At 44.3% G+C, this 67,750-nt stretch overlaps 3 protein-coding genes and 2 pseudogenes across 3 annotated transcripts; 3 read left to right on the forward strand and 2 right to left on the reverse strand.

The window, feature by feature from the left end:
* The first annotated feature begins 13,389 nt into the window (after positions 1-13,389).
* LOC112903545 lies at positions 13,390-16,443 on the forward strand. The gene has a single exon (XM_025972807.1). It carries the CDS (start codon positions 13,390-13,392, stop codon positions 16,441-16,443), a length of 3,054 nt encoding a protein of 1,017 aa, XP_025828592.1.
* An 841-nt stretch (positions 16,444-17,284) lies between these two features.
* On the forward strand, positions 17,285-20,900 carry LOC112903546. The gene is made up of 7 exons (XM_025972808.1): positions 17,285-17,713; positions 17,882-19,460; positions 19,770-19,980; positions 20,064-20,270; positions 20,411-20,501; positions 20,582-20,680; positions 20,781-20,900. The coding sequence occupies exons 1-7, from the start codon at positions 17,711-17,713 to the stop codon at positions 20,898-20,900; spliced, it is 2,310 nt and encodes a 769-aa protein (XP_025828593.1). The 5' UTR covers positions 17,285-17,710.
* Positions 20,901-35,452: 14,552 nt separating this feature from the next.
* Positions 35,453-36,707, forward strand: LOC112903145 (horcolin-like). Its single transcript, XM_025972360.1, has 3 exons — positions 35,453-35,600; positions 35,865-36,074; positions 36,171-36,707. The coding sequence occupies exons 1-3, from the start codon at positions 35,598-35,600 to the stop codon at positions 36,405-36,407; spliced, it is 450 nt and encodes a 149-aa protein (XP_025828145.1). The 5' UTR covers positions 35,453-35,597; the 3' UTR covers positions 36,408-36,707.
* Positions 36,708-38,320: 1,613 nt separating this feature from the next.
* On the reverse strand, positions 38,321-41,768 carry LOC112903547 (annotated as a pseudogene).
* An 8,641-nt stretch (positions 41,769-50,409) lies between these two features.
* LOC112903548 lies at positions 50,410-54,202 on the reverse strand (annotated as a pseudogene).
* Positions 54,203-67,750: the final 13,548 nt, after the last annotated feature.

Genomic DNA, 67,750 nt, shown 5'->3' on the forward strand with positions numbered 1-67,750 from the left:
TCCTTCGTTGGCCATCGCTACTTCCTCTTCAGGACAGGTATGGCTTTTTCTTCGTAATTACTTTGATCTTCTCCCGCGATGCCTTGCTTATCCTCTTTTCCTCCAGAACCTGGATCTTTCAGAGCTTCTTGCATTTGATCCTGCCACGATTGGGTCGACCATATTGGAAGCCGATGACTCTCCCTCGGGCCCGACCAGTACTGCCGATCAGCTCCTCCACGTGAAGGATCTTCTATCGGGTCCGATCTCCGCCCTGATTAAGGATTCCAGTGCAGTTAAACGGATCCTTGATGAGGTTAGTTCCCAGCTCCCTGTGAGCCTCCAGGCCAAGCTCTTGCCGGCCGGGTACCTTTCTTCCTTCCAAGCGAAAGTGGCAGAAGCTCGCCGCAGGATCGAGACTCGGCGTTCCCAATCGCTCCTAAGGACCATCATCACTGAGATGTGTCAGTCGATCAACAAGAAGAAGGCCGCACTCGACGCAAAGGTCGACACATCTGCTTCTGCCCATCGGCTTCGCCTCTTGGAGGAAGAACTGGAAGATCTTGAAGCCAAAGTCCGGGCCACCAAGCAGCGCATCCAGGAGGAGAAGGATCTCATTGCGGGTTCCAAGCAGGAGGCAGAAGCTTTGACTGCCGAGCTGAAGACGGACTTGGCCGAGCTGAGCAGCTTGAGCAAACAAGTGGTGCCGGGGCGGACGAAGAGGATGAAGCGGTACTTGCTGAGGTTGACCGTATCCGCCTTGATGCTATCGCTGCTATTGACGCTTTCCTTCAGTAGTCCTGTCTAAGATAAACTTTGTATCTTTATGTAGTGAACCTATTGTGTTTTCATGTAGTGAACCTAGAGTCGATGGTGACACATCGGCTGTTTGATAATTTGTGATGCTTGATTGCCATAAGCAGAACTTCTAAAGTTGATGGCACCGCATCGGCTGTTCTAATCCTTTCTATTAACGCACGGGCCGATCAATGCTCATCGGCCCTTTTCCCGTTTCCTGTCTTGCCAACGCCAACGTCGTTGATTCAGCCCTTGCCCCCCTTCTTAGCTCGCTGGTTGCATCGGCTTCTTGCCTGATGGGTGCCATCGGCTTCACTGTTCGTTAGCCCACATACTTGGGAAATATTTCTTAAGGTGTTGGCCGTTGACTGCTATTGGAAATTTGACGCCGTCCAATTCTTCAAGCATGTATGCGTTCCCGGGTAGGACCTGGTCAACCCTGTATGGCCCGTGCCAGTTTGGGGACCACTTGCCATATGCTGCGTCTTTGGTTCCCAACGGTAATACTGCTTCCCAAACCAAGTCTCCTACTTGAAATTCCTTTGGCTTAACCTTTTTATTATATGCGCGGGCTACTTTAGCCTTATTCTCCTTAATCTTCTCTAGTGACCATAGCCTGAGTTCCGAGAGATCCTCCACATTATCACTCATCAGAGTAGCATATTCTTCAGCGGATAGGTCATTCTGGAATTCTATGCGCCTGGACCCGGCTGTAACTTCCCACGGTAACACGGCTTCCTGCCCGTAGACCAAATGATAAGGGGAAGTTTTTGTCGCCCCATGACAAGATACACGGCATGCCCATAATGCTTCTGACAAGACTTCGTGCCAGCGTCTGGGGTATTCATCGATCTTCCTCTTAATCAACTTGATAAGGCTCTGATTGGATGCTTCAGCTTGCCCATTCGCCTGGGCGTAATAAGGAGACGATCTAATCAGCTTGATTCCCATATCAGCAGCAAACTTCTTGAATTCTTCTGAAATAAAAACCGAGCCACCATCTGTTGTAATAGTCTGTGGAATCCCGAATCTGTGAATGACGTGTTCCTTGACGAACTGAATAACATCCTTGGATGCCACCGACTTCATCGGGACCGCTTCCACCCATTTGGTAAAATAATCTGTGATAGCTAGAATGAACTGATGACCCTTGCTAGATGGAGGATTAATTTTGCCGATCATATCCATACCCCAGCCTCTGAACGGCCATGATTTAATGATGGGGTTCATTACTGACGCTGGCACCATCTGGATTTTTCCGAACCTCTGGCATGCTTGACATCCTTTATAATACATAAAACAATCTTCAAGCATAGTGGGCCAGTAGTATCCTGACCGCCTGATTAGCCACTTCATCTTGTGAGCTGACTGATGGGTCCCGCACGTTCCTTCGTGCACTTCATGCAGGAGCCGATTGGACTCGGTCGGCCCTAGACATTTGAGCAACAACCCCTCCAAGGTCCTGTAAAACATATCATCTCCTATCAGGACGTACCTCATGGCTTTATATCGTATCTTCCTGGGTGCCCGCCGAGCCGAATCCTTCAAATAGTTGAAGATATCGGCTCTCCAATCTCCCTGGTCCAGGAAGTACACCTGATGTCTTGACCCATCAGCTTTGTATCCTGAAGCCAGCTGCGCGAGATCATTGGCCTCTGCATTCCGAGCTCTAGGTATCCAATAAAAATTTATATACCTGAACTGGGCTATCAGTTCCTGGCATTGTACCCACAACGGAAATAATAGCTCACTTTCGCACCTGTAATCCTCTGTGAGTTGGGAGATTACCAATTTTGAGTCTCCGAAGACCTCCACAGCTTCAGCTCCGGCCTCCAGAAGCAATTCCATGCCTTTACGCACCACCTCATACTCTGCAAGGTTATTAGTACAAGTAGCGGGTAACCTGATCGAGAAAGAGTACGTTGCCCCCCAAGGCGATACCAGCAAGATGCCGATTCCACATCCATCTCCACAGACGGATCCGTCGAAGTACATAGCCCAGGCTCGTATAGAAAGCGCTGCTATATTGGTATTAACCCTCTCAGCAATGAGATCTGCCAATGCTTGCCCTTTAACTGCCTTTGCGGGTTGATATCGGATGTCGAACTCGGATAATGCAAACATCCATTTTCCCAATCGGCCTTTCAACACAGGAGCCGATAGCATATACCTTATAACATCCGATTTGCAGATGATGATTACCTCAGCTGATAGCAGGATATGGCGAAGCTTGGTGCACGTGAAAAATAAACAGAGGCAAAGTTTTTCCATGTCAGAGTACCTTGTTTCGGCATCTAACATCCTTCTGCTGAGATAAAACACCACCCTCTCCTTGCCATCGTATAATTGCACTACCACCGAAGCAATGGAGGTATCACCGACCGATAGATATATGTAAAATGGCCTGTCTTGCTGTGGCGGCATCAACACAGGCGGTCTCGACAAATATTCTTTAATTTCCTCAAATGCCCGCTGCTGTTCTGCCCCCCAGCGGAACTCATCATTGGTTCCGGTCTTGACTAACTCCATAAAAGGTTCAATTCGCCCAGATAAATTAGAAATAAACCTCCTGACGAAGTTAATCTTACCGATAAGCTACTGGAGCTCCTTCTTGGTGGTAGGTGGCACCATAGTGCGTACAGCTTCCTGACTTTTTAGGCCGATCTCTATTCCTCGTTCATGAACCAGAAATCCCAAGAACTGCCCGGCCGACACACCAAAAGCGCACTTCTTTGGGTTCATCCTGAGCCCAAATTTTCTAGTTCGTTCCAGAACCTGCCGCAGATCATCCAGATGTCCCTCGACCGATGCTGACTTTACCACGACGTCGTCGATATAAATCTCCACTAGGTTGCCGATCAGATCATGGAAAATGTGGTTCATAGCACGCTGATACGTAGCACCAGCATTCTTCGAGCCAAAAGTCATAACCACGTACTCGAACAGTCCCACCGCTCCGGGTACTCTGAACGCCGTTTTGTGTATATCTTCGGGGGCCATAAAAATCTGATTGTACCCGGCATTACCATCCATGAAACTCAAAATCTTGTGGCCTGCAGCCGCATTGATTAATATTTCTGCAACAGGCATTGGATATTCATCCTTCGGAGTGGCCCTATTAAGGTCTCTGAAATCCACGCAGACCCACCACCGGCCATCTTTCTTTTGTACGGGTACGACACTTGAAATCCATTCGGCATATCTGCAAGCCCTGATAAACCCGGCTTCTATCATTTTCTCTATTTCCTTTTTTACTTCGATCAATACATCAGCTTTCATCTGACGTATCCGCTGTTGGAACGGTCGGAATCCACTTTTGAGAGGGAGCCGATGCTCCACTATGCTTCTATCGAGCCCAGGCATCTCTGTATAATTCCAGGCGAAGCAATTGGCATATTCCTTTAATAGAGTTATCATCGGCTCTCGCAAAGACGGATGCAATTTTTTACTAATGAACGTTGGCCGCGGCTTATCCCCAGGACCAATATCTATTTCCTCAAGTTCATCAGCCGATGTGAAACCGTACCCTAGCTTCCCTTCCTCTGTTAGATCGATGCTGCAGGTGGAAAAGGAATACAATACACAAAAACTCGGCCGATCGTTAAGGTCGGCCGTTCCACGCATCCCATTATTTTCCAAGTTTTTATAAAAAGAACAAGGCCGGCTGCCAACGCTGGCCATTTCATAACAACTATGTAAAACACTTGTCTTTACAAATTCGATTTTTTGGGGCCGATTGCAGGAATCGGCCTCTGTGGTTTTGCTACAACGTGTCACTCCTTGCAGCTCCTTTACTCTGTGAGGCCGGTGGATAAGACCAGCCTTACTCCATTTTTTGTAGCCTCTGAAAGGTCACACCCCTCTAGGCTCATCCCTGAAATCGGCTCTTGATCCTCTGCATCCCAAATGCTCATGGCAGCATGCGAAATTTCGATCGAATCGTCTGCCTGGACCACTTCCACCTCATCTCCATCCCACTGGATTAAACATTGATGCGTCGTGGAGGGAATGCAACAATTGGTGTGAATCCAGTCTCTACCAAGTAAAACATTGTAGGTGCTTTTACTGTTGACGACGAAGAACGACGTCGGGACGGTCTTGTTTCCAATAGTGAGATCCACATTGAGGACGCCCTGGGATTCCGAAGTCTGCCCATTAAAATCACTTAGCGTGACGTTGGTCTTGATTAGGTCTCCGGTAGACCGCCCCAAACGGCGCAAAACTGAGTACGGCATGATGTTGACTGCCGCTCCCGTGTCCACCAACATTTTATTAACGGGCTGACCATTAATAAACCCTTTAAGATACAAGGCCTTCAGGTGCTTGTAGTTCTTGGCTTGCGGCTTCTCGAATACCACCGGCCGTGGTCCCAAATCAAGCTGGGCTACCGATGGCTCTTCATAGGTCCGAGCATGGAATTCTGCAGGAAGCACGAAAACCATGTGTGTATCAGCCGATACCTTCTTATCGGCTTTTGTTGACTTGGGCCGCCATTCTTTCCTTGAAGCGCACGGCTTCTTTTCCTGCTCGTAATGAACTTGTTCTGCCAGATCCGGTCACGCTTTCTTCAATGTCTCGATGTATCTGGCCTCAGCTTCCTCCAAACTCCGTAGCCTCTAAACCCTATGCTTTTGTGAATGGTTTAGTCCATCCGGGCACCAACGTGGGCGATGATACCTATCCTCCTCTTCATCTTCCCTTCGTGGTGATCGAACCCGCTCTTGCTGAGTTGGCGCAGGTCCTAACCGCCCGAAAACCGATTCCCTTGCCTCTGTCTTCATAGATCCACATTCTAGGCAGTCCCTGACAGTAGGCAGTCGGTTCATACCGGAATCCCAACAGTACCTGAAGAATGGGCAGTGCCAATGATCACGAGTATCTTCATGCTTCCTCAAATGCTTCCCGGTGCGATGCTCTTATTCCTCATCTTCAGATTCCCGTCGGAGGCGCTGCTGGTACTGATACTCATATTTCCTGAGAAGGTCAGAAGAAGTTGGACGTTGATTTCTTACATACCTTACCCGCTCTTCTGTGATATATTCTTTTTTCTCCTTTTGGAGCCGATTGCTGGAATCAGCCTCTTTATTGTTGGCCTGGTGTCGCGATGCCATTCCTGCCATGTTAATGCCGAGCGCGAAGTCCAACTGTCGCCTTGCAGACCGGTCATGATGTTCCACCATGTTTACACCAGGAAAAGGTTGAGTGTCTATCTTCATGGCGATCTGGCCCAGGATCAATCGGCCCTGTTCAATAGCCGATTGGATTTGCCGACGGAGCTCCTTGCAATCACTCGTGCCGTGAGTAAAGGAGTCATGCCATTTACAATACGATCTTCCTTTTAACTCCTGTGCCGTGGGAAGTTTATGTCCCTCTGGAAACTTCAACTGCTTTTCTTTCAGTAATAAGTCGAAAATTTGTTCGACCTTACTCAGATCAAAGTCGAACCCTTTTGCAGGACCAGTTTGCTTCAGCCATTTACAAGGCATAGGATTTGCGCCACGAGCCCACTCAGCAACTGATACCTCTAATTCCTCTTCCGAGTTATCGGCTTCTTCCGTGTCGGCTACCGCTACTTGACGCTTAAACTTATCTTGGTATAACTCGGGATGACGCTGCTCATATGTTGACAGTTTCTGGACCAGATGCGCCAAAGAGGTGAATTCCAGTTGAAAAGCCAGATCTCTGATCGGCTTTAATAATCCTACTGATGCTAATTCGACAGCTTCTTTTTCTGAGATCCGTGTTGAATAGCACCTGTTCTTCATTTCTCTGAAGCGTCGAATAAACTCTGCTACGGTCTCTCCATGCTTCTGTCGGAGCTGCGCTAGATTGGCAATTCCTGCTTCCGCAGCCTCTGAATGATACTGAATATGGAATTGCTCTTCCAGCTGCTTCCAAGTACGGATGGAGTCAGGACCTAATGACGTATACCATCCAAAGGCCGGTCCTGTAAGCGACTGCGAGAAGAACCTTACTCGCAATGGATCTGATACAGAAATTATACCCAACTGTGCTAAATATCGGCTCACATGCTCGATAGAGCTAGAACCTTCTGCCCCACTGAATTTGGTAAACTCGGGGAGCCGATACTTAGGTGGTAATGGGATTAAATCATAATCACCTGGATACGGCTTAGTATAGCCGATCGCTCTCCTCTTTGGTAATATGCCGAACTGATCCCTTAGGATAGTGCTGATTTGCTCCGCTGTTTGTGCCCCGGGGGCCGAGTGCATACTGTCGTGACTCGGCCCTGTAGCATAAGTTGCTAGCCATGCTTGTTTGTCTGCATCAGCTCCAGAAACCCCTCCAATTGCTTTCTGCACAGAATGTACCGGGTTGTTGCTGTCCGGTATGTATGCACACACATAACCGTGTGGGATCTCCTTGGGTGGCTCGCTGAAAAACTGGTGATCCATGAGATTCTGCAACTGCAAGTGTATAAGGTAACGGTGGTCTGGTTTGGAACGGCAATTCTCCTCTATGGCTCCCCAAGGTAGGTCCAGTTGGGGAATGTTGATGCTTCATAATCTCCTGGACCACACGCAGAGCCACTCGCTCGAAAGCATTAACCAAACTTTCCGAATGTCGGTGCAATGAATGAGCCACCGCATACTTCACTTCCTGACGCAGCGCTCTAGTACGATCTTCAGATGGAATAGATAAGTCTACCCCATCAAGAGCACCTTCAAGTGAAAATCCCTTCCACCTGACACCATGGCTGCGAGTCCTTTCGAAAGAGCCGATGAGATCGGCTTCAAACTGAGTCTTGATTTCATCGTACCTCTGCTTATGTTTAGTAGAGAGTTCCTCGTAAGTGATCGGATCGTCCCTTGACATCCTGCTGACCACTACTGACAGAGTCGACGAAGATGACGAAGTCGATGAAGATGATGTAAACGCCGATGACGGAGTCGATGAAGAATGTCCCACTAGGCGTGCCAGAATGTGTTGTCGATCAAAACCCACCGGCGAGCAACGACAGGCAACACGAGGAGCCGGGAGGCTTCCGGGACGGCTGGTGGGCCCCGGTCCCTCGGTCAACAGCCCAGCGATCTGGCGCGCACCCTGGCTCGGAGTTGCTAGGCGTGCCACCTGATCCTGCACCCGATCAGGAAGGTGTGATTCGTGAAATTCCTGTAAGCACAGACACTTGCAAAGATTAGTCCGAGCCGTGATCGGCTCATCGCTCCTCCCCGGTATCGGCTATAAAGAGCCGATTGCATCAATACCGGATCGGATCTTCGGGACAGATAACATACGTATATAATAATGAGATAAAACTTGCTCTATAGATATCAATCTAATCCAATCTACGATAACTAAGCCCTCACTACACGATCGGAACATCCTACACGTGATTGAGCCTAACGAATACGCAAAGCATCGGAATAAACAACCTAGACAGAGATCCTAAAAGCAGCTAAAGAGCCGATTCCTAAGGAAACCTCTACTCAGGCTAAGATCCGATACTAGCATACTGCCGGAACTTTCAACTCGTTTGCAAGGTCTAATCGTGCACATATTGAACTAAATCCCTAATAAATAGAAACTAGCCATAACAGATCGGATCTATCAATATAAACAAAGCAAGGCCCGGCCATTGCATCCATGAACAAACACAATGATCGCGGAGCGCGCAAGAATAATGAACAGAGCATGATCACGATACAACAATAAAATAACATTACTCTATGCGCGCTATGATAACTAATGCTACTCGCCATCTACAAGGCTTTAGAACAAGCAACATATGAAACAAACAAGCAAGGGCAATACGCCCCTGATCACGCAAAGCGTGATCGGGGCCGCATGGCACTTACCTGATGAAAAACCCTATGACAGGGGAGGCGATGCGCCATGAGTTGTTGATGAATGATCCTTCTTCTTTTGTTTATTCGTGGTACATATTTATAGTCCGTAGACTTGTTCTCTTTAACTAACCCTAACCAAACATGACACGAACCCTAACTGCCTAAATCTGGGTTTACACGGCCTTACTGGCCCCAAACAACCGCGCAGGGTCCGATCCGCAAGCTTACCATAACCATCTCCTAGGCCCATCTTGCTCCACAGCCCACTTTTGGCCCGTCTAGACTATGTCGATAACAAGCGCCTAAGTAGTGGCATGAAAAGTTTGATAGAACTTTGACCTCTGCTGGCTTTGTTGTGAACGAAGCTGACAAATATGTGTACTATCGCTATGGTGGGGCTGAAGGAGTGATTTTGTGCTTGTATGTGGATGACATACTAATTTTTGGCACTAGCCTTAATGTGATTAAGGAAGTCAAAGAGTTTTTATCTCAAAATTTTGAGATAAAGGATCTGGGATAAGCTAATGTTATCCTTAATATAAAACTGGTAAAAGAGAGCAATGGTGGGGTGATTCTTACACAGTCTCACTATGTGGAGAAGATGTTAAGTCGCTTTGATTATAGCCACTATAAACCTGTCTCAACACCATATGATGCCAGTTTAGTTCTTAGAAAGAACAAAAGGATAATGCGTGATCAGCTAAGATATTCTCAGATCATTGGTTCATTAATATATTTAGCGAGCGCTACAAAACCTGACATCTCGTTTGTTGTAAGCAAACTGAGCCGGTTTGTTTCAAACCCGGGAGATGATCATTGGAAGGCTCTTGAAAGAGTAATGCGCTATCTAAAGGGGACAATGAATTATGGAATTCACTACACTGGGTACCCAAGGGTACTAGAAGGGTATAGTGATTCAAACTGGATTTCTGATGCTGATGAGATAAAGGCCACAAGTGGATATGTGTTTACACTTGGTGGTGGAGCTGTTTTCTGGAAGTCTTGCAAGCAGACCATCTTAACGAGGTCAACTATGGAAGCAGAACTCACAGCATTAGATACCGCTACTGTTGAGGCTGAGTGGCTTCGTGAGCTCCTTATGGACTTGCCGATGGTTGAAAAACCATTACCGGCAATTCTAATGAACTGTGACAATCAAACGGTAATTGTCAAGGTGAACAGTTCAAAGGATAACATGAAGTCATCTAGACATGTGAAAAGGCGGTTGAAATCTGTTAGAAAATTGAGAAACTCCGGAGTTATAGCCCTAAACTATGTTTAGACGGCTAAAAATCTGGCAGATCAGTTTACAAAGGGTCTTTCACGAAATGTGATAGACAATGCATCTATGGAATTGGGCTTGAGACCCACGTGAGTCATTCTATAGTGGAAACCTGTCCTATGTGATCGGAGATCCTGTGAATTAGGATGGTGAAACAAACTAGAGTCTGACTTGAGAAGAGAACCTTTGTGAAAAGGGCTCATTCCGTGTATAAGGTGCATTTCTCTTCTAATCTGTATGGCAGGTTGGTCTATACCTTAATGTGTTCCAGGTGGTTTCTTTAAAACAAATGAGTTGTTTTCTTGAAACAAAGATGTTGTCCTACAGAACATCTGAAAGGAACACACCTATATAAGTCTGACTACTGGTCATGGTCTATGAGAACTGGGTATTCTCTTGAAACTCATGAAGGACCTGGAGTATGACTTATAAGCTCCAAACCGCGGGGATGCTTTTGCAGCCTAGTACCAATGTAGGGCTCTGGTCAAACTTGTTTGCACAAGACTGTCAATTTAAGGCATAATCCATTGTACAGTTGTGAACAAGTGTAGCTTTTGTCCTAGATGGAAGTTCAACTTAACAGTCTCTGTCAAATACTGGTATATCAATGAAGGAATGAGGGCATTTCTAGTGTGGCTTGAATTTCTTGGTGGGATTGTTGGAGTTATGGGCTTGGCCCATTCATTCTAATCAATACATTAAAAGAATTTAAAGCGACTTAAAGGGTGGACCTCGTGTACGCCACTTGTGAAGCCGGTAAGAGGAGGACCGTGAACCACACGCGCGCGCGCTCGCTCGCCTCGCCGAGCCGGGCCGTGGCCGTGGCCGTGGCCGTGGCCGTGGCCGAGGCGCGGTGCGGCCGGCCGGATGGGCGGTGCGGTGCACGTGCGCGTGTGGAGCGTCTTGACGCGACTGCTCGCTCCCTGAACGACTACTTCATCTACTTCCCGGCGTGACCGTTCGTGGGAACGACTACTTCGTCTACTTCCCGGTTTGACCGTTCGTGGGAACGACTATTTCGTCTACTTCCTGGCGTGACCGTTCGTGGGACTGCACTGCGAACTTCTTCCTGCATCGACATAGTTCAGCTACTTCGAGCAAGGCCAGTCGAATAGCGTGTCTATTCCAGCTGGTAAGGGTGCAACCGGTGCCCCCGGTACTGGTCCCGCCTTGGGGTACTTACTAAACCTTTTTTTTGTTTAAATCTTGGTAAATGCTTATTAGTAAGAATAATATGAACACATGCACGTATCTTATTCACACATTATCACTTATTTATATCATGAAATTGCTAGTAATATTTGGAATTAAAATATACCGAAAATTGCCTAATTGTCTAACAGTGTCCTGGACGGATGGATGTACGTGAGTAAAATTTGTTGGCTTTCGTTTTTCATTTAGCTGTGCTCAGTTGTTGTTCCTACACAACTGTCAGGAACCAATTGTCTCTTTTTGCACACGTGAAGCACATGATTTGTTTTGGGCTTGAATAGGATGCAGCAGCCGCCCATGTTTTCACTGTGAACATGACAGATTTTGGCCTCTCATTATATGGCCATATATACGCAACAAATATACCCCTAGGATATGCTACAAATATTTGCAGGCTTCCATTCATGCCACTATAATGTAAACAATTTTTTAATTCAAATGCATACCAGCGCCAGATAATTGGGACAAGGTCAAATTTCTGAGTTCAAAGAATATAATACTAATAGAAGACACACCGTACCGAAACATCTTCAAGTATCTTTGAGACTGTTAGCCATGACAATTCACAAAAATTTACAAAGACTACCATTTACGTACTAATCTACATGGCTTAATAAGATCAGTATTGAATGATAACATAGTCATTTGAACTAACGGTATATATTCGTCAAGGACAAGCTTTTTCAGTGTTCTTATTAGGTCCTAAGGATGCAATACAAGTGAAGGCATCAAAGCTGGGACAATGATTGAAGTAAATCAAGCAAAGACCGGGAATGCCAAAGTTACGAATCTTATCATTGTGTCCAATCCAAGGAATAATTTTGAGATGCTCCCACAATAGATAAGCCGAGAGAAAATTTATATCAAGCAAAGCTGAGGTCCGCCATTTGAGCCAATCGGCTCTGATTGTGCATCGATACTACCTTTGTGGACTATATATGTATGTTCTACTATTGATCCTTATGGACATGATAACCTTGTAACACTCATTTAAAAAGCTAGAATTTGTCACCTTGCGCTTCATATAGACAGGACGACACTATTATTTGTGTAATCCGTGTACACTACGTGAAAACCTCAAATAGGTCACGCAGCATTTGTAACGGACACTTGTAGCCCGTTACAACCCGCAACATCTGTAACGGTTGTTGTTTGGCACCCGTTACCCATAAGCGCTGCAGGCTTGACCCCGAACTCGCCACCACAACGCCCGTTACCGATGATGTCTTCTGGTATCGGCCGTGATGAAGGACCGTTACACCAAAACTTTGTAACGGTCGTTAAAGTGCGTCCGTTACGAAAAGTGTACTATCGGTAACGGTCCCTTAATGTCCGTTACCGATCACTGTCTTATCGGTAACGGTCGTTTAAGGACCGTTACGACCTGTCGCCTTTCGTAACGCGCGTTACCGATGACCATTTGATGCCCGTTACCGATAGAGCGGTGTTACTTGTGTGATCCGTTGATGCCCATTACCGAAGTGACAGGCGCAGCAGCCGGGGGGCGTCCTCCCGCGCCGTCGCCGCGACCGGCGCTTCCTCGGCCGCGCTCCTCCACCGCCGTCAAGCTGGAGCGCGGCGGCGCTGCTGCTGGACGTGTCCTGCTGCTGCTGCCTCCGCGCCGGCGTCACCGAAGGTGCCGGCGGACGTCGACCGCGGTGTCCTCCGCGCCGTCGCCGTCGTCCAAAGCAGCAGCCCTTCTTCCACTCCATCGCCGCGGCCGCGGCCGCGACGCCGCCTCCTCCTCGGGCGCGCTCGTAGACGGTCCTCCTCAAGGTGGAAATTGCCCCGTTTTATTGAAGTTTGCTGTCCTAATCCTCTTACTCATCGGTTTTGGTGATGAATTATGCTCATTTGATGTATGGAAATTGCCCTTGTTCATTGAACTTGTAGATGGCAGCTGCTGATCGGGTTTGGATGTACAGACAGCCCCGAGATTGGGACAATTTCATAACCGGGGTCAATGGTTTTCTAGGTCAAGCAGAGGCGGATATGAGAAACCGTGGTGTTCAGGCAATGTATTGCCCCTGTATAGATTGTCTCAACCAGAAGAAGTTCGGACAACGGGACAACATTTTTCATCATTTGATCACACGTGGTTTCACAAAAAATTACACGTGTTGGAACAAACATGGTGAGGAAGGCCTTAATGAAGTCGAAGCAGGATGCCTAAATGAAGGTGAAGCGCGACACCATGGTCAAGGCCTTAATGAAGGGGCAGCGCGATGCCATCATGAAGCCCTTGATGAAGGTGGAGTTTTTGAGGAAAATGAACCATTCCCACCCTTTGTTAGGAGGCCTGATGATATGACTGATCAAGAAGTTACGGGCTTCGATGATGGTGAGGTGTTGCAACGTGTGCACAATGTTGATCAAATGGTGCGGGATGTTGAGTTTCAAGGAGTGTACACAACTTCTGAATTAGCGAGGCTGAAGCAGTTCATTGAAGATTCAAAGAAACCCCTCTATCCTGGTTGCCAGAAGTACTCTCGCCTTTCTGGTGATCTAAAACTTCTGCAGCTTAAGGCAGATCATGGTTGGAGCAACAAAAGTTTCAAACAACTATTGGATCTGCTTAGAGACATGCTACCTGAGGGAAACCAAGTAGCCGAGTCTGTCTATGAGGCAAAGAAGATAATCTGTCCTCTGGGAATAGAGGTTGAAAAAATTCATGCATGCAAGAACAGTTGTGTATTGTTCCATGGAGACTATGCAGACCTTGACAAGTGCCCCAAGTGTGGGTGTGATCGGTACAAGAGGAAAAAAGATGGTGGAGACGATAATGCTGATGACGGGAACGTGCCCGTGGAGATCGGAGGCAAGAAGAAGGTTAACAGAGGGGGTCCTGTGAGGGTGGCATGGTATTTTCCCATCATTCCCCGGTTGAAAAGATGGTTCGCCACAAGAAAGGAGGCCCAACTCTTGCGTTGGCATAAGGAAGGCCGAAAGAAGGAAAATGACAAGCTTAGGCACCCCGCAGATGCAGCACAATGGGGTAACATTGATTCCCACTTTAAGTGGTTTGCTGATGATTGCAGAAACCTTCGGTTCGCTATGAGCACAGATGGCGTTAACCCTTTCGGTAACCAGAGTTCAACACATAGCACCTGGCCTGTCGTGCTGTCAATGTGCAACCTTCCACCCTGGCTATGCAAGAAACGGAAATACATGATGCTGACAATATTGGTCTCTGGGCCAAAGCAACCTGGCGACCGTATTGATGTCTACTTGAGGCCACTAGTTGATGACTTGAAGACACTTTGGAAGCCTGGTGTGAAGGAGGTTTGGGATGAGTTCGGGCGTGAGGAGTTCACATTGCACGCCATGTTGTTCACCACCATCAACGACAACCCGGCTCATCGCAACCTCTCCGGCCAGAGTAAAAGGAAAGGTGCAGCTTGCCCGCACTGCTTGGAAGAAACTTGCTCATTGTGGCTAAGAAATTCAAAGAAATTCGCATTTATGGGGCACCGTCGTTTCCTCAGCAAGAAACATCCCTACCGGGAGATGGATTGTCAGTTTAATGGGGAAAAGGAGCATCGAGCGGCGCCTCTGCATGTGACTGGAGATCTGATCCTCTTGCAAGTCAAGGACATCAAAACTATCGAGGAGTTACCCAAAATGACTGAAAAAATCCTTGTCAAAAGAAAGAAACGAGATGGTGAAGAAGAAGAAGATGGGAAAGGAATTTGGAACAAGAAATCAATTCTATGGGAGCTAGAGTATTGGGAGCTGTTGGATGTGCGTCATTCGATTGACAACATGCACGTCAAGAAGAATGTGTGTGAAAGCATTTGTGGAACATTGCTACAACAGAAGTTGAAAGGAAAAGATCATAAAAATGCAAGGGAGGATCTTAAAGATATGGGCATTAGGCCGGAGCTCTATGCAGAGGAAACAGACACGGGGACGGACCTTCCCGTCGCTGCAACCACCTTGTCAAAGACAGAGAGAAAAGAATTCTGTGAGTTTTTGCATGGTTTGAAAGTACCTTCAGGCTACTCATCGAACTTCAAGAGGCTAGTGTCGGTGAAGGACATGAAAATGAATTTCAACTTGATGAAATCTCATGATTGCCATGTGTTGATGACAGCTCTTCTTCCTGTTGCACTTAGAGGTATCAAGACAGTACAGGTTCGCGACACGGTCACGAGCTTGTGTTTATTCTTCAATGCAATAGAACAGAAGGTGATTGATGAGGAAGAACTATTGAAGTTAGAGAGGAGGCATTTCGAGACCCTATGCATGCTTGAAGCTACCTTCCCACCAACATTCTTTGATCTCATGATCCATCTAACAGCACACCTCGCGAGGGAGATTTGGTTCCTTGGCCCATCTTACCTTCATCAGATGTTTCCATATGAGAGGTACTTTGGATTCCTCAAATCATTGGTACATAACCGGTCATTTCCGGAGGGAGCCATGGTTCGTGGCTATGGGACCATCAAAGCAGTGGAGTGGGCCATGGGTTATATGGACCCCCAAAACCCCATTGGTGTGCCTCATTCACGGCATGAAGGTAGGCTTGCAGGTGTTGGGACCATGGGGAAAAAGTCAATCACTCCGGATCCAGATGCCTTCAACATGGCTCATTTCACCGTGATACAACAGATTGACCTGATTACACCATTTGCCAACGAGCACATGCAACAACTACGTGAAGAAAACCCTGCCCGTAGTGAGGCTTGGGTTGCAAAGAAGCACATGCAATGCTTCAGCTGGTGGCTCCGAGATTATGTCCAGAGATGCAGCGCAGCTGTAACCGACAATCTGATAACGAAACTAGCAGTGGGGCCATTATTCACTGTTACAACATACCAAGCAATGGATATCAATGGATACACGTTCTACACCATGGCCCAGGATGCCAAGAGCGTCTATCAAAACAGTGGTGTGCGTGTACGGGCCGTCGACAATGACATGCAGGCAGCCACATACTATGGTCAAATAGAGGAGATATGGGAGCTTGATTATGTAGGTTTCAAGGTAGCCTTGTTTCGGTGCAGATGGGTCAATGGGAAGAGAGGTGTGAGCAAGGATAAATATGGGTTTGTTAGTGTTGATCTGCGGGTCTTTGGTTACAAAGACGAACCGTTTGTTTTCGCCAAGGATGTTGAGCAAGTGTTCTATGTACCTGACCTTGCAAGGAAGAACTGGTGTGTGGTTATGCCTGGAAAAAAAAGGATTGTTGGGATTGCCAATGTTGTTGAGGAGGAGGAATACAACCAGTTTGATGAAATTCCATCCTTTGACACTTCATACATGCCCCGACTCGTGGCAACTGACAAAACACCGTACTTGCGAACCGACCATCATGAAAAAATCCATATCCAGAAATCAAAGAAAAAGCCATCAGAGTGATGTCTGCTGAATCCTAATTTTGTAATGTAGGATGTGTGTTGGTGGAAGTTCAATCCTTTTTGTAATATAGGTTGTGTATTGGTGGAATTTGAATCCTTTTTGTAATATATGATGTCTATATATTCTCCTGACATACTATACATGTTGTGCACTAGATATATATAAAATCTGTACATATTCTGCATCAGTTCAGCAAGTGAGCTGTAGTCTGCTAAATTCTGTAACTGCAATCAGTAACGGACGTTACCAAAACGCCCGTTACTAAATTTACGTCAGTAACGGACTTTACTGCAACGACCGTTACTTCTCACATCAGTAACGGACGTTACCACAATGCCCGTTACTAGGTATACGTCAGTAACGGGCTTTACTAAAACGACCGTTACTTATGGTCTGACATCAGTAACGGGCGTTACCACAAAGCCCGTTACAAATTGGTCATCAGGGGACAATACATATTTCAAAGAAATCCCTTTCGCCGCTCTTTCTCCTGCCCTAGCCCGCCGCCACTCTCATCGCTCGCCGTCGCCGCCATTCTCCTCGCTCGCCGTCGCCGCCATTCTCCTGCCCTAGCCCGCCTCCGCCAGTCTCCTCGCTCGCCGTCGCCGCCATTCTCCTCGCTCGCCATCGCCGCCATCATCCTTCCCTCGCCCGCCGCCGCCACTCTCCTCGCCCGCCGTCGCCGCCAGTCTCCTCGCCCGCCGTCGCCGCCATTGTCCTCGCTCGCCTTCGCCGCGACGGTCCTGCCCTAGTCCGCCGCCGCCACTGTCCTCGCTCGCCGTCGCCGCCATTCTCCTCGCTGGCAACGAGGCGACGCGGATCCAGCCCCTCCCAACCGCCATTCGCGACAGAGGTTACTGCTGCTTCAACCCCCAACGCCCTCTCTCTGCTCGGCCACCCAATGTGCTCTTCCTGTCAAGTTCGATTAGGGAGATATGCTACTTTGCTGTTGTTTAGAGTCAATGCACATAGAATTATTCTCCTGGAATTACCTGCATTAGTTGAGCATGCCTTAGTAGTTCATTTTTATTTGATGGACTGTGGTTTTGATGGATGATTGTTGATGGCCACATTCAGTCAGCCATGGAATTGTTTGAAGCTTATTTACAGTGTACATTGTTTTTTGCTGTGATAATCATACTAAGTGATTGCTTTATCCTCTTGTTGCATGTACACATGGAACCCACAATTCATTGGATCTGAAGTTGGACAAGGAAGCAGTTGAAGGAACTTGCTTCATACATAAGCATTGCTCCACCCTGTCAAAATGGTTTGCACCTATCCCCAACCTCTATACTAAGTAAAATTTTACCTGTATGTCTATGCTGATTTTATTTAGGACTTGTACTGATTTCTAGTGTAATATTAGCTTTTTTGGTTTACAGTTTTAGTCTAGCTTATGTTGCTCTACTGACAACCTGACATATCATCTATGCAGTCTCCCACACCAACAAACTCCTGTAGTGACAGTAGTGCATCATCACAGCGCAACGACGGTGAACGTTCTTCACAGGCTCACTCAGCGCAGACTGCTGCGAGTAGTACTCGAACCCGCGGGTCAAGGACACAAACCAAATGGCCAGAAGACAAGTTGACTGCAACTGGACTTGATGAAAAATTTTGGCCTACCCCAGATGCTGCAAGGGAAAGATTTGTATTGGTCTGTGGCCTCATTGCTCGGGAGAGGGTGTCAATCAACAGGAAGCTTGAGGATCTGTCACCAGTTGAGAAGGAACAGCTATTCGAAGCATTGCTGGAAAAGCTAGAGTACCCAGCCAATCTGGAACCAACTGTTCGCAACAAGGCAATTAAGGCAGCTATGTCAGAGATTGCAACCTTGCAACGGCGGTTCAAGGCCCATTTAAGAAGAAATTATGTGAGGCAGGAGGAGTCTCCCTTTGAGAAGCATGGCTTTTTGAAGCCAGAAGACTGGGAGGTGTTTGTGCAGGAAACCAATTCTCCTTTTTTTCAGCGAGTGAGCCAGGAGATGAAAGATAAGAGAGCATTGCATAATAAGCCACACAAGACGGGAAGAAAAGGTTATCATGGTAAAAGGAAAGAGTGGGAGGAGGAGGATGCAAAGCTAGCTAGAGAAGGAAAAGAGAACCCTTGGGACCAATTTCCTGGACGTTCGAGGTCATATCTGCGGGCAAGGGCGGCGAAGAGGATGACCACTAGTGAAGGCACTAGTGAAGGAAGCGGGGACATAACATTCAGTAACCCTGCGGTGGTGGGGCTAGCAAATAAGGTGAAAGACCTTGCATCTAAGGCTAGTGATGGTTCTTTCACTGGGGTTAGGGAGAATGATATCCTCACCGCGGCACTTGAGAATCCAGAGCATCGAGGTCGGGTCCGAGGCGTGTCTAGTTCAGTTGGCTGGGGTAAAGGGTTTGGTGAAGAGTTTGCTGGAATGTACAGGAAGAAGAGGAAGAAGACGAAGGAGAGGTCTGATGCGGAGAAGGAAAAGATAGTTGGTGAAACAGCCATCAGAGTAATCAACATGCTAAGACAAGCAGGCGTGGTTATACCGGATGCTTTGTGTCCTACCCAACCAACACACACCGGTAGCAGCGAGCAAGAAGATGCGAGTGTCAGTGCGGAAGAAGATGTGCGTGGCAGCGGGGAAGACCATGGGCCATTCAACGAGAACGAAGCTGACAGTCGATCATCTATGCTGGACACAATAGATAAGCTGACAGAGCCAACCAAGTGCAGCCTTTTGGATGGCACCGGGCATAACTTGGAGCTCGCAGTAGCCACTGTCTATCCATATCAAGAGACTTGCCATTGTGTACCGGTGCAGGAAGGGTATGCAGTGGTGCAACCTACTTATGTGTGGTCCAATACGAGTCACTTCCGTCTGCCTGTGCCAGTAGGGGGGGATGAGATAACAACCTTAGGTGAGGCTCTCGGTACAAGGATCCAATGGTCAAAGCATAGGATCCTTATACCACCCAGGACGAGACAGCCCAACTCTGGAACCGCATCAGGTAGCAGGGGTACAGCATCAGATGCAGGTACTGCAGCTCAGCGTCCGCAAGAGAAGGCTCAGCCGCAGCAGCAGCAGATCTGCAAAAAAAAGGAGCAGCAGCAGCAGCAGCAGCAGCAGCAGGAGAAGCAGCAGCAGCAGCAGCAATCTCCGCCTAAGCATCAGCCACAACCGGAGCCTCTACAACAGGAGGGAGAGCGCAGCCAATCTCAGCCTGAGCAGCAGTCACCACGGGAGGAGAAGGAGGCCAGGAAACCTCTGCCTAAAGATGAGCTTGTTAACGCTATTTGGACAACACAGAATCCAAAATACAAGCCTGGTGTGCCTATGTTGTCAGAAGCGGATTTAGATGCTGCTGGACCAAATTGTGCCAGGTTGCATGCTTACGTCATGGAAAACAGTAAGGATAAACTTGGCTTTCCAGCAAAGGTGCCTCAAGCCTACTTTGAAGGTGATGGTGATTTAATGTTAAACATTGCATTCGATGACGTGTACGACCTTATAACCCTAGGTGCTCTGGATGTTAGCTTCTTGAGGTTGTGGACATTGTAAGTCCCTTCAAAGCAAAAAAATATATTTCTTTAATTTTGACCACAAAGTTCATGCATGCTAACAATTGGATTATTTGTAGGAAAATGATGCAGAATGCAGCAGAGATGCAGTGCAGTGTTGCGTTTTTGGACCCACAGGTTTTCACCGCCACAGTGATTTCTCACCAGCCTAGCACTGTAACACAAGCAATTAAAAATGCTATGAAGAACGACTATGTGGTGGGTGCCTACAACACCGGTGGCCACTGGGTAACAGTGATCATCTCTATGAAGTACAAAGAGGTTTGGTATTTAGATTCAGCTAAACTATTTCCCGGTCGAAAGTTCACGGACGTCCGACATATTGTGAACTGGTCAGTATATTGTAGGTTTTGTTCACGAAATATCGATCTCTTACTGTTTCTAATCGGTATTGCTGATCATGCAGGGCCTTTGATGCGCGCATGGAAGAAATGATGAAAGCAAATAAGAAAAGGCCAAAAACCAAACCTAAACTCACGCACAGGATAGATGTTAAAGTAAGATTGAGGTTTTTTTATGGTGCCTTCCTACCTATTTGGTTACTGCATTAACTTGTCATATTGGTACCTTCTTGCAGTGCGCTCAACAGCCATCGGGGACCTTTTTATGTGGATTCTATGTGGCATTCAATATGCTAAAACTAGTCGGTGACATACCTATAATGAAAAAGGCTGCTGTAAGTATATACTGCTCAGCCTTGTCTCTGCTCATATTGTTCATTTGATTTTAGAAACTGATTTGTACTTGTATGAGCTCATAATGATTGTATTTTGCAGGATTTCAACGCTGCCCTAACAGTTTCTATAGAAGATCTAAAGCCGGTCCGGGAGATGCTGTGCGAGTTCATTCTTAAGGAGACCCTCGACCCAAAGGGCAACTTCTATAGCGCCTTCTAAATTTATGATGCACCGTGAGTTCATTGTTAGCCACACACTTGAAACTTGTTGCATTCAGGGCTTCAAACTTGTTGCATGTCTGATGAGGAATGATGTGATCTTGTGTATATTCATGATATCTACTTGCTTGTGTATATATGCGATGAGAATGTGTTTGTGATGTGTACTTGCTGGTGGCTGCCAAATCCTGGCTGGTTCCAGGATGCAGCCAGAAAAGAACTGGTTACTGTAGGGGTGGCCTACGTATAGGTAACGGGCGTTAACTAAAGTGCGTTACAACAACTGATCTGAGAGTAACGGGCGTTAACTAAAGCACGATACATAGTGAGATTCGAGAGTAACGGGCGTTAACTAATGAACGTTACATACTGAAAGAACCGTTACAGATATGGTCCAAAGGTAACGGGCCCCGATTCAGGGCACGTTACGTGTAACATTTGTAACGGGCTTAGCTTAAGGACGTTACGGATACTTCTTAAAGGTAACGGTCATTACTTACAGACCGTTACAAATACTGACCAGTGGGCCCAGAAGGAGACGTGGAAAAATGTATTTGTAACGGGTAGCATGCAAAAGACCGTTACGTTTCTTTGGGTTCTGTAACGGGCTGTGTGTCTCTGCCCGTTACAAAAAGTCCCTGTGGGCCCAGAGAAACAGCCATTTAGGATGACCGGTAACTACATCTGGTAACGGTCTTTGCTAGATGCCCGTTACAAACACGTGTTATCAGTAACGGGCAGTTGCCCGTTACCTTTGTTCGATCATTTGTAACGTCAGATCGGTAACGGCTGTTTGCCCGTGACCGAAGGTCATCTATGCCCGTTACTAATATACATGTTTTCACGTAGTGGTATGCATGTATTGTAATTTTCATCAATATTACATAAGCCTCTTCACATTGAATATAAAAGAATTTAGTGGCTAATTATTTTGACTGACTTTTGTGTGTATCTAGTCATATATAAGTAGCAGGAACTTGGATGCAGTGGACCTTGATGTGTACTGTAGAATATAGAATGAGGGTACCAGGATACTAAATGGTAGCAGTGACAAAAAATAAACAGGGACAGTAGGAGGGCACTAAGCGGTGCAACTAGGTAGCAGCACGTCATGGTTATGCGGAGTGATGATGTCAGGATTACAATGTCATCGATCAAAGCTGACGAGTTTGAACTGACTTTCCAAACCTACGGATCCACTACACCAAATCCGATCAATTTTGTCAGCCATTTCTAATTTCATCGGCCCAAATCAAGCCGACGAAAATAGATCATTTATTTCATCGGCCAACAACGGCCGACGAAATTAGGACATATTTTCGTCGGCCCATCGCAGGCCGACGAAAAAGGGATCATATTTTCGTCGGCTAGGACAGGCCGACGAAACAAAAAGTCTAATTTCGTCGGCTAGGTCATGGCCGAATAAAGAGCCCATTTTCATCGGCCAGACCTTGGCCGACGAAAATATAGGTACCCTAATAGCGCCGTTGGATCTCGTTCTAGGCCCCCACATGCACACTACTCTTCTCGATCTCCCCTGCGCCCGAGCCCCCGGCCCACTGCCCCCGCCGCCACCGCCCCCGCCGCGGCCCGCCGTCACCGCCGCCGCCCCGCTGCCCCTGCCGCCGCGCCGCGGCCCCGCACGGCTCGCCCCTCGGCCGCCGCCACCTCGGGCGCGCGGCCGCCTCTGCCCCGCGGGCCCCCGCACAGCCCTCTGTAGCAGTTGTGCCATTTTTTACTCCTTCACATTCTTTGCACATACGCAGAAGCCATCAGGTTTGCAATCTTTTTAGCACAAGGAAATGAAATCTATGAATCTCAACAAACAAGACCCACTAAATAGACATAGCAGATTCAACTAGAAAGTACATTATTTGTTGCAGAAAGTACATAACACAAGCACACATGATCCTAATTATATTCAACTTAGATTAAGTGATGATATCTCAACGTACCATATGGCTTGTTTTACAGCCGCCGTCGACGAACCTTGCCAATTAGCGACAGTTAGTTTGCTTGATCAAATTATTGAGCTATTGCTGGACTTCGTTCTTATTAGCCACCTTGCTTAACGTTGAAATTGCAAGTAGATATGGACAAAATAAACCCATACACCGTGTCCTTTCATTTCAATAATCAAGCTCTTTAATCCGAATGTTTGGCTCAAGATCATGTTACTAGCTCCATACATTATATCAGAACATCCAATTAGGCAGATCAATACACTATAGATACATTTACAAATTAAATATTTTCACAGATGCTCCCACAAAATTTTAATATTCAGGTCAATCTTTCAGCTATTTCAACCTACAGGAAAGATCAAAGACACTAGTCTGGCTAGACTGAGTATAATAACATATATGAAACTAAGTGAATTGGCACAATTTTATATCTCCATTACTTGTTGCAGAAGGTCGCCGCCGCCCGCCTCGCACCTACCTTAACTAGAAAAAAGTCGCCGCCCCCGCCCCTGAGGCCCCACGTTGTGCCCCCGCGGCCCACTGCCGCCCCGCAGGCAACCGCCGCCGCCCCCGAGGCCCCACGCCGTGCCCCCGCCGCCCACCGCCGCCCACAGGTATGCTTGCCTGTTCTCTTTCATGCTAGTTTTGAACTGACCGAATAACTATTAAACTTAGTGATGCATTGTTGTCCATTACTCTAAAGCCAGAAACTGTATTACTCTTAAAATATTTGTGTTACATTTCCTTGATCGTTACTAAGGGTCCACCCAAGCGTTTGATCGGTCAGGAGATTGTAGCAAGCCATTGTTGGTTAATTGCCACAGATGATGGGTTTGAAGGAGTCAAAGAGGAGCATAATTGGACTCATATAGCTGCTATTTGGAGCCTTCCTTATGCTACTACTCTGATCCTTCCACATAATTTAGATGTAATGCATCAAGAGCGCAATGTTGCTGAAAGTATAATTAGTATGGTTTTTGATTTGAAAGATAAGACTAAAGATAATTTCAAACCTCGGCAAGACTTAGCTGAAATATGTGTTCGGCCAACCCTTAATCTGAGACCCAATCAAGCTGGCCATATGGGGAAGCCACGTGCTAAGTACTATCTTAAGCCTGTGGAGAGGAAAGAGGTTCTTTTGTGGCTGAAGAACCTTAAATTTCCTGATGGATATGCAGCTAATCTGAAACGGGCGGTGAACATTGTAACTGGAAAAATGAATGGTTTGAAGAGTCACGATTACCATATCATCATGGAAAGGTTGTTGCCTGTGATGCTGCGTGGGTACCTCTCTGAAGAAATTTGGATAATGTTGGCCGAGTTAAGTTTTTTCTACAGGCAATTATGTGCAAAAGATATTAACAAGAATACAATGAGAAAACTGAGTAAGAAAATACCTGTCTTAGTATATAAGATAGAGAAGGTGTTCCCCCCGGGTTTCATGAATGTAATGCAACACTTGCTAGTGCATTTACCTTATGAAGCTGACTTAAAGAAGCTTTGTTGAACGAGACTTAAAGAGCTCAAAGCAACGATCGGAAATAAAACACGAGTGGAGGGATGCATTGCCGAGGCATTCTATCTTAAGGAGATCTCACATTACACGAGCACATATTTTGCAGAAGAAAATAACATTAATGCTCATATACCGCGCTACCACACCTCGAATGAGACACCGATGAGCAATCTCAAGTTGTTTCAGTGGACTGGCAAGGCCGTCGGTGCTAGTTTGGTCTATGAAATATGCATACAAGAATGGAATACCGCATTGTTGTATATGTACATAAATATGGAGGAGATGGAAAAATATTTCGTGTAAGTACCATGATATATATCTCATATGTGAATCATGTTTAGCGATGTACTTGCGCTAAATAAAGAATATGTAGGTTATTTGATCAAGAACAATGGAGATATTCACGACAACCAACTGCTAAACAGCTCGAAGCCTTACGACGTGAGGGTTTACGTGGTGCTCCTAATTTTATCACATGGTTTAGAAGACATGTAAGCATCCTTACTCTAACTACCTTATTTATATAACTCGTTATGAGTTAACAAAATTTTCAAACTTGTAGTGCATGAAGGATAGCAGTGTCCATGATGATCTAAGACAGCTTTCACATGGAAGCACGACTGCAAGGAGTTATGGTTGTTATGACATAAATGGATTTCGGTTCCGTTCAACCAAGTTTGAAATAAAAAATCCACATGCCGCCACAACAAATAGTGGAGTTGTGACCACCGCGAGTGCCTCAGATGGTTCTATCACGGAGTATTTCGGTGTCATTCAGAATATAGTGGAGCTGAAGTTTGAAGGTTCAAAAGATTTAAGAGTTGTGTTATTTTATTATGATTGGTTCAATAGTAAATTAGGTTCTGGTGTAAAGCATAACAAAAAACTTGGTTTAGTGGAGGTGAACCACAAATTGCGACTTTCTGGTTACAATCCATTTTTCCTCGCACATCAAGTTGAGATGGTCGATTATATGTCGTATCCATGCCATTCGGAAAGTTTAGAACCATGGTGGATTGTTCAGAGAGTATGTCCTCCAGGTCGATTGCCTATTTATGGAGATGAAGGTTACGATGAATGTGAGCTTGATCGTACTGTTCCTGAAGTATTTCAGGAAGATGAGTGTAATGGAGACTTTAAAGTTGATATTGGGATGGCACTTGACAGATTAGATGGTGACACCGGTGATGTAATAGTTTCTGAGGTCCGAAAGAAAAAACGGCCACGTCATGCAAGTAAAGTAATGTTCACAACATATGAAACGTGGCATGGTACTACACATGGTGGCTCCGTAGGTGAACAAGATGACCCCGAGGAATTTTAACATGTAATGTGATGTCATATGTAGTTTTTCTTAATAGTGTTTTATTTGCTAATTGTTGTTATGAAACTTGTTATCTTTTATTTACCATTGTTTTATATGATATTAACTAACCATATTTTAATTTTTTTAGGATGAGGTCATTTGTGCACTCTCTGAAGGGGAAGGGAAAGAATGATGTATCCTCGTCTTCAAGGAGTCAGGGAAAGAAGAATGATGGCTCCGCATCTTCGGATAGGCCTTCTCTCTTTAGAGGCAGCAGTTCTCATCTGGGCTGAAGAAGTGCACTTCAGCGATATCTAGATGAGGCTGTGCAAGTAAGTTTTATGTAGTTTGCATGTGTAATTTAATTTTTTTAATAACAATAAATATATACTTGTCTTTGAACAGCAAGAAGAGGAAGGTAAGGGTGCTTATGAGGAAGAATATATCGCGAATGTGGATGGTGATGGAGATGGAGGTAGTGGAGAGAGAGATAGGTGCGAGGATAGAGAAGAGTGCGAGGATGGAGATGGAGATGTAGAGGAGGAGGAAGAGGAGGATACTGCTGCACAACCAGTGTTCAGGTACTTATGATCATTTCATGAAAATTTTTATATGAGCTAGCTAACTAATATAATACATTTAGATTTAGAGGCAACAATGTGATGACTCCTGCAGCAACCAATTCGGCAAATCGTCGACAGATTAGGCCACATGGGGATTGGTAAGTAATATATTTTATTGTTGTGATTGTTCAAGTATTATATAGTTCAAGTAAGAAACATGATGGATATCATATTCTAATTGCATGTAGTGGGACGACATTAGTTGGGAGAGAAGAAATAGGTTAAGATCTGTGAATGCAACATTGGGAACACTTTATCGGTTTCACTACCCAGGAATGATCACAGTTGGAGATGTGCTTCAGCCTGCATTGAAGTGGGAGCACTATAAACTGCAATCGGATGATCAGGGCGTCACGACGGCAGCGAGAGTTTGGAATGAGTTCTGGGTACTTTTTTATCATAACTTGTCTAACTTGTATAACTACTATCTATTTGATTCATTTATAAGTTATCTAACAAATTTATTTTCCTTTTTAGGAGAGGTATCGTTTGCCGGAGGAGGAGGAGCAGTGCCTACAAGATAGGGCTCGTTCTGTATTCGACAAGGCAGCGACGAAGGTCGTAAGGGATATGATGTTCAATGCTCGTATACAGTGTGTTTGTTTATACTATAAGAAAAATAAAGCTGCAAGATATGAACAAGAAACTGGGTGCTTCTGAGATATATCTCTGAGAGGATGAGTACCTTCAAGTTGATATTAGCGGTTTGCCTTGGTTAAGAAAGTGTCCGGATGCTTGGCGAGCACTTTGTGCTTATTGGGTTTCACCTAGCTTTGTGGAAAAATGTAGGATGAAAAGAGCTAATCGTCAAGCAGGACCACGGGTTACACAAAGATATGGGGCTGATGGACACCTTCGTTTGGCTCATCGAATGGTAGGTGTTCATTATTTCAATTTGATTATTATGTACTTACTTGCAATATCACAATTTTTTCTTTGCCAGGAGGCACAAAGTGGGGTGGCCCCAAGCTATATTGAGACATACATTCGAGGCCACCACGGCGCAAATCCTACACAGCCAGAGTTGCTTTGCAGTGAGGATGCCACACAGACTCTGGTTAGTAAAATAATTTGATTTCAATTCAGCGATGATTCGAATATAATCTTATTATTGATTGCTTGAATGGTAGGCGAGATATGGTGATGAAATGGTGGCACGTCATGGGGAGGAGTATGATTGGAGGAGGAGTGATGTGGATGTCGGTGCCTTGTACTCAAGCGGAGGAGGGAAGAAACATGGCAGGTTCAGCATGTTGAATGGCGTTATTGATACAAGTGGTGCTTTGAGTGAGGCAAGGTGTTCCCAGTCCTCTCAGAATTCTCGGGGCTACCAACGGGAAAGTGAAAGTGAAAGTCGACTGCAGGAGGAGATAAGGCAGCATAGAGAGGCGATGCAGAGACAAGAGGAGTGGGTAAGGCAACAGCACGAGTACATACAAGGTTTTTTCGTTCAGCAGCTACAGATTCAAGCACTATGCAAGTTTGATATTTTTTTCAACTTCTTGTGCACTTTTCATTGCTATAAGATATTTGATATACTATCGGTTTTTAGGAAATGCTAGTGGCTACCCTTGACTCACAATTTAATTTGCCACCTCTTCCTTCACCTCCTCCTCCACCGCCGACTTTTGTACCATATGCGCGTCTACCGTCTCCACAAGTGGTAATTATATCGTATAACTAGTAATGCTCAAATTTTCTTATATATGCATACTAAATAGATTTAACTTTTTCTATAATCAGGGTTCGACGAGTACTCATCCTCGAGGAGTTTTTGCCAGCCCGTCCACACCACCATCAACAGCGCGAAACATTTCTGGAGGTGACTGCGGCAGCGGACATAATATTACCCCTCCTTGATTTGTGTTTTCGCATTTCGTTGACATATATATGTTATTTGGACTATGGATTTCATGATTGTACTTATTGGATGTATTTGGTGATTGTGTGATGATGTATTTCGTAATTCTGCTTATGGATATATATGTTAAGTAATTGCTTATGGATGAGTGCCTTTCATAACTGCTTATATATGCTGTTATATATACTGTTTTTTTTGCTGGAGGTCCAGTATTTTCGTCGGCCAGAATTACGAAATACACTGCCGATAAAAATAATTGTCTTATTTTCGTGGGCCCTGTAGCCGACGAAAACACTGTCATTTGTTTCGTCGGCCAAGATGGCCGACGAAAATAGAGTTATTTTCGTCGGCAACCGACGAAAAAGCATCTATTTTCGTCTGTTTTATTCCGTCGGCCTAATTTCGTCAGCAGGCCGACGAAAATAGCTATTTTCGACGGCTTTTGGCCGATTTTCGTCAGTTTCTGGCCGATGAAAATACACTATTTTCCTGTAGTGATCTACGAATCCTGTAGGCTCTAGCTAGTAAAGTGTTTGAAAGCTGTATCGCTAATGAAGATCTGAATATATATAAATTGTTAACCGGGAATCTGTGTATGCCAGTATAATGCTGCTAACTAAAAATAAGGTAGTCCCAACAAAAGCATGAGTGTTGATCCAATCCGTGTTTTCTAATTAATAAGCTTGGAACATAAGGGCATCATAGTCTTATTCTCTCCGCAACTTAATTCTCCCACTCCATGCATTCTTCCCCTTCAGGACTCCACGGTATCCTATAAATACCACCGTTGTTCCTCTCACTTGTCACACAGGTACACACAAACAATACAAGGTCACTACACATCTCGCTTTGTTCTTCTTGCAACTATAGCCAAAACTATCATACACTACATGGCTACTCCCTCGCGCCCATTGATTTTTCTCTTCCTCCGCCTGCCATCAATCGTAGCAAAGGTCAACATCCCTGAAGACATCTATCCATATCCATGCAAGTGTTCTCAGGAGAACGAGACTCGCCTTCACATGTACTCGCACCAATTTCCTGCCTTACCAGGCGTTCCAAACCGGAACAAATATGGCGTGACAAACTCACCCGAACCGAAAGGGTTTGGTCAGATGTATGTCCATGACTGGATTCTTACCGCAGGGCTCAGCGCGACTGAAAATGTCGTGGGACGTCTGCAAGGCTTTCATCTCCAAGCTGGTCAAACCACCACCAGCTGGTACACTGCTCACACCATAGTGTTCCGCAACGGCAGGTAAAACGACATTTATACGGATGACGGTAGTTCATGGAGTGTAGTTAATGTTTCGTAAAAAAGGGATAGTACTTATTTCTTAATTATTGCGACATTATATTGCAAAAATAAGTTAAGTTGTACAAGCCATAATGTTAGGATCATTATTTTAGAGATGAAACTATATCTTTTTTTTGTGGGTGAAATAGTTTTGCAGGGTCCACACTTGAGGTGTCTGGTATCATAGGGGTGAAACCCAATGGTTAGTGGTCAATTACGGGTGGGACTGGAGCATTTGCATGTGCGCATGGAACTATCAAATTCACGAATTATCATAGTAAAAGGAAAATTTTGGTGGCAAAATGCGCACAAGAAGAGGAGAACAGAGCAAGGGGGAGTTGAGTCAATGTCGAGCTTGTATCACCGTCATCAATCACCGCAATCAAACCCTTCTTGCATTGCCCCCACGCAGAAGTGCCAAGGCTGAAGTGCAAAAGTTATTAAACAGATAATCATTAACAATAGTTCCAAAGTAAAAAATTAAAAGCATGTGTGCCTTAGATTAACCAATTGGCTCACCATCAAAACCTTTCACTAGTGCACCTGCCTTCACTACCGTTTGAGGGGGCGTGGGATTTGGGTCAGTGATGATAATTTTGATTATCACCGTTATTTTTAACCAGCGGTGAAAATACAACTATAGATTTTGAACCGGCGGTAATAACCTCCAAAACTTTTCTACACGTAATATGAGAAGGGTGCATCCACGGGATTCAAACCCATGATCTGATGGGTCGCGCGACCACTCTTCACTATTACGCTACACAACACAGTTACTTGTGGCCAACTAAATAATTCTTTTTTTAATATTAACTTCTCTATGTTTTATATTAAACTTTTGGACGCTAAAACAATCTCAAAAGAAAATAATTTATTTCAACTGCAGAGTTTTAGGTCACGTTGAGCACTCCAACTTTGATGTTGATGTTTTTCAATCTGAGGTCGTTTAATAGGTCTAATAACTTTTATTAAATATTTAGGTATATAAATAATTTTAAATAAAGAACTGCCAACAAAAGAGTTTTAGGACTCATCGACCTCTATAATTTTGGTAGAATGTTTATCTTCATCTGACTTCGTATGGACGAGTTATAAAATTTTTTATGCGAATGGTATGTTTTCACCGCCCGATCTACTTTCACCATCAGGTCATGAATAGACCTAACAGTAAAACCCCATCTATCACTGCCAGTTTTTTGATGAAAATTGATTCTGTTTTCACCGCCGGTCCGTAATACAATCCGGCGGTGATAGTCATTTTCATCGTCGATTCCAATGGTCACTACACTCATCTATCTAAGAACTGGAGGTGAAAACCTATCATTGCCGTGTTGGATTGAACCAGCGGTGATGGTCCATTTGCCAAGGCGTATTCTGTGGTAGGGTTTCACATGAATGGCAATAAAGTGGGGAAAAATTTGAGGCATACCCAGTGAACTTATATATGCAAACTATATAAACAATTGGTACTAATCATAAATAGAATCGATTCAAAAGCTTTAAAACAATGTAATTGCAGTACAAATAAATAACATCCAACTCAGAGTTACTCCCTCCACTCCAAATTATAGGTCATTTGGGCTTTTCTACATATAAAATATATCTAGATGCAGAAAAAATTAAGCTATATACTTAGAAAAATCAGAAAAACCTATAATTTAGGATCGATGGAGTAGAAAACAATAACAACAATTTAAATATACAAAGTATATGATGTTTCAATTCATGGTTAGTAAAGAAAATAGCCCGATTAAGGCCATTGTATTTTAATCATCGAGTGACAACATAATCATTTGGACTAATGATTTGTCAAGAGAAAAACTATGTCAGTGTCTATTAGGCCCTAAGGATGCAACAGAAGTAATAAAGGAATTGAAGCCGGGAGAGATCCAAGCAATAATGCTCCCGCGATGAACAGGGATTAATATCAGAGCAAAGGTAAGGTCATCTCAATGGAACCGATGGGCTCAGGCATTTGAGCCAAATCAGCTCTCATTGTGTGTCGTCACTACCTCTGTGGGCTATAGGTATGTTGAACTGTTGATCCTGTGGGCACGATAACCTTGTAATACTCCTCACTACCGGAAAAAAGATCTTTGCCGAGTGTCAAATATTTTGCCGAGTGTTTTTCTTCGGGCACTCGGCAAAGAGTTTCTTTGCCGAGTGCCGGTCTTTGCCGAGTGCCTTTTTTAAGACACTCGGCAAAGAAGCTCTTTGCCGAGTGCTTTTTTTAGGCACTCGGCAAAGAAGCTCTTTGCCGAGTGACTTTTTTATCGCACTCGGCAAAGAAGCTCTTTGCCGAGTGCCTTGTTTAGACACTCGGCAAAGATAATTTTCAAATCATATTTTGAAGTAGTAAATTAATTCAAATAAAAATATTTTCAACTACAAAGTTGTATAACTCATCAAGATGCATAATTTTTATTTTGGACATTTCTTCATTTGACAAAATAAATGTATATTTGTTCACAATATATATATCTCTCTCGTAGTTTATGAAACTATAAGAGAGATATATAAGATTTGTGAATAATATTAGAATTATCATGTCAGATGAAGAAATGATAAAACAACCAAAATAAACTTTGTAGATCTTGAGAAGTTATAATATTTTACAATTGGCAACATTTTAATTTGAAGTCATCTTATCAACAAAAACTACATCTGAATATAGAAAATTTAAAATTCGAATTTTGCAAATGACCTCGAATGGAAAAACCATCAAAATTAAAGTTATAGATCTCAAAAAGTTATGAAAGTTTGTAGTTGACAAATTTTTAATTTGAAATCATTGTGTCATATTAAAATACGTTTGAAATTTTCAAATTTGAAATTCAAATTTTGTAAACGATCTCGGATGAAGAAACTACCAAAATAAAAGTTGTAGATCTCGAAAAGTTATGCCACTTTGTAGTTAACAACTTTTTCATTTGAATTTAGTTACTATCTCAAACAAACAATTTACACTCGGTCAATTATAATACGTGGAGAATAAAAACGTAATGTTGACACATGTGGTTCAATGGTGCAGTGGTAGAGGGAGTTGTTTGTGTGCAGGAGGTCGTGAGTTCGAATCCTATCATCGACAACTTATCAAAAATTGAAAATTGCTGAAAAAAATGTGCAACCCATTAGATGGGTCATTAGCTGGCTGTACATGCCTCCCCTAATAAAATTTATTTTTTCCTATTTCAGTTTTTGGATTTTTTCCGATTTACATTTTGCCGAGTGCTTCTCTTTGCCGAGTGTTTTTTAGCACTCGGCAAAGCCTTTGCCGAGTGCCCGACAAAAGGCACTCGGCAAAGACGTCTTTACCGATGAAGTCTTTGCCGAGTGCTCTTTGCCGAGTGTTACACTCGGCAAAGGCTTTGCCGAGTGTAATCGGGGCTTTGCCGAGTGTCTGGGACACTCGGCAAAGCCCCTGAATCCGGTAGTGCCTATTGAAAAGCTGCACACCTTTCGCTTATCTTTTAAATATTTCATGGATACAGAAAACTGATATTTGCGCCATCTTTGAATGTATTGTGGGTTTTTTCAATATTACATGATTAAGCCTCTTCACATTGAGCATAAAAGAATCTTGGGCTAACCATTTCGACTGATTAATGCGTGTATCTGGTCGTGTATAAGCAGTGGGTGCTTGGATGCAATGGACCTCAATGTGTTGAATATAAATATAGAAGGACAGTACCAGAATATTAAATGGTAGCACTGACTAAAAATAAACAAGGGCAGTACGAGGGCACTAAACAGTGCAACTAGGCTAGCTGCACGTCATGGTTTGGCAGGGAGATGAACTGATTATGATGTCATCAAAACCGCGTTATATACAAATGAGATTGAAGTAGTATTTACCAAACGGGAGTTAAAATACTATGAAACTAAGGCCAAATTTTTTATATAAGTCAGAAGTTGCAAACAAATAGTTTCACGCTAAGTAATCGGATCGATATGCAGCTGCATACATGATAGAAAGAATGCATTATTCCAGTCCCAAAAACAAAAATAGAGCTATCCTTGTTGAAACATAGGCAACTCTTCACTGTATAATTCCGCTGCCTTTCCCCCTGCCACAACTGCATCCTTAGCTTCCTATAGCTCGAATGCTCCGAAGTTGCAACAGATGGCTCAAATTAATTTGGTGAACAGTAGTAAATTACATGACGCTGGACATGGTTCCGGTATTTTTCCGGCTAACATATGCATTTTGGCACATATGATAGATAAATATTCCTGTTTTCAAATAGACTTTTGAAAATTGGACCAATAATTAGTTAAGTTACATACATAATCAGTATAAAAAGCTGTATCAAAAGAATCACACTTCACAATCCTTTAATACAAAATAATTTCATAGCTGTTAATTGAGAATATACTGTGCGATTAATTGATGATCCAAATTGCTTTTATATACTTTTCGAAATCCTAACTGTGCCTTATAAAAAGAAACAAAGTAATGTTAAACGGAACTATATATATAAAGCTTTGCACGCATAGGATAGATCTTGTCATCTATCGAACAGGGGCAAGAATAATTATTGTTCTTTTTTGTAGACAAATATGTACAATTTTCACCTACTTGAACAAGCACTGTGAAAAAACAGTACATAGAGGTTTGATGGTTGCGCCGAGATTTAATTGATGAATAGGTGGGGCATAATTGTGGCACAGCTACAATACCAAGGGCTTTTCACCACGCTGCTTCTTAGTTTGTTGTATGTGTTCAAGCACACTTAATAGGTGGATCCAAATTAATTCAGTGAAATTAAAGTAAGTAGCTTTAAGTTCTATCATAGGATAATTCCAATACATAGTACCTTAATACTTGTATCCAAGGCTGCCACATTATAGACTTGATGCATGGTATGCTTAAAGTTGGACTGTCTTCGGTGGTTTAATTGCTGGGAAGTACCTTCAAAAGAATTTTATGCACAGGATTGTACAGTAATTCAAGACTGAATTATTTTATGAGGTTGCTCTGCTAGCTTGGTACCACAATGTTGCATTAACTCTGGTTCTTGCTTTCTTTCTTTACTCATCCTTTTTCTTTTCCGAAAGACACACATGCATGGGCGCACGAGTTGTGGACTGAATCACGGTGAATGGTGGATCCAAATTAGTTATTTGCAGGAGTGCGGCTTATATTAAGGGACAAATGGAGACACCCATACTGTACAAATTAAAAGGCACCAAAGTTACCCAGAGGTTTTTCACCACTCTACTTCATACTTTCTTTGATGTTTTTCCCCAGATGCGACGTCCTTACATATTTAAAACACAGTGAATGGTGGATCCAAAATAATTATTTGCGGGACTGCAAGTAGGCAACTGTTTAAATAGTATCATGGTCCACTCAACCTTCAGTCCTTCGTGTTCACATCACATTTAGTATATCTAGGTTGTAGGTAGTATATGGTGTGCAAGAGTTTGACGTTATTTAGTACTCTCTCCGTCCTAAATTATTAGTTGTTTTGATTTTTCTATGTGCATAGTTTTTATTATACATCTAGATATGTTACGAGGTGATCACATTGCTTTTAAATACTTTTCCAAATCTTAATTATCCGTTAGAAAAAGAAATAGAGTAATAATTATGGGACTATATATTTTTTTATGCACAGAATTGTGCCGTAATTTAAGAGTAAATTATGTTACGAGGTTGCTTTGCTAGCTTGGTACTACAATATTCCAGTAACTTGGTTCTTGCTTTCTTTTTCTATTATTTGTCCTTGTCTGTTTTTAAAGACGCACATGGGCACATAAGCTCCGGACTAAATCACGGTGAATGGTGGATAGGGGCAAGTAAGGGGCAATCAAGTAGGCAAGTGTTTAAGTAGTATCTTATGATCTACATCACGGTGCCCCTCGACCTTTGGTCTCTCGTGTTCACATCACATTTAGTGTTTCTATCTAGGTGGTAGGCAGTATGGTATGCAAGAAGTATTTAAGTCATTTAGTATTTGGTATACTTTGGGTTTGTGAGCTTTTGAGTATGACATGGTATCGTCATTGAGCACAAGTGGATCACACACACCGGCTCTATAAATAGGCGCGCATCCGCATTCACAAACCAGACCAACACCATCGAGGTAACATAGCATCCTCATCGCTTCGATTCAAGCACCAATATAATGGTATGTACATGTTTAGATCTAAATTTCAGTCATTGAATATACATATCATTTATTGGTTATAGCATGCATATATATCTATCAGAACAAGCCATGATGCTTAGGTTGCTTCCTGCTCCAGTGTGTAGATGTAATCTATAGTATCAGTATATGCATTGATATTTCTTGTGAACAAGCCGACCTTGCATGTTGAGAGACTACTTAATCTAGCTAGCTAGCTAGAGTAACCTGTTGCTTAGTTGTATTTACAGATAGGCATGTATGCAGGCGACCAAGGTTGGCCCGTTCGGCAGTGGAGGAGGCAACAGCCAAGACATCGACAGCGACCAAACGCCTGCTAGCCTGAAGAAAATTGAGATTTGGAGCGTCAACGGCTCCGGAGGGCTCATCAACGCCATCTCCTTCACCTACGAAACCGTGGGGAACGACGACACAATGAGCGCTATATGGGGCACGGACAAGGGCGTCCACAACAGGGTATGTATGTGTACATGTGGCGTAAATATGGTTGTGTAGTGAAAGCAATGACTGGGTGATTACAAATGTTAGCCATTCTTTTCCATGGATCTCTAGATTTCCATCCCGTCACATGTGTATGTGACCAGGCTGTCCGGCAAGTTTGACAGCAATGGTGTCAAGTCGTTGACTGTCTTCACCAGTGACGGGACAACATACGGGCCATATGGCGATGCTGCGTCTGGGAAGGACTTCGACATTCCGGTGGTGAAGAGCGCCATTGTCGCCTTCTTTGGACGTTCCGGCCAGGTCCTCCATGCTGTGGGTGCTTATGTTGTTCCCAAGTCCTGCTGAAGGGTCATCATGGAACCCTTGCTGGTCGCCGGAGTGCATGCTGGCCAAAGTTTGCTGTCTGGAGTCAAATAAAATAAAATATGGACCCTGAATTTCTGAACTCAGTAAAAACTGCTTGCAGTCTCTGCTGTGTGCGATGGGTGGTTGGGTCGGTGGGAAGGATTAGAGGATATGATCCAGCTCCTCCGTTTCTACGTGTGCTTCTTTATTTAATTTTAATGTGTGGATGTTTCTTGCTTGTGTTGTCCCAAATGCCTTTGCTTGTAAGCAATAAAAGTATTGGAAGCTAAGTATTTTCCTTGAGAAATGAAAACTATATATTAGAGCATTGTTACCCTAAACGCAACGCTAAAAGTCAGTTACCTGCCATTTAGCCCATTATTCGGGCAAAATAGGTGTTTAAACAGGCAAAACAGCCGTTTAAACGGTCAAAACAACCGATTAAACGGAAACGATGTACCGCTGTGTAGCATTTAAACAGTGTGTAAACGCGCTAAACAACAGTTTAGGTGAACAGTGATTCAGAGCGTCTTCAAATTAAGTACTAACAGCAGCATATGCAAGGTAAAGATGGAAAATATAAGTTGGGTATTGTTTGCGCAAAACTGGGTTTTAGATCCATTCTTAGGGAGAACCTTAGGGTTCTTTTAGTTTGCAGGTTGCAAAGCAAAACTTTTTACCAGTTTCAGGATATGTCTTGACCAGTTTTCAAGATCGAATGTAATAGTTTCAAGGTTAAAATGGATTTCTACCTTCCAAAAGGTCCACAAAATCCGACCGTTGGTTTGCAGATACAATTTACCAACTAGCACAGCATGCCAAAACGGCCATCACTGATGGATTTGGAACCGGCAGTGATGGCATCAGTCTATCACTGCCGGATGACTGGTTATATGTCTTGAACTGGCAGTGATGGTATACTTTCACTATCCATTCTTAGTGGCAGTAACAAGTAAGCCAACATTGCCGGTTTAAGCTACAACCTGATAGTGATGCTATTTTTAGCATTTAATATATAAATTGCATAATTCAGTTGACATCAATAGGATACATACCACACTTCAACGCATAACATTTCACTACATGCCACAATTTAGTATAAGATACGGAGTTCCAAAATATAGGTCGTTTTGATCTTTTTAGATTCACAGTATTCTTATGTACCTAGATATGATGTTTCTCTAGATGCATAACAAAATTTATGAACCTAGAATTGTCAAAACGACCTAAATTTTGAAACGGAGGGAGTAGATTACAAGTACCACATGCCAATTTATCAGATACAACCCACAACCTCAAGTCAGTACATCATGAGTCCATACCGTTAGATAGGTCATTAGTGCTGTACGCGGCTGGACCCATCAGTCAGGCTGGCCGCACCAGGCCTTGTGCTTCTGTGCACCATATAAATTGATTACAAGGCTGTGGTTCTGATTCTATAAACCGACATAGGTCTCCCTGCCTATATAAGGCTTTGTACTCATCATGATCAATCGTTAATTAATCTATTATTGATAGTCTAATTTCACATAAGACCAAGTTTGACAACAACAATATAATTGCACTACTCTTAGATAACACAGAGTCGCAGAACTCACCACATGGTGACACAACATGATCCAAAATGGACTCAGCTAACCGTTTTTGAAGAGCTAATACCTCGGATAGCAGCAACTATGAAGCGCCAAGTCGTGTTCCCTTGCAATGGAAGCAAAAGTATATTAAACACAGTTTGACAAAGTGATAAAATACTTGGTGAATGGCAAATATATTAAACACAGTTTGTATTATGAACCGGCAGTGAAACTTTCACCGCCAGTTAGGGGTACGAACCGGCAGTGATGTGTAGTTTTGTAGCAGTGAGAGTATGATAGTTGCTACCAAAGGTCACGTAACCAGCTCAACTACAACAATGAATCAAGATCTGCTAGTGGCACGTTAGTTGCTTCAGATTGTCGTACAAAACTCATGACCTGAGTACAAACGAAATAAGATAACATGTTGTGCCAGGTCCAACTAGATATCGGGAAGTCTTGAACAATTTATGTTACAAATTCTACACGTTCCTATGGTCGGAAGTCTAGTAGTGAGACAAGACACCAGATTGCCCAATAGGCAAAAGACAGCATCCACGCTGCACTGAAATTAGCATTGCATTTCAAAACAATGAGACACAGTAGATCAACCAACAGCTCTTCTCCAACATCTAATCAAAAAATGAAACCTGTAAAAAAAAGCAAAGGCGCAGTAAGTTCAGAGTAAGATGAAATCTGTATAAGTAAAAAGTTCGGTTATTTGACAGATGAATTAAAATGCTTTAAGAGACTTCATGAATAGCAAATTCACTTTACTAACATGAAACTTAATCTGATTAACGTGTTGAAATAACTTGACAATGAATCAGCAAAAAATAACCTCGCTGGCAATCCGAAAAATAGTGCCAGGGCGTCAGCCTGAGGCACCTGTGGTTGGGTTGGGCCCTCCTACTAGGGGTAGTTGCAGTGGTTGCTAACCCAATGGGGTTGTGGTCAGCCTAGATTACGGTGCAGCCTATAGGGTGAAGCCGGGGTTCGGGTGTTTTCTCGGCTAGCTTGGTTGAGGTTTCCTTTTAGTGCAATGCCGTGGGGATGGTCTTTCCCCCGCCGGTCGAGTCTTTTTTTTTAGTTTTGTAGCCATGATGCACTACAAACATTTTCATTTTTTATGAAGAGAAGAATGCAGAACACACATGTTTTCTGAACTCTGAGATATCAAAAGATCATTGGAGGGTATTCATCCTTATGAAAGTAACAAAAAAAGGGAGAAAAACACAACAAGTCATCAGTTATTTTCAGAAATGTGAACCAGAATAATAGTAGAAGTGAATACGGAGTATTAAACATATGTGATACAGAAATTTTATACAGATTCACCATATACAAAGATAAGATTGTCAAATGAAGCAACAGTGTAAATATGCCAAGATGATGTTTGTAATACATATGCAGATAAGACATAACTGAAGGTGGCAAGTGCATGGATAATCAACAAAATGCATGGAGACGCTATAATTTGTTTCTTACAGAATGTATGAAGTTAGGTTGTTTGAAAAAAAAAACAGGTTAGCTGATTCAGTGGATAGGGTCATTTAACTGATTATGTCAAATGGGCCTTCAAGGAAATGGGAGGCTGGAAGACAAGAGGTCAACATATCATACTCTTAGAAAGATTAAATGAGATATGTGAATATTGTTCAGAACTAAATCAGCAAACAAGCATATAGTCAGAACAACTAAATTCAGTCATTATTTCCATTTCAAACTAATTAACAAAACAAACAATCAAAACTAAATGCATTCAACAAATTGACTCATCGCCTGCGCAATGAAATTCAATTTAAATAACTCCATGTGAAGCTTTGTGCATCCAACAAAATGTCTATAATTTGGTACCCTAGGTCTTAGCATTCAGAAATTTATCTTCCAAATTTACATTGTTTACTTTATTTTACACAAATGCATGTTTAAACAATGTCAGAAATACAGAAGCACGAGGAGAGATGTAAGTTAGCTTAAGTATGCTAAATGTGCAGAGGAACTGTAGAACTTTGAGAACTCTTTCGCCAATCACTTCACACTTGACTTCAACTATCTTAAGATGTTCAGATATTCCAGCTGATCGCTCCATCGAACTGAAGCTTCCATTCATTTCCACTTTATGATTAGGTCCCTGTACTGAACAAGTGAAAAAAAGAATTTTGTAGGATCAAGAAGTGTAATAATTCTAAAATGCAGAGTTGTCAATTTATGAAGTGTGTACCTTAGAAAAGAGTTGAAGAGTGAGCTTCTCCAAATTTGGTGAGTGCTCAAGAATGCAGGCTAATGCATGGAGGTCAGGTAAACACCAGTACTCATTGAGCAACAAAGTCTTTAGCTTCTTAAACGTAGGACACCATCTCAAATCCCTTTTGAAAATAAACTGGATAAGGTGCAAACAAAAGAGATGAGATAATCCTCACAGGCAGATATCGATTAATGTCCAGCAACTATGCAAATAATAAAGTGGAAATAAGCTAAACAATGTAGTAGAAATAAAGGCGGTGGCTTATAATTAAAGTTATCAGGTAACTGAGGTAGAGTGTGAGTATACCATGTCATGTCTAGAAATCAACACCAAACTCTTAGCTTCCGATAAACCTTTTAAAAGCATACAATTGTCACCTCCATCACCAGTGTTATCAGAACTGTCACAGTACTCACAATCACAATGTTGATGTGGATCCCATTGTTTACTGCAGCGGTCGTCACATAGCTCGGTTATTCAAACAAATGCCTCTGCTAATCCTGGCATGCTCTCAAGGATGGGTGTGTTGTCCCAAAGGTCATCTAGACGCAATGAAACAAGATTTGGGGCACAAATTCGAATGCGGGAATCATCACTAAATACGGAATAGGTGATGCTCAGACATTTTAGGTACTCGGATGAGATTTTCTGGGCTGACGAGACATCATAGTACACAAACTCTAGATGTTCCAGTGCTGGACAGCTTGAAAAGTTGAGGAAACTAGCATGACACCGTGCACCGCGAAGCTGTAGCCTGGTCAGGTACTTTGAGATGAGAGGCAGGTCATCTAGCTAAAGCCAGGGATCCATATACTCATTATCATGGAGGTGGAGCTTGAGCACCCGAACTTTGCACATTACAGCATGCCGCATCCAGAGATTCACGCGGGGCACATCATCAGGGCCGGAGAAGCGACCCAAACTGAGTTCGAATTTATCGAGCGGCAAACCACCACGAAGGAGGAGAAGATAGTCCACAAACTTGCGGAGCGCGCTGACAGACGTGGGCTCATACTTGTCAAGGCACCCAATGCGCAGGGCAGGGGCGGACTTCCAGAGATGGCGCCATCGCCCGGCAAGGACGCACGTCCGCACGGCCTCCTCTGCGGCAGGAGTGAGAGCACGTGGCTCAGAAGCGCGTCTCGCAACGCGCTGATGCGGTCTCCTTCCACCTCCGGACGTCCGCCTTCGTTCACTTTTCCCCTCTTCCCCGGAGGCACTCCGTCGAACACCGTAGCTGCGGGACAAGAAATGGTGAGGAGGCACAAATGCAGGGAGTGCTGGGTACACCAGTAACGGGAAGAAGAAGCAGAAGACGGAAGCCTCGTCGGGTGGCCAAACCTCACCTCGCCGGCAGCAGCTGCAGCGGTGGACGGTGGTCCCGCGGCGAGGAGCCAAGAACGCAAGCGCGTAGTCCAAGCAACCAAATCTCGCCAGGGAGCAAACCCAAACTCTGGGTGTCGAATTGGAGAGAAGCAATAGGCGCAGGATGTGGAAGAAGCAGCACAGCGAGGATTGGGGTGGAGGAGCAGAGGCAGAGCAGAGGCGGCGGGGGTGGGGAGAGGATCAAAGGAAGGAGACGAACAGCACAGGGATGGAAGCAGGGTGGAACAGAACAGAAATTGGTGGACTTCCCTGAAAGTGGGCGACACCGTCTTGCGGGCCCCACGTTCCAGGTTCAGCGGACCCACTAGTCATTGACGCATCCACTGGGAGTCCAGGCCTTCAGGGGAGCTTAGCATGTTGATTTTTTTTAAGAAAAAAACGAAAATAATGTGACATGTCTCTCGCTTCACGTTGTAACATAATGTGCACATGACCCATGGAGTCAATTTCACCATATGCCAAATTACTTTTGTATGTGTTTCTCTAGTTATTTTAGTTTATGTAGAACATGCTAACATCTTGTTACCTGAACTTGCTCTAGTAGTAGCTTTTTGTCCTTCTGCTCCCACATGATCAATCATTTGGCTTGGTCTCTCCTTTTTTTTTCTCTCAACCAGTTGCATTCCCCTGAAAATCACCACCCTTGTCATCTCCATGCCCAGTTTGTTTTCACTATAAAAACCTTTAATGCCCTCAGATTTAAATGAAAACCTTTGATTGGTTGCTTTCTTTTGAAGTGCTAGATCTGTGCTAGAGTCAGGTAGAAGTATACCCTAATGTGTTCCTGTTTCAATTACAAATGGGTTTTAGCATGTCAGAGCTAGATAACTGTGTAATGACTAATGAACAATTAAGCAATGTTTTAGGTTAATTGGAATAAGCTAGATGCTGGTCAAGTTGCTGATCTACACATTTGGGCGAGTCCGTTCCAGCAATCTTTAGTTGCCTTGTCAAGTAACATGACATTTTATTGTCTCTGATAATAATATATGTGCATATCTTTTTTCAAAAAAAATATAAACTGGTTGCACATCTTGATGTTTTTACAGGAATCAGCTGTCAGCAAGGACACGAGGAAACTTCAGCTGTCGATGGACCGAGTGTTTCTCAATCTTAAGGGATGCAACACTGAATACTAGATTGGACCTTGTGTTCAGCACTTGAGATATCTTAGTTGGGCCTAGTACACCATATCTGGAATTTTCCGGTGCACCTTCGGATCATCCCTTTGTTACTGCAGGACCTGATTGACAACAATATGCAAGGCAGCAATGATAGAATACAAGAACAATAATGGTCACAAAGCAAGTTTCTGGCTGTCAAGCTGGGTGCAAGGCCTGGCCCCGGCACTCCTCTTTCCGGCTCTGTATAAGCGCAGCAAACGGAAGAAACGGACTGTCTCGGAAGCCTTAACCAATGATCTGCGGATAAGAGATGTGTCTCACGATTTAACTATCCCTCTCATTGATGAACTGGTCCAGTTATGGGGTACGATCGAAGATGTGCTTTTCGACCCATATAATTTGGAGCCTCACACGATTTTGTGGACAAGGACAGCCTCGGCAGCTTACTCTGCTTTCTGCATACGAGTTGCAATTCGAGGAAGGTTTTATCTCCAAGTTCCCACAGTTGGTGTGGAAGGTCTGGGCCCCTTCAAGATGCAAGTTCTTTATGTGGTTGCTTCTCCAGAACCGAATTTGGACAGCTGACAGCCTGCTTGCTCGAGAATGGCCAAATTCCATTTTCTGCCCTTTGTGTTGGAAAAACCTAGAGACAGCCCAACATCTTTTTGCTGAGTGCCCGGCCTCGTGCTTTATCTGGCGATCGGTTGCGGCGTGGACCCGAAGCTCAACTTCGGACCCGGACAACTGGAAGGGTGACCAAGAGATTCTGGACTGGTTTACGGCGTTGGTTGATGGCATGAGTTCAGACGGTGCGAAAGGTACTCGCTCCTTGGCCATCCTAGTCATCTGGTCCATTTGGTGCGAGAGAAATGCGCGTATCTTCAACGACAAGGAGAAGAAGCTGGCAAGGTTGGTGGATGAGATCAAGGAGTCGGCAAATCTGTGTTCTACGAGGGCAAAGCATATGGTTTTGTTGGTTGGGGGTAAAATTAGCGAGTAATTCTTTTTATTTTTCACGTTTCAGTTAGGAGCTTTTCCGATGCTCCGATCTCAGCAGGCTCCGTGGTTGTAAACTCAAGCACGGCTTCTCTTTCTTCTTGTTAATTAACGCCGGCAAGGTTCCGGAATTTTCGAAAAAAAAATGTAAGGCGCTGCTACGGAAGGTTGTCGACGCCTACCACAGCAGCAGCAACGACCTCCGGACCTTCCTCCAGAACCTCGTCGATGCTGGCGTGGTCGACGAATCGGAAGTCTTTGGAGGCGCGGATGACGACGACCTCCGGGCGCTCATCGACGCGGACCTCCCGGGCGGGGACCCCGACCTCAGCGTGCTGTGGAAGCTCCAAGCCGTCGCGGCGCTCTCCTTCACCGGCGTGCCCGCAATGCTCGGGTACCTCGGCGACGCGGCGAGCGCGCGCGTGCCCGCGTGGATGCCGCTCGTCTACTCGCTCGCGTCGTTCCTGCTCGGGTCCCTGCTGGTCGTGGACGCGTCGGTGAGCGACGAGGAGTGGGAGGAGTGCGCCCGGCGGCGGGAGCGCGAGGGGGAGCTAGCGTTCCTCGACTCGGAGGAGGTGCTGTGGCGGGTGGCGCGGAGGCTGCCGGCCGCGGCGCTCGCGGCATCCGCGGCGGGCGAGGCGGCGCTGTGCGCGGCGGCACTGGTGACGGGGCTCGACCTGCAGGCTGCAGCCGCCGATCTTGGTGGCGTTCCTGCTGTTCAGCGTTCTCCTCGGCGTGCCGTACGGGGTGTTCTCGGCGAGCTTCGACCCGGCGGTGGAGGGCTCGTGGTTCGATCGGGTGGGAGGAATTTGTGAAGAACATCCGGCATGTCGTGCTCCAAGCCGGCGCCGGCCACAGCTGGAGCAACAAGAAGTAGGTAGATACTGCTGCTCGTGTTGGAACACCTCGACCTGTTAAGATGGACAGATCGGAACAATTTTAGAGAATCTTACTAGGATTTCATACAAAACAATTCAGGGGTTAAAACAATCTGAGTTTGCAAAGGGGGCTAGTAGTACTAGCGTTTGCTGGGAGGAATCAGCCTCGAGTTGTGAGTCGTGACTGACCTTGGTTCCATGCTTGTATAAACTATAATAAAGAGCGTATATATGGTCAATAACTCAGTTTAGATTTTGGCCAAGATGTAAAATGTAAATATGTTGAATGCCACAGCATAGAGATTGGACACTTCAAGTTGAGAAATATCATGCTTTTGAAAGCTGAAACTAGGTGCAAATCTCGTGTAATTACGGGTGTGAAACATTGTGTGGCTCTTTAATCTGCGTTTCCTCTCAGTAATCCAGGATGGCACTTGCAACATGTAGGCGAGCGGACTGAGAGCAGAAGCGCAGCTAAGGTTGCATGCCATCAACGAAACAATAATGCACGAAAGAACTGTTCTCATTATATACAGGAGCATAGTTCAACATCCTATGAAGTGCCTACAGAAGGAAGCTATAATATGTTCCGTGGATCTACGTTTTGTTATCAGGCAATATTAGTTTAACTGGAGCCAAACTGCTATAACAGGGTTGGAACATGGAACCTCTCACACTAGAGTTGTTCCATGTTTTATTGGAACCGTTGTTCTTGTAGTCTGTCGTATGCTAAAATATAAAGATTACCGGTTTGGCGTCGAGATCTACGGCGCTGAGGTATTATCCATATCAGCGCTAGATCACCGCCACATCCGATACAACGCAAAGCAGCTCGGCGCCGAGCAGTGTTAGCTCGGTGCCGTGAGTTATAGCGCTGACCCGGGTCCAAAGATAAGTTTATGTTGTCTAGGGGTCCAAACGTGAAATTTTTCAGAAAAAGGTCAAAAATGCAAAAAATGGGGTTGCAGCCATCTCAAACACGGGGGCAACACAGAGCCACCTAACCCAACCCCAAGTGGTGCTTGCCAACCATTTCCTGTCCCCCTTCTTCATCTCCTAGCCCCATCCTTGCGCTTGCTTGATTGGAGCTCCGTGTGATCATCTAGCGACTGTTGCAAGCACCCCTCAGCCAGATCCAGCCTTGTGATGTTTGGATCTGCTCTCCCCTAGCCCCCCTTGTGCGGTTCCCCAACCGACAATGGTTGCACAGCGGAGCTGCGCGCTCGTCCTGATCTGCATGCTGGCGACCGGCTGCTATGGCGCTACCTCGTCCTCGCCCCAATCGGGCAGATCCAGCCTTCCCAAGGATGGGTCCGGTAGACGTAGGGCCGGATCTAGGCCTTGCAAGGGTACTGGTGACATTCGCCTACTGTCGGGAGCTTGTCGGGGTTTTGGATGGGCCTGAGGCCGATTGCCATTGGTCTTTGGCGTTGGTGGTGCACCATCCTGCAACTGCTCGTCCTTGCATTGTGCAGTTCGACCCTATTCAGTCTTGGCCATGGCGAGGGGCGGGATGGTGATGGCGGTGCTATTATGCTCCAGCGCTTGTGCGAGCTGCGAGGTCCCAAGTGTCAGGGTGCAATTGCCGCACATAGGTAAACCGCTGCTGGCAGCCATTGCAGTTGGCATGTAGTCACATTGTCCTTCGACATTAACATGAGGGCACCACACCTCGCTGCTGCGTGAGCTACCGCAGGTCCATGCAATGGGAGTGCAGTAACTGCTGTCGCGTGTCGCTGGTGCTGTAAGGTTCGTGACTGTAATTGGTGGCTTGGGAGAGAACATTGCCCAGGACAATGTTGGTGTCAGTGGGGATGGTTACATTGTGCATCATGTGTTTCTTCTTGGAGGTGTCGTTGAAGAACCACTCGCCACCTTCTGGTGCTGGCTCTCTAGGTGACAACCCAAATCTGACGTGCATATGGGTTATGGCTGCATTAGTCAATGTCATTTCCTTCTTGGATGCGTCGCTACTGGAGATCCACGGCAACATGGATGTCATTAACCCTGCAGGAAGTCCAAGCCGACCTCAGTGATTGATGATCTCACAAGTTGCTAGCTGGCAATTGTTCGCTTATCAATCTTTTACCATTAACTTGAAGCACCCCCTCCCCCCCCCCCCAAGTTAGCACTAAAGCTTAATTAATGTTTCATAGGCATCTTAGATTGCTTGGTAATCCTAATCTCTACCTTCTGTTGCATGGGGCCCATAATTCAAGACTCTGGACAGGGCTGGACATACAGGAAAGAAGAATTTGTTAATGTACTTATACTCGAGATCTAAGCTCAACTCCAGTATTATCTAGGGACCTCCTTTCAAACCACCAAGAGACTGTGTGGTTACATTCATATGTTCTTCTCATGTTCCTAAAACTTTAACTTTACTTTGGTGATGGATTTTATAGTTTGTGGAGAAGGAGCGGGGCTGTTAGTTGCTACTTGGGGGGAGGGGGTCAGGACATAGGTAACGGGCAACATTCAAAGCATGTTGCATGTAAATTGTATGTAATGGGTGTGGAATTGAGCCTGTTACATATACCAAATTAAATATAGTGGGCAACACCCTTCGCCCGTTACCAAAAGTTTCGTGCACCCCGCTGCTATCGCATCATTATTGGTAAGAACATAACAGTTTATAACTTAGTGTTACACCTGATTTTCAAATAATAAATTGAGCGATAAATCATATATACGTCAGGATCAAAGTTACACACATATGACGACGAAAGTAAATAACAGAAGCAATGTCATGAAGTACCGTAGTCATTTATTATAAACCAAACAGAGTTCATAAATATAAATAAGTGTTTCAACGTCGCCATTATTCTAGCAGCGGAACGACCAAACTCCACAGGCAGCTGACTGGGGGAAGATACGCCTAGTACTCCTGTATATCCTCTGGGAACTCCTCAAACTGATCTTATTCTGAGCAACGTTGTTTAACAAAAGTGAGTACATTTATGGTTGGTACTCAGCAAGTATATTAGGAAATAAATGACATGCCAGCTTAAACAAGGAATAAAGGCTGACTGAGTAAAGCGGTAAGCATTGTAGTGAACAGTTGAACATTAAACAACCTATTTACTAAGCAGAGGTGAAATATTGCCTATAATTATGGAAAACAAAGCTAACTGAGTAATAAGCAAGCTTGAAAGTATTAAACAACTGAATAAAATACAAGTTCCATTTAAATAAGTCATGTGAGGGTCTGAGCCACTCTTGATCATAAGCAATATATCAGTTTTACACTCTGCAGAGGTTGTACACTTTATCCACAAGTCGCGCCACCTTTGATGCCCGAGGTAGCTAACCTCTTAGACACTTCCAAGGTGAGTAATAGGGATTCACTATGAGACCTTTACAAAGACTCCCTAGCCAGTAGTAACCCGCTAAGGTTTCAGCAGTTGCGTGAGTGAACCTGCCCCAAGGTGTGACCATAGCCATGCGTACACACTTAGCAGGCAGCGAATCCCTCATCACATGCTCCCCATGCGCCTTTCGGTAAGCTACCAACAAGCTAGAGATATCTAATTAATTAGTCAAGACCAGAGCCATATAATCCTTGTGGATGCACTATTTTCCCGGGTGATCGCTCCATGGTTTTAAATTAATTCTCATCATCAGTACATCATAGTGGTTCCAAAATAAGTAAAACGTGTGTCAAGTATTGTTTTCATAAACCACCCGAAACTAATGTTCAGCAACTAAGCAAATTACCCAACATGATTTAAATAACCAGACTTTCAAGGACAAGGATATCAAATATGGATAAAGTAGGACCCATCAAATTAATGCATGCAAATGTAAATATAAATAACGTTTATTAGGATGAAAGTATGATTAAGAAATATACTTGCCTTCAGTCTCTTACTGCTGCTCAGTCACTTTGAATTCTTGCTCTTAAAAGTTCTCGAACGGCTCCTCATCTACTTGTCACGAACAAACAATAGCAACACAAGTACATACAAGCAAATAAAATAGAAATAAATTAAAATAGTGAAACAATCATTGTAAAACAGAGCCAAAAGGCTTAGCAACTAGTTCTACGCATTACAACAATCAAAACGGTACCAAGAACGCTTAAACCGGATTTAAAACGCTAAAAACAGCTCTGCGGGGGCTTAAATGCGAGAAAAACTAACTAAAATGGTTAAACAGAAAGAAACCAAGGGTGAAAACATAATTTTATATAAAACACGAGGGCTAACGTGCTAAAACATCAACTAGGGACGGCGGGTACTATTTTAGAAAAAGACAGGGGTTTTTATGAAATAAAAAGGATTGAAACAGAATTAGTTTTGAACATAGATGGATGGAGAGTTGATTTTAAAGAACAACTCGAGTTTTTCTGCAAAAAGTCCTCGGCCGGTCGGGTGGCGGTGGGACACCGGCGCATGGCGGCGCCGCCATTCTCGCGGCCGGGGCTCACCGTAGTTCGCTCGATTGAGCGCTCCGGTGCACGAAAAAATGTGCAGATTGGCCGGTTAGCGAGAGGGCGATGAGGGAAAGCGGTTGCGGGGTTTAGGAAGGTCTAGGTGGCCCCGAGGCGGCCGGCAGCGAAGGCACGCAGCAGCGCGGCTCTGGCGAGCGCGGGGGCGCGCAACGAGAGATAGGAACAAGGGGGAAATGGGTCGAGGGCACCCACAGCTTACCATGAAGCGGTTGGAGGCGGCGGTGCGGACTAAGCTGCGGTGGCGAGGGGGATCCGCGGCGGTCCGACGCAACGGAGCTCAGCGGCGGAGCACGTGCTCGCGAGGCGCGCAGGCGAGCAAAAAGGCGGCGTGTGTGGGTTGGGCAGAGGTGTGAGGCCAGGTCTCGCAGAGAGAAAAAGGGGTGCGCGTGCGGGGCTGAGCCGCCCTCATAGTGTGCGCTCGGCTGACATTGACTTGGGTCCGAGTCGGACTCGGCCGGAGGAGAGGGATGATGGGCGGGGCCCGCTCGTCAGCGAGAGAGAAGGGAAGGAAGGGAGTGAGAGAGGAAGCACGACGGGATGGCCGAGCTAGGCCGAAAACAAAGAGAAGAGGGGAAGGAGGTCGGGCCGGCGGGGAGAAGGTGGCCGGCAGCCCAGGTGAGGAAAAAGAGTAGAAGAAAAGGAAGAAAAGAAAAAGGAAAAAAGGGAAAGGAAAAGAAAACGAGTTTTCCTTTGCCAGAAAAAGAGATAAATTCACAGAAACGAAATAAAAGCATGGAAACTAGAATAAATTCTAGAAAATTTAGAAAAAATTCTGGAAAGGTTCTAGAACTCAGACACAATAAAATAAAATTAAAATATGCACTAGTATGAATGCAACAAATCAAATTAGAGCTTATGGTGAGTTTTAAATTTGCAAACTTAAACTTTCTGAAACCTGAAAATTATAGAACTGAGCTAGATACTTCTAAGAGTGAAATTTAGGATGTTACACTTAGGATTGTTACACAAGCACACTCACATCACATCACCAGTAATTCACCATCATTTATTTTCATGTAATAAAAAATAATATTTTATAATTAGTTAGGATTGTTACACAAGCACAGACACTACAAATAACAGTACTCGATCAAGGGGATTATTCGACAACATTAGAAAATGAGAACATACAATACCATTCCTTCTTATATGGAGTTTTAAATAAGGCATGTGCTCATTTATGAAACTACGCATAAACTTTTACAATCATAATATTAAAGCCATAGTTGAGAAGCTTGTAGATTATATCCATGCATGTTGAGGACATATGTTCAAAGACAAGTGCATTCTGTCCACGGCAAGGATGTAATAAGGTGAGCATTACATGCTGCAGCTACCTTTGTTTAAATAGGGATAGGATGGGCAAACATATGATAAATAATCTCATCAAGGTCGTTTCCAAATGTAAACACATCTTTCTTTATGCCGTATATCAGCATCACGCATACTGTCATGTTGACAACTCGCCTTAACACCCCAGCCATGTAAGGAACGAAGTTCTAACAATGCCTTGTTTGTAGTTTTCCATGCATCTTCCATCATCTGGCTTATCTTCGCGATGGCTACCTCAGTTGTAACATTATACTCAGCAACATAGCACTCCACGCAGTTTGCAGCATCCTGCTTCCTGTTACCATGCCGTGGACACAACATGTTCTTATGAGATCCTATTACCAATGGATGTAAAGGAGTTCTATATAGTTTTGAATTTTAGCCTATACCTTTAATGCAGAGATGTCATTCATGTAACGTGTTAACTCTCCACATGCTTTGACAGCATCAGTGCAACCAATTGCCCACTCAAGCACCTCCTTAGTTGCTAGATCACCCATGCCAACTAGTAAGGCAACAACTGAGAATGGACTACCTGAATCCATGAAACCTACTTCTTGTTTTTCTTTGAATGTTGGCATATAATTGTGATGGAACCATTCTGCTCCTTGAAGATAGTACTTTGATAGTGTCTGAAACTGCACATAAGAAAGGCAACACGTAATTTTGGGTTTCTGACGAAGAAAGTGTGCAGGAAATAGAGAATCCCTTTGCCACAGCATTTCATGTTTCATATCTGAGATTTCAAATAACAAAATTTAAGTGTGGAGTTGAAAATTTAAGTCTTCATCTTCAACTTCAATATTTTTCTTAAAAAAGAAACTTCATGTTTAAAATGAAAAATTGAAACCAAAGGTTCATGTCATTTTGAAAAACAAAAGTTGGTGAAAATAAAGGGGCTAAATACAGCATTTTAAGTTAAAATGGCTAACTTCATAAAAGGTGCAATGTATCTAGTAATACAATATTGAAATAATACTCTTACACTTGCATGCATGCTATATATAAGTAAAGGTAATTTATGATTAAGTAATTTTTTGGAAGGTATTGATTGCCAACATTTGTTTAGGATCTGAAAATTCTTTAACCTTTTGAATCAAGTTCTTATTGCATTTGATGATAACATAGGTTGCATGTTGCACCAGTTTTGTTATTGAATCAAAAATAGAAACAGATATTGTAACAAAATATTTAAAAATGAGAAAACTAATTTGAAATGTACTTAACTTTGTCATCAGTATGCTCCAAAAATTCAAATAATAAAGTTACATTTTCAGATCTATCTACATCGTTAATATGTATTGTGTCTGGATGGGCGCCATGGAGCAATGAAATATGAAGTTATGAAAAGGAAAGAAACCATCTTCATATATAGTAGATGTAATACGGATTCCTTGGCGTAGGAAACTTCGTACTTTTCATGTGGTTCCAGCACATACTCAATCTCTTCAAAGGTCATTATTATCCTGAGGTAGAACATTTTCAGATCTATCTACATCATTAATATGTATTGTGTCTGGATGGGCGCCATGGAGCAATGAAATATGAAGTTATGAAAAGGAAAGAAACCATCTTTATATGTAGTAGATATAATACCGATTCCTTGGCGTAGGAAACTTTGTATTTTTCATGTGGTTCCAGCACATACTCTGGCAGTAGACAAACAGCATTCTCATTCCATCTGCGTACACATCAGTTAATTAGTTACACGTAAAAATACATGCTCAGATAGATCTTCTTTTATTAGATGTATTTCAAAGAAGACATTAGATGTCTTTCATCATCACTAGCACATGAAACTATATTTCAATAGAGCATTTCCACATATATGGATATGTTTCTTCATAAATCAAAAGAATACAACATCAGCATCATCTCGCATCTTGCGTGTCCTCTGCATAGTGTTTAATAGGTTATACTGAAGTTACCCGTACAATGGTAAAATAATTGGGCCTCTTTGAACTTTGAAGTGTTTAAAACTTTCATATTTGTCTAGTACTTTAGCTAAACACTGACACATTTGCACTAGTTGAGATTGACCCTGTATGGTCCACAACAGATATGAATCTTACAGTCAAACAGTATATAACAATAAAATCGATAACTAAATAATTTTGGAAGGAGTAGTTAATTCGAAAATGATTCGATGTGTGGCTATATCTAACTGGTCGAAGAACATTAGTTTATTAGTTTTTTTAATGATGTGAAATTAATATGACCAGAATAGTCCCACCTTTGTATTGCTTCGTTGAGACTTCGGCCCTCCTCCAAAGTAGCACGAACATCATAAGTGTCATCCATCATGGTTACTAGGGCGGACAACTTGGTAAGGGTTACCCTTGCACAGCTGTATTCCTTCTCATAGCACATTGTGTGTGCCCATAAGTATAACTGAACAGTTCGATCCCTAGCATAGCTTAGTGCCACTTCAGCATAAAGATCTTGCCACCATCTGCAATTAAAGTTTTTTTTCCTGTCAAGATGCTCTACATACATAAATGACGATAATGAAAACTGGTACCTACTGGACAACATAAAAGGTGGGCATATGTTTGCCATACAGCAATGCCATAGTGTTTTGCAGTTTATCAATACCGATATACTAAAGCTCCAAGTGTTGGAGCAATACTAGGGGCTCTGGTACTGTTCATGGGTCCTAGGCTCAACTATATATTCATGTGACCCACTAACAGGTGAGCCCCATAATTGGAGGTCCTAGGCTCAACTATGGAACTATGATAAAATTAACCTTTCATGTAGATCCTATGCAACAACAGGGTACCACGTCTTACAATAAATTACCACCACATTGTTTTTTGGCAAAGCAAAGCCACGATGTTACATTCTGATCATATATATATCCATTATTATTACAAAAATTTAAAGTTTGCCTTATTTTAAATATAGTAAGAAGTATCATACTCAAATACGGCCTTGAGCTTTTTCAAGTGAATATTTTGCAAAACGTTGAACTCCATCTTTGCAAGCTCCAAAATGATGGGGTTGTATGATGGTTCATGTTCATATTCGGACATATAATTCAGTGCCTCTATTCGTCTAACAGTCCTTGGCAGCGGCAAAAAGAGCATGTTTAACTTGATCAGATTATGGATACTCCAGATTTTGTCTTATTGATTCAAGATGCAGCCTTGAAAAACAGATGGCTTCATCAAGTGCCAGTTCATCATGTGTTAAGAGATGAGCAGCATTATATAAACTTAGGAGTCCCTTGGGCTCCTTAACTAAGTCCATTTTGAATGTTCCATTCATATCTTTAAATCTGTTGAATTCATCTGCAACAGAGAGATACATATGTATATATCAAGTGATTCAATCAACAAATACGTATATTGCTTCAATGTTAAAAGCATATTTTTATCAAACAAATTGAATTTTGGTAGACAATGAAATTTGGTATTATTTATGTACAAACCTGGAGATACCAAAGACCATGCTCCCTAAGCAAGCGAAATCGAAGAGACACCTCATGCAGGCTAGAGCTATTTAACTCCTATTGTTGGATGTTACTTAATGCATCAGCAATTTGATTCTTGAAATGATGCTCGATACCCAAATGTTGGATGGTGTCAACTAGGCTCATTTCTCAATCATGTCTTTGGAAGCATCAAACAACTGAATTACCTTCTCCTTCCGTGCATCGATTCGTTCTTTCTGCCATTTTTCTGGCTTCTGCAGCCATACAAGTACGCCTTATATACACCACTGGCTATAATTTAAGTAAATGACTGTGAATTGATGTGATATCATATAAACTACAAATACCATGTATCCTTTGTATTCCATTTCTATTGAAGACCATTAAGGCACATAATTTAATAATGTTTGAGTTTTTCTTAATTTAATTCAACGGGAAGGGATTTATCCAACATGGAATCATTTGAAAATTGCATGTTGGATAAACTTATTATCTTACAACATATATAGTCCTGGAATTAGTCAACAGGATGTGATGATGTAGAGTTTTGAAGAACTCATTAAGTTGCTCCACCCACAAGCACCAACTAATCACTATAATGTGTCACCACCAACGGTTCTTAACCATAGATTGAAGACCCGGAGAGGAGATTTAACCGGTCATGCTACCGGTTTTACTAATTCATCGGTCCAACCAGTGGTCACTGATCCAGCTAGTGGTTTGTATTTATCATACACGTAATAATATCTTCCCAAACATATCACATATTACATAATAAAAATATCACAATACTTTAGTGTCCAGAGTTTGAAACAAACACATCACTAGTTAACTTAAAAGGAATTGGTTTTACTAGTTCACAGGATCGATGTGGAGCTGGCTGGTTCAACCGGTTTGCATTCGTCTGATTGTATGTTTGGTCTTTTAGTTGAACAAACCGTATTGGTCACAGGTTCATGGTCTTTCTTGTTCAACCCGTGAATTGGCTTCGTTTTTTTGTTCTATCAGTACTTCAGAACACCACATCGATCTTTAGAATATGTCCCACCACTACAAAATATATCATTGCAAACACCTCATCACTGTCGGTTCATTTCAAACCGGTGACCGTCGGGAACCGGCGGTGATAGTAGGCATCACCACCAATTTGTATTACAATCCGGCTGTGATGCCGGGTCATGGCATCACCGCTGGTTTATATTACGACCCGGCCGTGATGTCTATACATCACCGCCGGGTTGTAATACGAGCCGGCAGTTATACCAATGACCACCCTATTTTTATCTCTCCCCTTCACTCTCTCTCTCTCTCTCTGTCACTCCTATCCTTATCCCCTCCCCGCCACCTCCCCTTCCTCTCCCCAGCCTCCCTCCTCTCCCCTGTCCCCACCCCCTCTTCTCCCCGGCCTCCCTCATCTTTCCTGCCGCCGCCTCCCCTTCCTCTCCCCGGCCTCTCTCCTCTCCCTCACCTCAACCTTGTCCCCTTCCTCTCCCCGCTGTCGTCTCCCTCCCCTTCCTCTCCCCCGGTGCAGCCTCCCTCCTCTTTGTGGCCGTGTGTGCACGGCAAGTGCGGGCGGCGCAGCGCGTGGGTGTGCGGTGCGTGCATGAAGACTGTGGCTGGGGATGGGTGGCCTCGAGGTGTGAGCAGCAGCGGTGCTTAGATGCGGCGAAGGCGGTGGCACTCGGATGCGGCGGGTGGGGTGCAAGGAGGTGGAGCGGCGCAAGGGACCCACGGTGGGGGTTCGGATGCGCGATGCGACGAGCTAGGGCGGCGACATGTGGGGCCGCAAAGCGTGCGCGGCCACGGTGGCGGCGCGGGGGTCTGTGCGTCGCTGTTTTTTTTAGAAAAGGGCAACACCGTCAGGTGCAAAGCTGGCTGTGATGGCTCGTGCTGTCACCGTCGACCCTAATCCAACAGCCGGCGAAACCGGCAGTGATATAGTTGGGCCCTGAACTAATCTATTCATTAGTCCTGGATCCAGTGTCTAGGGGCGGGGGGGGGGGGGCTCTTTAGTCCTAGTTGGAGCGACCAACTAGGACTAAAACTCTATCTTTAGTCCCAGTTAAAAGTCTATCTTTAGTCCCGGTTGGTAACTCCAACCGGAACTAAAAGTCCAAACTTTTACTTCCGGTTGGTAACACCAACCCGAACTAAAGGGTCACCATTTAGTCCCAGTTGGTGTTACCAACCGGGACTAAAGGGTCCTCCACGGGTTAATTCTAAAGGAAAGTATCCTAACTAGAGTCACATGTGCTGTGTAGGTGGGGTGGTAAGAAAGCTATGCGCGAGCTAAGAGGTTTCGGGTTCATATTTTAGTCCCGGATTCGTAGTCCCGATTGCTACAAGCGGGACTAAACGGGGTTCCAAACCGGGATTAAATCCCATTTCTGTAGTAGTGTATGTCCATCACTCTCATTTGTCATGGTTTGACTCACATGATTGATTCGAAATTGAGATGAGGTCCTTTTCTACTACGGAAATATGTTGATACAAGTACATCTGTAATGGCTGGAACCAAGACATAAAATCCCTTAAAAAAACAGCATGTAGACATCAAAATATTAGAAAAAAACATTTCCCACCTTTTTTGCGTCCATAAGATTTCTATGCTTCAAACCTGACCTCTCCCCCCCCTCTTGTGTTCCTGCCTTAACATCACATTTAATCATTTACATTTCATAGCTAATAACAATGTGAAGTCCTATTCCCATTAATCCTTGTTGGCTGAAAGTTATTGTAAATACTTGAGAATTGAAATTACTTCAAGTTAAAAGGTTATCAACTACAAAGTTGTGGATATCATTTAGAGATATAATTTGCAAATAGAAAGCTTCTTAGTCTGAACTAGTGTGATTTTTAATGAATTTTGTATATGTTTTAGTATATTATAATCTTGTCATATTAACTACTACCTTTTGAGTTGATCTTTTATCTAAGCTTTATATCATTCTCACTATGTTGTTTGTACAATTAGAGTTGATACCACTCAAACATGTTATATACTTGTTATGCTCTAACTACCTTTAGAGTCAGATCCTACTTAACCAACTGTTACATATTATTCCTTCACTGTGCTAGATAGTCCCTCTCTACAGATGCTATATAATACTACAATCATACCTATGTTTAGTTGAAAATGAGATCCTTGTGAGTCTATATTTTAAAGTATTTTTGAGCAAAAGTTTAACTAAAAATATTTTCTCCTGGGGTTCTAATTTAGTACCACCTAAGATATTAGTCACCATTCATATTAGATCCGCGACAGATAGTGGTGCTATCTCTCATGATTCTGTGTAAGAACCAGGGAGATACTACAATCTCCCACATATATTACTACGAGTGTAACTGAACAGACAAACCACATTAATTATCCTTACAAAAATTTGTAAAGAAAGCAATGTATGTGCTTACTATTTTCTCCGTCACGGCCAGCATAAAAATTTCAAGCAAAAAGGGACAAAACTACAAGAAAACTTACTCAACTAATGCCCGATATCCAAAACCGACCCAGAGAACAGGCGTCAATCCCCAAAAACTGGACAAACCAGCCGGTCAAAGCAGTTGGGAGCCATGTTGTGCAGATTTTTTAGAAAAGCCCCCAATATTTACGTTAATCAACCCACAATCGTATTTTTAGAAATTTACTGTTATATGTTGAACTTAATTTTATTTATATATAAGCCCTTGCTTGTATGTTTCATGTTTTATCTCGGGTTTTAGTGATTTTGCGCTCATGCAATCGTAGTAGCGAGTACTATATTTTATTACGCATTTCAAAATATTTTTATTCCTATCTATTTAATTACATATATTTTTTCTTTGGATGATTATCACAAATAGAACTGTAGAAGGAATGTTGTGGCAGAACCGCCTAAAATTATTCCGGCTCAAGTGCGCTAGTCATCGCTATACAGCCGATTCGCACTTCAAACAGAATAATCCATGGGTCTGTCGGGTCTCCGCCCAATACAACCACGGTTCAACAGGATCGAAGCAGGTTTATCTCGCACGAAGGCGAGTTTACAATTGCACAACAACTCACCAACTTTTAATCCACAGAATATTAAATATTATTACAAAACATTCACACTTAAGGTAAACTTATACCAATATTGTTTGAAATGACAAGCTAAACAGCTTGTCCAGGTTCACAGCGAAAGACAAATTTACGCGCGACTACACACATCGCGGAGGTTGATTCCACACTCAACCCGAAGTATGGCGTCGTTAAGGAGGGTCACTGCCAGCCGGGGACGGATCCCACTCCACGGACCAGCCAAACGGAACAGAAGTTGGCCATGCAGAACTATCCGTGGGATTCTTAAAACCTGAAAAATAGACTAGCAAGACTGAATATGCTAATACTCAGCAAGACTTAACCGAGATCGGGTTTACTTAACCCATAACTAGACCATGAGGGATTGTGCAGCTCTAGTTTTCTTTTTGCTGAAAAGCAACAAAGAGTATGATCTACTTTCATGTTTTAGCATTCAGATTCTAATTTCATTAACCATTCTAGGTAAGCACCTATGCTAGACAAGCAAGGTAGAGATTAGCATTCACCAAGATTATTCCAACAATAGTTACTGTTCTTACTCTATATGGCAGAAGGAATAAGCAGTCTCAATCTCCGCGAGAAACGGACGATTCTGAATCGAATTTCCAAACCTTGCAAGGCAAACCTAACTCACACACTTGGAACATCCAACGATAGTTCCGAAGCAACCGTTTGCCTTTCATTCCGACTCATGGAACAGGGCCACCACAAGCGACTGTAGGACCCTACGCACACTAATTGTGCAGGACATACATGTGTAGCGCGACTACGTGACCGTATTCCTGTCCGCTACGCGGAACGTACTCCCGCATGTCGGTGCGTGAGAAAACCAAATTACGAGTGGTGGGAGGTATGTCCACTCCTCGGACCGATTGGTTACTAGGCTTACCGCTTTACCATATTTCGCGGCATGTGGCTAGTACTTTCAAACGCTTAGCCACCACTACCACACACTGCGATCTTATCAACGTTTATCAACACAGACGGGGTAACCTTCTGAGTCATGATACTGCACACGACTCCGTCCATCATCCTTATAGTGATTGCAGAATAGTAAACATTCAACTCCTATATCGCGCGAGTGACAGGAAATCACCCGACTTCTGCCGGTCCTATTAGCAAAGCATCTATCCGATAAGGACTCAGGTACAATACATTGGTTCCTAAGATCCATGCATCTAGGGTTCCATTTCAACTCCTAGACCTAATGCATAACATAGATATATAAGTATAAAACTGTATAAATAAAGTAATTTCAAATACTGGGTTATGCACCGGAGCTTGCCTTCTTGAGCGGGGCTGGGGGCAGGAGTGTCAAAGATTTCCGAACTTTAGTTTGGAGCATCAGTTAGAGTCTCGACGATGCTCACCGGGTCTTCAGAAAATCCTTGTTCTTGTTCCGAGACTAGCTCGTAGTCTCCGTCGGCAAGAAGCGTCGAGTCTACATGTGATGTAAACTATGTAGTTTAGAAGATGCATAGACTTTTATTCTATTTCACGATAAAGTTGCAATCCAATGAAAAAATAGTTCACTCCTCAAATATATCACTCACTCTTCTACTGGGCAGTCATTATTGAGTATAAATTAACCTAGTTAACTACACTAAACAATATGTTTAAATTCATAAAATAACTAGGGCTGGTTTTATTTTAACCGAATAGAGATGGTTTATAAACTATAAGCATCTGATCTTAAGATGAGAATCTGATGCTACAAAAATTATAACAAACAGAACAAACAGAATCAAAATTAACCTAAAATTTTCAAAGCATTTTATGTAGTAAATAAATTAGAAGAATTATTTCAAACAGTTAACACCTAGAACAGGTTGAAACTTTTATTAGCTACAGATAAAGCTATGTCTAAGCTACTGTAAATTTATCAAGATTTTATCTTCGCAGAAACTATGCCACAAAAATAAGCAAAAACAGCACTAACATATTAAGAGTTATTTATAATCTGTTGATATACACAAGATCTTGTTCTGAAATTTTGTGAACAGGTTACACTACTCAAAGGCATCATTCTACTTTATTTTCATAATTTTTCATGAACTAGAACTATTGTTCATGGATTTCCTTTGAATCTAAGGTTAAATTCATTACTGAGGCTACACTAGGGTTCTGACTTTCAAACTTTTATCTTGGATTATACAAGCTGAAACAAAGCTAAGGTAAAATTTTTAGCTATAAATATGAAGAGATGCATCTAGAATTAAATCATGAAACTTTTATCAACATAAAGCAAAGTTATCTAAACATCATAGCTACAGGGTTGTGCTGCGCCTTCAAAATTTACACAGCTCTACTTATGGTACACACATCTCATGTTTCAAAGTTGAGCCTCAGCACTGCTATGGACCAAAAGATCTAATTAAAGTACCCATTATCTACTAATTAAATCACAGCACAAAATACACATATTCATCTCATGATCATAATACAAAAGCTGTAGTATTTAACACATGGATTCAAATCCAACTGGTTTGATATTTTTCTGAATTTTCTACAATTTTCTACACATTTTTGAAGTTCACTGATTTGAATTTGGGGAAGGGACTGGAAATTTGCAGACAGAACCCTAGAAAAATTAAAATCAGAGCAATTGGGTCCTTGCTCGTCGGGGAAGAAGGGGAAGGGACATCGCCGGCCAAATTCCGACGAGCGGTGGTGTCGGGGGTGGAGGAGGAGCGGCCAGCGAGCACCAGGAGCTCAAGGCGCACCTTCTGGGGTCTTGGGAAGGGGAAGGGATGACCGGAGGTGGGGTTCCCACGGCGGCCGAGGCCGCGTCGAGGAGGGGCTCGTCGGCGAGGGGTTTTCCGGCGAGGAAGGCGGCCAAGTTCTGGTCCAGTAGCTGCAGCAGGAGGAGAGGAAGCTACTGGGGTGATTGGATTGGACGGAGAAGGGGTGGAGGGATGGGTTCGACGGGAACAGAAGCTCACCGGCGAGGAGGTAGCGACGGTGAGGTGGTTCCGGTGGGGGTCCGACAGCGAGGAGTGGCCTGGGAGTGTCAGGGGGTGAGGGGAAGCTCTCCAGGGGGTTGTAGTGGTGCGGGGAGGGCTGGGGTGAGCTGCCCACGACGGCCAGTGGCTCGCCAGCGTGGAGGCAAAGCGGCGGCGGCATTCCGGGAGCTCGGGATGTGTGTGGAGTGCAAAGGCGAGGAAAATGGGTCGAGTGCTATCTGTTAGGGCTGCTGGGCAGAAGAGGGAGGGAAAAAGAGCAGGCGCGGGTGCGGAACATGGCGGCAGCGAGGTGGCGGCCGGCAGGAGCTCTGGTGGCCGTGGCACTCGTGGAAGAGGACAGTAGGGGAGGGGAGCAGGACCGGGGAAAAGGGGAGGGCGACGCGTGGAGTCTGCCCGAGCAGAAGGTGGCGCCCGGGAGCAGCTAGAGCGGCGGTGGGCGGCGCTAGCAGTCAGCGGCAGAGGAGAAACAGAGCAGAGCAGAGCAGAGGGGCTGGAGGTAGACAAAGGGACTGACTCGTAATTTTCCAAAAAACAGGGACTCCACTGTAAAGTCTAGCTAACTTTCAAACCATAGCTCAAATAAAAATATGCCCAAAAGCAAAAGTGTAAAGTTTAACAGGATCTACAACTTTACTTTAAGATTCAGTTGCAAAAGAGCTAAGAATTTGAAATTAACATAAAACTTAGCAAAGCTTTAACCTTTAAGTAAATCCCATTTAAAATTCTACACTACACTTGCATCCTATGGGTAGTTTCACCTCTATTTGGGGATAAAAGTAAGTTCTTGACTTTTGCACAACAACCTTCATAAGTTTTGATTTTTACCTCCCACTCTCACCCATTTAACACTAAAGGACATAAATTTTACAAAATTACACAAATACCCTTTTCCCTTTGCATTCAAATGTTAGCACACCTTTACAAAATCTAGTATGTTTTAATCCTAATTATCTGAATGTCACAAATGCAGACACAGATCACCGCTTCGATTTGTCCATACAATATTTTAACATAAAATCAAACTAAAATTATTAATTTTATCATTTCCAAAATGACAATAAAAGATGTATATGGAACATAATAGATTACACTTTTATAAAATATCATTAAATATTATATGTGATAATATACTATTTGGACGCACGGGTCACTACTTTAAAAAAAGTTAAAGGGTGGGTAAAATCATATTTTTAGAAGTGGGTGTAGTACCAGCCTCAGTTTCTCGCAGCTAAAAATTGCTATTTGTAGGACGAGTAATGCGCCTGCCTCTGAAAATCGATTTTTAGAAGTAGATCACCGCCTCTAGAAATAGATTTGTAGGGGCGGATTAGATTGTTTCTCGCAGCGCCGTCCACCTCTAAAAATCGATTTCTAAGAGCGGGTCACGACGTCATCTGCCCCTAGAAATTGATTTGCAGGGCAGGTTAGGGCATGACCCGCCCTACAAATCAATATCCAGAATATTTAAAAAATAAAAAAGATCAAAAACAGTAAAATAAAAAGGGGGAAAAAATATCCCACCAACCAGCCACTACCCTCTCTACCACCGAGATATAATTTTAACCAGCCACCACTCTCTCTGCCACCGAGGTATAATTTTTTTGACGAAATATGCACACTTGCGTAAACCGGAGTTCAAACGGCTTACCTCCAGCCTGGTGCGTACACTTCTCTCCACCACACTACACAGTCACTTGTGACTCTATAGAGTGTGCTATTCTTTTATATTAAACTCTAAAATTGATTTTTAGTAGTGGTTCATGCCATCACCCGCCCCTAAATATAGGGGCAGGTGACGCCACCACACGCTCTTAAATATATTTTTCTATTTTATTCTGAAAATTCATTTAAATCTTTGCATATAGCAAAATAAATAAAAAAATAAAACTTCCACACTATGATTATTATGAACTATTATAAAAAATATACCAAATATATTTTAATGTATATAAAGATTAAGATTGTGAAAATCTGAAAGTATGACTTGAATTGTATGAGATATTATGTAGTCATAGCCATATGAGAACTTATAATAATTTTTTAAACTACTAAATGACCTTAAATGAAAAAGTTATCAACTATAAAGTTTTAGATCACGTCGACTTCTACAATTTTAATATAAAGGTCAATTTCATCCAACATCATATGAAAAAGTTGTGAAAATTTTTTGCGTGGAACCATTTGTAGGAGTGGGTCATACCATTACCTGCCCCGCCCCTACAAATATCCACCATTTCCAGGGGGTGGGTGGTGGCATCATCCGTCCTTAAAAATACCATTTATAGGAGCAGATGGCGCCGTCACCCGTCCCTAAAAATGGTGGCATTTCTTGGGGTGGGTGTCGCTATCACCTATCCCTAAAAATGATTTTCTAGGAGTAGGACGGATGCTACAGTAACCATACTCCATTTCCAGGAGCGGGTTATATTTTGATAAGCTCCTAGAAAAAAACAAAACATTGCTACAAATGGTGATTTTAGTAGTAGTGGATGTCGATGTTATCTTCTCACTTATTTCTCCCCCTCTCTTCTCTCGCTTCAACGACAAGCGAAACAGCGGGCGGCAATTATTTTTTATTTTTAATTATTTTTATGAATTGGATATAGTATGGACCATCCGTAGAAATTCATTTCTAGAAACGGTGAATGGACTGGCCCGCCACTAAAATAGATTTTTGGGAGCTGTTCAAGATCCACTGCGACAAATGGTTCATTTCTATCGGCAAAAAGCATCAACCGGCTCTGTGACCGACACTAAAATTTACCGTTTTAACCACCCTGTAAATGGTTTATTAAGTAATGCACCGCCGTCCATATGCTAGCGACTCACTGTTTTTATCGACCATTTTTTCTCTCCTCTCTTCTACTATCTCCAACGTGGATTTGCATTGCAATAGTAAGCTTCTACGGGTGTTAATCAGAGTGCTACGGTAGTCCCAATTTAAAAAATTCAAGAGCCATAAAACGAAAACCGAAGGGCCCAGGCTGTTTAATTTCCTGGTTGGGACTTGCGCTGGCTTTGAAGCGACGTTGATGCCGGGTATTTGAAGCGACGACTGCAGGAAATTTCGTACGCGAGGTGAACTCAACTGGGGGTTTAGGGTTTAGGGTTTTGGGGTTTTGGATTTAGGATTTAGGGTTTAATGTATATGGTTCACAATTTCAGCGAAATTTCGCCGGAAAAAAAAATCCGTAGCGGTCAAAATTTTCAGCCGAATTTGGCCCAGCCCGCGAGCTTGCGTCTCCTGAGCCCAAATTGGCCTGAATTGGCGCTCCCCATGCTCATTATTATTATTATACCCCTAAAGCCCGAAAGAAACCCAAAATCCCCAAATTTTTCCCACAGTTTCACACGGGTGGGCTTGCTCGTTGCCTCGTCCACCCGCCGTCGAGGCACCACCCTGGCCGCGGGCCCTCCAGCCCCCAAGGCTGCATGTCTACACCGCCTCCTCCCTCCCTTCCATCTTTCTGCGGCCACCAGGCTCGTCCGAGGGGGGCACGGCTGTTGGAACTAATCCAGTTGTGACCCGTTGGTCCGGATATCGGCACATGGAGTCAGCAGGAGCGCGTCTTCAGGAGCTCATGCAGGAAGTGGATGCGGCAAGCGCGCCGAGCGTGCGTGAGTGTGTGGGTAAAAATAACATGCGGTGTGCATGAGTTTGTTTCCTTCTTTTGTGGATCGTGAGTCCATGATTCCGTTTTAGCTGCTAGTATAAGTAGCATTCAGTTGTAGCCTCAGTTCAATCCGATGTCGATCGTCACTCCAGGCGAGGCATCGCGGGCGAGCGGCGGCGGGCCGTTCGTCTACCCGCAGTTGACGGCGACGAACTACACCAGTTGGGTGATCAAGGTGTAGGCGATAATGGAAGATCAAGAGGTCTGGGAGGCGGTGGAGCCGGCGACCGGTACGGCCGTTGAGACGAAGACGTGCAGGAAGGCGAGGGCGCATCTTCTTCAAGTACTCCCAGAAGATCTCTTGATGCAGGTGGCGAACAAGAAGACGGCAAAGGAAGTGTGGGAGTGCCTCAAGACAAGGTTCGTCGGCGCAGATGGCGTCAAGGCGGCGCGATTGCAGACGTTGAAGAGTGACTTCGACGCCCTGCGCATGAAGGAGGACGAGTCCCTAGACCAGTACGTCGGCAAGCTCACCGGCATGGCAGTCAGGTACGCAAACCTGGGCGGCACTCTCAACGATGCTGCTCTGGTGAAGAAGCTGTTTGACACCGTGCCGGATCGCTTCATCAACGTCATCGCCAGCATCGAGCAGTTCTTTGACTTGAACACCTTGGCGTTCGAGGAGGCGGTGGGCCACCTCAAGGCGTTCGAGGAACGCACGCGTCGCGCACCCGGCGGCGCAACGGCAGATGGCCAGCTCCTCCTCACTCGGGCTGAGCGGGAGGCGCAACAGAAGAAGGAGGCGGGCGAGTCCTCGGCGAGAGGCAAGACACCGACGAGCGGTGGCCACGGCCGGGGTGGCCGTGGCCGCGGCAGAGGTCGTGGCCGCGGCGTGCGCGGAAACACGCAAGGCAAGGAGAGCGTTGGTGTCGTTTCAGCAGGTACCCGTGATAAAAGCCACATCGAGTGCTTTAACTGTGGCAAGTACGGCCACTATGCCAACCAGTGCAAGCAGCCCAAGGAGGGAGAGGCACATCACGCGCGCGCCGAGGATGTCGAGCCGGCGCTCCTGCTCGCGGTGTTAGAGGAGCTGACGTCGCTCGAGCTAGGGCAAGGGGAGCACCAAGCCATGGTCTTCCTCAACAAGGAGCATGTGCAGCCGGACCTGCTCCTGGCTGACGGTGGAGAGCTCAATCGTGATATCTGGTGCCTAGACAATGGGGCCAGTAATCACATGACTGGAGACCAGAAGAAGTTTCGCGAGCTGGATGAAGCAGTCACCGGGAAGGTGAGATTCGGGGATGGATCCACAGTTCAGATCATGGGTAAGGGTTCAATCCTATTCGATTGCAAGCATGGGGAGCACTGGTTCTGGCAGGAGGTGTATTACATCCCCAGGCTGTGCAGCAATCTCGTGAGCCTTGGCCAACTCACGGAGATTGGGTACAAGGTGGCCATGGACGGGGCTGAACTTGAGGTGTTCGACAAAATGTCCCTGAAGCTGATCATGAAGGTGCAGCGTTCCCCAAATCGCCTGTACCGGATTGAGTTGAAGGAGGCCAGCCCGACCTGCCTGTTGACTAGTTTGGAGGATCCGGCGTGGCTCTGGCACGCTCGCCTAGGCCATGTCAATTTCCAGGTGGTGAAGATGCTCGTTGAGAAGAATATGGTAGCGGGTGTGCCGCCAATCTCACACCCGGACCAGCTGTGCCACGGGTGTCTGGCGGCGAAGCAGACGTGCTTGCCGTTCCCACGAGTGGTGCGATACCGGGCGGAGGAGCCGCTCGGACTGGTGCATGTAGACTTGTGTGGGCCCATCATTCCATCGACAGCAGCGGGTAACAAATATTTCATGCTGCTTGTTGATGGTCTACTTCGGCGTCGACGACGGGTGCAAGGCACACAGGCTATTCGATCCATGTCATGGCAAAATTGTTGTAAGTCGTGATGTGATTTTTGAAGAAAATTTGGAGTGGAACTGGTGTGCAGGTGCAGGTGGCAGCAAACCAGCAGAGTTCACTGTTGATGCTGAAGATTGGGTGAGCCCCTCTGCATGGGCAGCAGCAGGTGCTCCGGCAGGAGCACCAGGGTCACCGCCACCTGCTGTTGTGAGCACGCCTAGTGATGCATCAGCGGCAGGAGTGCCGGAAGCTGTGCCTGGTGCATCGGCATCACCAGGAACTCCGGCAGTTGAGCCTTCTCTGGAGCAGAGTGCTCTAGGGACACCCGGTTCTGGGAGTCCGCAAGAGGGACCGATCTGTTACCGTTCCCTGGAAGACCTCTACCAAAACACATCTCAGGTAGAGCTCAGCTATGATTCTGATGGAGAGGCCCTACTTGCAGAGATGGAGGAGCCATCTTGTTATTGTGATGCAGCAGGGAAGCCGGACTGGGAGGAAGCCATGAACCGGGAGATCGAGTCAATTGAGAAGAATGGAACGTGGACACTGACCACGTTGCCTGCTGGACACAAGCCCATTGGACTTAAGTGGGTTTACAAACTGAAGAAAAATTCAGAAGGAGAAGTGATCAAGCACAAGGCCAGGTTGGTGGCAAAAGGGTATGTACAGAAGCAAGGCATTGATTTTGAAGAAGTCTTTGCACCTGTAGCCAGGTTGGATACTGTGAGGCTGATTCTTGCTGTTGCTGCAAATCGTGGCTGGGAAGTTCATCATTTAGATGTTAAGTCAGCCTTTCTGAATGGAGAGCTTGAAGAGGAGGTATATGTGTCACAGCCAGAAGGGTATACTGTGAAAAACAAGGAGCATCTTGTGCTAAGATTGAGCAAAGCTCTCTATGGCCTTCGGCAGGCGCCACGGGCTTGGAATATCAGGCTGGATAAAAGTCTAAAAAATCTCGGGTTCAGAAGATGTGTGCAGGAGCAGGCAGTGTACACAAGAGTAGAAGGTAGAGCTGCAGTTCTAATTGGGGTATATGTTGATGATCTCATTGTTACAGGAGATGATCCAAAGCAGATTCAGGCTTTCAAGCAACAGATGACAAAGCAGTTTGAAATGAGTGATTTGGGGCTGTTGTCGTACTACCTCGGCATTGAGGTGTCTCAGCAGGAACGCTGTCTCACGCTCAAGCAAACTGGATATGCAGTGAAGGTCTTAACACAGTTTGGGATGATGGATTGCAATCCCACTAAATACCCCATGGAGCAGAGAGCACAGCTGCATAAAGATCCTGATGGTCAACTGGTGGATGCCACTGAATACCGGCGTGTGATCGGTTGCCTCAGGTATTTGCTGCATACTCGTCCAGATCTTTCTTTTGCTG

The sequence above is a fragment of the Panicum hallii genome, chromosome 8, assembly GCF_002211085.1.
Source record: "Panicum hallii strain FIL2 chromosome 8, PHallii_v3.1, whole genome shotgun sequence".
NCBI classification, from domain to species: domain Eukaryota; kingdom Viridiplantae; phylum Streptophyta; class Magnoliopsida; order Poales; family Poaceae; genus Panicum; species Panicum hallii.

What these genes read in the sequence shown, in the direction of transcription:
- LOC112903145 (XM_025972360.1), top strand. An exon ending in ACAAGGGCGTCCACAACAGG is followed by an intron (nt 36,075 to 36,170) that starts GTATGTATGTGT and finishes ATGGATCTCTAG; the next exon opens with ATTTCCATCCCGTCACATGT.
- LOC112903546 (XM_025972808.1), top strand. An exon ending in GGGTACAGCATCAGATGCAG is followed by an intron (nt 19,461 to 19,769) that starts GTACTGCAGCTC and finishes CTATGTTGTCAG; the next exon opens with AAGCGGATTTAGATGCTGCT. An exon ending in CGCACAGGATAGATGTTAAA is followed by an intron (nt 20,502 to 20,581) that starts GTAAGATTGAGG and finishes ACCTTCTTGCAG; the next exon opens with TGCGCTCAACAGCCATCGGG.
- LOC112903545 (XM_025972807.1), top strand. Translation starts at nt 13,390, where the DNA reads ATGACTGATCAAGAAGTTACGGGCTTCGATGATGGTGAGGTGTTGCAA.